General features: G+C 40.4%; 2 protein-coding genes across 4 annotated transcripts; both read left to right on the top strand.

Annotated features, from left to right (window-relative positions):
• The first annotated feature begins 25,793 nt into the window (after window positions 1-25,793).
• On the top strand, window positions 25,794-27,785 carry LOC121980674 (probable serine/threonine-protein kinase PBL3). 3 transcript variants are annotated; one of them, XM_042532816.1, is made up of 5 exons: window positions 25,794-26,068; window positions 26,342-26,715; window positions 26,805-26,940; window positions 27,015-27,148; window positions 27,215-27,785. In XM_042532816.1, exons 1-5 carry the CDS (start codon window positions 26,005-26,007, stop codon window positions 27,668-27,670), a joined length of 1,164 nt encoding a protein of 387 aa, XP_042388750.1. In that variant the 5' UTR covers window positions 25,794-26,004; the 3' UTR covers window positions 27,671-27,785. The 3 variants fall into 3 exon arrangements, with proteins under 3 accessions (XP_042388750.1, XP_042388751.1, XP_042388749.1); XM_042532817.1 differs by having other exon boundaries at window positions 25,797-26,068; window positions 26,512-26,715; window positions 27,012-27,148; XM_042532815.1 differs by having other exon boundaries at window positions 25,802-26,068; window positions 27,012-27,148.
• Window positions 27,786-45,048: 17,263 nt separating this feature from the next.
• LOC121982924 (E3 ubiquitin-protein ligase MPSR1-like) lies at window positions 45,049-45,843 on the top strand. Its single transcript, XM_042535926.1, has one exon. The coding sequence runs from the start codon at window positions 45,162-45,164 to the stop codon at window positions 45,753-45,755; it is 594 nt and encodes a 197-aa protein (XP_042391860.1). The 5' UTR covers window positions 45,049-45,161; the 3' UTR covers window positions 45,756-45,843.
• Window positions 45,844-72,089: the final 26,246 nt, after the last annotated feature.

The following is a 72,089-nucleotide window of genomic DNA, read 5'->3' as shown; positions in this document are numbered from 1 at the left end:
ACAAATGGCATTTATCAACAAGTGTTGTCAACAAGTGGTATTAACAAGTAACATCCTAAGTGGATGTTCAATATCCACAAAATGTCTAGATAGATATGCATGATCCCTAGATTAGGGCAAAACCAAACTTTATATCTCACAAAGACCAATAAGATGACTTGTATGTGTTTTAGTGCACATTAGATACAAGTGAGATGTTAGGATGATGAACAAAACTCAAGATGTTGATTTAGTGCATTCTTTTGAGTTTTAAGTTCATCAAAACATATAGTTATGTATTTTCCCATCATTGGGAAAGCTAATGTACAAGTAATGTGCATTAAGCCCAGGAATATGGTGGGATATTGGTTTTGAAAATGTTTTTAAAATAATTTTGGAAAACCTTGGTGAAGGATATCTTTTGATAGTAATCACCATTGAATAGTTAAACACGAACTTAAAGAAAACACTAAAGTTTTTGCAAGTTCTCAAGTTTGTGTCAATCTTTGAAAATATGATGTATTTTCATAGAAAACTATTTTTCCATGATAAATTATACCCCAAATAATGTCTACTCAAATTTTTACGATTTTTGGAATTTTGTAGAATTTTATAGGGGTTTTTGAAATTGGCTGAAATTGAATTTCAGCAATTTCAGGCCTTCAATCGATCCGTGGATCGATTGGAGTGCCTCAATCGATCAGCCGATCGATTGAGAAGGTATTTCTCGCGAGTAGAAGCTCGCTAGATCGATCAGTCGATCGATCCAAGAAGACTGAATCGATCAGTGGATCGATTCAGCAGGGTTCAATCGATTGGAACCCAACTCCAATCGATCGAAGATGCTGATTTTGGCTGGGAAGGTCTGATTTCAGCATCTTTGAACCTATTTTAGACTAGGTAACCATTCCAAACCCCTAAAAATATATTTGTATACATAAAAGGGTGTTTTCGTGTGGAAAACAAGGATGGATTGGTTAAGGAAGGCTAAGTTGAAGTTTAGGTTGAGGTTTGTTTCAAATTTTGAATATTTGAACCTCAAAACTTCTAAAATTGGGTTTCCTAAAGTTTTAGGGATTCCAAGTCATTGTTGGTGCAATGACAGAAGTTACCATCATGTCTTTAGGGGGAGGGACTCTTTAAAGACATGAAAATTATTTTTCATGAATCTTGGAAGGTGGTTAATCTTCCGTTAAGAACATGCTCAAGGTTGAGCGTTTGAACTTTAATGGGGAGTGGATATCCTCATTGTTCAAGTGGTTTCAAGTGGATAATGCTCAAGGATGGGCATTTGCCTACATTGGGGGAGAATGTAGGGTTAAGGATAATGAAGGGTATGGGACCTTCATTATCGTGTTAATCACAACGAGTGAAGTTGTGAACAACGATGAGCAACTCTTCAGGGGGAGAGTTTTCAACAAGTGAATTTGTTGATGTGTGCCCAAAAATGGGGCATGGTTTGATGTGTGCCAATAGGGGGAGAATGAAAGGGAGTAAGTTAGGATTTCATTACCTAGAGGAAGTTTGCCCTCTTAGGGGGAGAATGACGGGCTTAACTTATGTATTCATTACCTAGTGGCATGAAGCAGGTTTAGGCTATGGGATTAGCTAACTTACATGTGGTATTGTAAGTGATAGTGTTGGTATTGTCAAACATCAAAAAGGGGGAGATTGTTGGTGCAACATCCCTCAGGTCAAGGTTGACCTGGTTGACCAAGCTTGAGTCTTGGTTTGGGTTTCGATGTTTGACAATACAAGGTTGATTGAAGAAGAGTCAAGTAGGTCAAGGAGTGACCGGATACTTGACTGGGAAGTCCTAACTCAGATGTTAGGCAGAATAAAATCTTGGTGAGTGAAGCCATGTGAAAATGCTAGTGAGTGAAGCTAGGTGAAAGTCCTGGTGAATGAAGCCAGGCAGAAGAAAGTCCTGGTAAGTGAAGCCAGGCAGAAGAAAATCCTAGTGAGTGAAGCTAGGTGAAAGACCTGGTGAGTGAAGCCAGGCAGAAGAGAAGTCCTAGTGAGTGAAGCTAGGCAGATTGGAAGTTCTGGTGAGTGAAGCCAGGCACGGGTAAATCCAAATGGGTCAAGATTGACCAGACATCTGGTGGAAGTCCAAGTAGGTCAAGGGAGTGACCGGATACTTGGCACGAAGAGAAAAGTCCAAGTGGGTCAAAGGGATTGACCGGACACTTGGTGGGGAGTCCTGGCAGGTCAAGGGAGTGACCAGATGCTAGGCATGATATACCAACAGGTCAAGGTTGACCGAATGTTGGTTTGAGAGGCTTGGGACTTGGTTTTGGGCAAAAACCAAGAGCTGGATCGATCAGTGGATCGATCCAGGAGTTGGATCGATCAGTGGATCGATCCAGGCCTTTCCCAGCGAACAGAGAGCCTCTGGATCGATCAGTGGATCGATCCAGAGGTCCCAATCGATTGGGACGCTGCTGGTTCACGCGATAAGCGCTGGATCGATCCGTGGATCGATCCAGGCGTTTTCCCATAGCACAGAGGCGCTCTGAATCGATCCGTGGATCGATCCAAAGCCTCCCCGATCGATTGGGAGCTTTCGAATCGATCAGGATCCGACTGTTGCGTCGTATTTGAGCTGCAGGCATGCGATGGCTGCGGTAGAACTTCACGATTTCATCTCAGATCAACACAGCGACTTCTCCACACTTTTCTCAAGCTCAGATCGCCAGTTCTTGAAGGTTCTTGGAGGTTTCCCAAGTCAAGAGGCGGATCAAAAGCAAGAAGAAGAAGTTAGGGTTAGGGTTTTTATTGCACATCTTGTAAGCTTTTGCTTATCTTGTATTTCCCTTTCTTCTTCTTGTATTGAGAGTGTTGTAGGGCTTCTCCGCCTTTGGTAGTTACCATAAAGGAGTGTTATTCATAGTGGAGGGTGCGTGAGTAGGTGTGGATCCTTGGACTAGTCACCCCTTGTGAGGTGGATACCAAGTAAACCATCCTTGTTAGCGTTGTATGCTTTTGTTTGTTATATTTCCGCTGCATATCTCTGAAGAAACGAGCAACGCCGACGACGAGCAAGCGAAGAGCTATTCACCCTCCCCCCCTCTAGCTACTTTTCGGTCCCAACAATATGAATCATATCAGGCCCAACGTGGGCCTGATATGATTTATATCAGGCCTAATGTGGAGCCTTTTTGCTGATTCTTTATTCTTATATTTTAACACTTCTAAAATTCAAAATAAATAATGGATAGTATATTTAAACTCCTTGCAACATCAGAAATTCACAGAAATTGAAATGGGTGCAATCGGAGTTCTCTAGGTCCATCAGTGGGTTTTGACCGAAACCCACTGATGGACCTAGAGACCTCAGATTACACTCATTTCAGTTCCTATGAATTCCTGATGTTGCAAGGAGTTTAAATATGCTATCCATTATTTATTTTGAATTTTAGAATGTGTTAAAATATAAGAATAAAGAATCAACAAAAAGGCTCCACATTAGGCCTGATATAAATCATATCAGGCCCACGTTGGGCCTGATATGATTCCATATCAGACCCAATGTAGATCTCACTCTATTATGAATGCTCAACTATTTTAGGAACTCTTCATTTCATAATGGATGTGTTTATGATTGCTCTAAGTAGAAAAATAGATAAGGGCATCAATGCATATCCTCCTACATAAATGTTTCAGCTAGTGATGAAATCAAGTGGAAAAAGACAGTAGCAAAAAGTTGAGAGTTCTCTGACAAATTAGAGAATGTATAATACTTCATTACCTGTAAGAAATGCATATGCAAACACTTAGAACAAATAGTCATAGTATAGTTATTGAAAAAAGAGAAGATACATATAAGTCCAATAAATAGAATTGACACAATACCAGATAGACCTAATTCTTCTACTAGCATGTAACTGCAAATAAGTCATGACTCACTTATTTCTTCTTTCTTTGTAAAAGAAAATTAATCCAGAAAATGAGATCACTTACGAGAAATAAGGGAAAAGGACAAAGAGACACCACTCCAAATTCTGAAGGCTGAAAGAAAAGTGTGTCAATTATTTAAATGGGAAAAAGATACCAAACAAAAGGCAGAGGAATTGCAAAAATCATTACTTTTCAATATCCAATCCAGCATATTTGAAGAGGTATTCAGCAGTTAAGGCTTTTTCAATGTGCATAATTTTTCAAACCCCCAACAAAAACATACATCATGGACTGAGATTTAAGTCAAAATAAAATGCTACATTGGAAATGAAGAGTTCCTAAAACAATTGAGCAATCTTAATAGAGTGAGATCCACATTGGGCCTGATATGGAATCATATCAGGCCCAACGTGGGCCAGATATGATTCATATCAGGCCTAACGTGGAGTCTTTTTGCTGATTCTTTCTTCTTATATTTTAACACCTTCTAAAAGTCAAAATAAATAATGGATATCATATTTAAACTCCTTGCAACATCATAAATTCACAGAAACTGAAATGGGTGTAATCTGAGGTCTCTAGGTCCATCAGTGAGTTTTGGTCAAAATCCACTTATGGACTTAGAGAACTCTGATTGCACCCATTTCAGTTTCTGTGGATTCCTGATGTTGTAAGGAGTTCAAATATGCTATCCATTATTTATTTTGACTTTTAGAAGGTGTTAAAATATAAGAAGAAAGAATCAGCAAAAAGACTCCACGTTAGGCCTGATATGAATCATATCAGGCCCACGTTGGGCCTGATATGATTCATATCAGGCCCAACGTGGGCCTAATATGAATTTTTTTTACTGATTCTTTCTTCTTGTATTTTAATACCTTCTAAAAGTCAAAATAAATAATGGATAGCATATTTGAACTCCTTACAACACCAGGAATTCATAGAAACTGAAATGGGTACAATCGGAGCTCTCTAGGTCCATCAGTGGGTTTTGACCGAAACCCACTTATGGACCTAGAGACCTCAGATTACACTTATTTCAGTTCCTGTAGATTCTTGATGTTGCAAGGAGTTCAAATTTGTTATTCATAGTTTATTTTAGCTTCTCTAAATGTATTAAAATGTTATCAAAAAATTAACTAAATTTTAAATGTCGTTGATGAAAGAGGAGATAGGAAAGAGAAGAGAGAGAAAAGAAAAATGATAAAAAAAAAAAGTTTGATTTGTCAGAAGGATAAAAAAGGAAGTGCACTTGAAAAAATACGTCCTTTGATAAATATCAAAATAATATATGTCTTTTGATCAATTAAGATGTTTAGATTCATGATTTGATAAATTGCCGTTGTTTAATCCTTCCTCAAAGCTATGTTCTCTAGTCTTCATCAACATTGAAACGTTCTTGTCTATGAACATCTTATCTCATCCATTGGCACAAGTAGGGGACACACATCTTGAGGCTTCCTTTTTATTTTCAGGAAAATATACATTTAGGCACGCTTACCAAGCTAGTCATCTTCCTTAAAATACTATTTTTTTCTTTATAGCCAGTATCTAAAACATACCATCTCTAATCTTAAGTAGAAGGTGGATCTGATATTTTATCTATTAAATAAATTTAGAAAATGATGTAGCACTCATGGCCCGCCATCAATTCAGTCGCAACAAATGCATTTTATGTGAGAATTATATATATATATATATATATATATATAAAGAAATGTTCTTCTGCGGTGTATTTCTTGTAATTTGGTGCGATAGAGATGATTTAGTATTCTATGTCAAAGTCAAAAAAAATTAAAAAAAAAAATACGGCATCATCTCTCTTCTCGTCTTCTTCGCCGACCTCGTCAAATCACCGACTGTCACATGACAGCCGACCTTCCGTTGGACGCCCGACCACCGTCGGTCGGATTCCGGCCAGATGGCGGTCGGAATTCGGTCGTTTTTTGGCTATCTTAGAGAGCTCCCGAAGGACCTTTTGAGCAAATCTGACTAAATTTTCATGCTAGCTCTCATGACATGTAACGATATGTGATTATTGAATCGAACAGAAATTAAATATTTATTAAATGCTAGATGTTACCGATTCATTTGTGAATCTTCAGAACCACCAATATTCTGCTAAAAATAGATCCCGCATGCCATCTATATATATATATATATATATATATATATATATATATATATATATATATATATATATATATATATATATATATATATATATATATATATATATATATATATATATATATATATATAATCAAATGCTAAGATAAATTTAAAAATGATCGTTACGAGAGACTCAGCATTCTAACATCCTATGGTTACATATCCATTTAAAAAAAATAAAATCTTACAAATGTATTGTAACTGGATATTAAATATGATTAATATTTTTCTGTACTATAGCTCGGGGCATCACATACTCTCATAGAGTTTAGGGTTTTGATTTCTGGTTAAAGTACCAAATATATTCAAAGCTTTCAAAACCACATGTCTGAAGTTCTAGTTTGGTGAAAGATTGTGCAAGATGACAAAAGGCACTCGCCTTTTTTTTTTTTTTTTTTTTTTTTTTTTTGTGCTAGGAAGCCGATGACATTTTTTTATCATTCTCAATTGTAATTTTCATGGACTGCAACGATCATCACGTCACACATCGCTATGCTTGTAAAGCCACTAGAGAAATCAATGTTATTATTGAAAATATGAAAATATAAATGATTATTTGGTAATTAATGAAACAACTATATATAAATGTTATTTAAGTTTTAAAATTTAAAAAACACGTACCGCTTTTCCATTATACTCCTTGTCTCTTTTCACATTTAAAATTTTTCTTTCCACACATAAATTTATTTCAACCCGTTTACAAATTTATTACTCTTAATTTGAAGATTTTCATAATGCATTAATTTAAATTTAAAATGATTTAAAGTTCTAAGTATTTCTACCATTCAAAAATTTAAAAGTTTGATATTTTTTAAATTACTGAAGTCCTAGGAATCTATTGATAGTATTAGTTAATAACTATAAAGATTATGATAAAAAAAATTTACTCTTGGTTGAATTTGGTTGAATTCAGATATGAAGATATTCATTTGATTTGAAGTATTCAGAAGCCAGGTTTATTGTTCTTGACAGTTTGTTTTTCTCTTTCTTTATTTTATCTTTTTTTTTTCTTTTATGGGCTTGGGCCTTGATATGATGGCCTTAAATCCCTGAGAGGAAACTTCAAGCCGCTCCTGCGTTATGCTTTTCCCCGATCCCGATCTCGAATTCGTCGGGATCGTCTTCCAGGTTCTGCTCCGTCTCTTCGTCCCTGATACGGATCTTTTAGGCTGGGGATTGGTTGCATTTTTCTTGGATTAAGGTTCTTCCCTCCGAGTGCAGTCGGCGTTTTTCTTTTGTGGAGTATAGCGAAAGGGCTTCGTCATATCCAGAGTCGTTCCTGTATTCGACGGGACCTGAAGCGCATACTAAAAAAGTGACTCTTCTGCTACAATAAATAATAATAAAATTCAATTTATAAATAACATATATACTGAATATATAACTAAATTAAAAATAAATATATTACATCAATAAAAAATTAATAAATATTTAAAATAATTATATAAACACCACTCGTATAGTTGTTTTAGAGATAAAAACAATTATCAAATTTACATAATTCAATTGTCGAACTTTTTCTTTCTCAATCGATAACATTGATAGTCCATTTAGTGTATCCTATAACACTGATACCAATGCGGTAGTCGCAGGTAGTAGCAAGACGACAAGTAGTAACCACCATGCAATTAGGTCGCAGTTCAGACAAACGACTGAGGTAGCATGTGACAGTCCCGTGCTATGCAATTAAGTCACGCGAACAAAGCCCAACCACCAGGCCGCGTCAAGTGAGATAGTCACTGCGAGAATCGACACGATTAGGTCGCACAAACGATCCTTGTTGCATGATTAGGTTACAATTAGTGCCACGTGTTGCAAAACGAAGAAGATGGTCGAAGAAGAAGATTATGATTACCTCTTGTTTCGTGGATCCGTGCCTTAGTAGAAAGAACGCCGAAGAAGAAATCGCGTGCAAAGAAGAGCAACACCGAAGAAGAAATTACGTGCAAAGAAGAGTCATGCGTCGGTGTGTGCCTCGGAGCCATGAGAATAGGTTTAACGGTCATTTAGGATCCATATCTCTCATTTTTTTTTAAATATAATTAAAAAATGGGTCCTTCATTGGGCTTGGTCCTGAGGCAATTGCCTCTCTGACCTCATAGAAGTTACTGCCCTGGTCATATCCGATGGCCATTTCAGTATAGTTTGTCGAAACGGACAGGATCCATCCCATATCATCTTAACTGTGTGTCGGAATAAATTCTATATAGTCTCAGGTAACTCTTTGTTCTGTATGAGCTTCATGTTTGATCAATCAGGCTTTGGTCTTCTTGCACTTATTTGGACTTCATTGCGTTGGATTCCTTTTGTGTTATTTTGTTGTTCCTCGGGCTATTAGGAGAATAGCAAGTGATAAGGGAAAAAAAATTCCTGTGCAGGTTTTTGCTAGTGATGGAATTTGAATTTCTAGGTAGAACACCAGATAAAAATAATATTTGACTCGACAACTGTAAGGATTTGGAAAGGGATGTAGTTAAATAACTAGTGTCAATCCTTTGCAGAATCATGTTAATATGAAAGCCAGACAAGATAAAAGAAATTTGAGATGAAACAAGCTATTTGTTTAATTGGTAAAACAAGTAGTGTGTCAACTCTTTTATCAGAGAAATTAGTCCTTCCCTGAAGTGTTTTCATCCCTTGCTCTTACATCGATCTGTTCCATTGTGTCGTTAAGTCTACTTGATGAATCTGTTGATTCAGAATTCACTTGTGTTGATTGCTTTTATGGAATAATTGTTGTAATTTATTTGGTGCTGTTAGTTCCAAGTTTGCTTCATCTTCTGTTTTTGAACTGATTTAGTTGAATTTGGTAGATTGAGACCTTAAACTCTAGCTTGAGCTTCAAGATTGTACTTTTATTTTGTATAATTGTTTCTTTTGCTTGATTTCATTCTTTTCCAGATTAATTGCTGGTGTTCAATAATTGATTCCTTTTTTTAAAAAAAAAAATCAAATTGTGGCGTGCATTCCATTTCAAAAACATTGAGCATTATCAAAGAAGAGAAAGAGTCCTGAGAAACTAGGGATAACAGTGGATCGGATTTGGGTCCAATTCCATATTCTTGGTCCCCATCTCTATTTATTAAATTCATTTCCATCTCCATCTGATCCTGTCCAAAACGTTAAAGATGATTGGCTGAGAACGACGGCTCTGATGTTGACAAAAAGAAGACTCCTCGCTGTCTTGTGTATCAAAAAGAGTATTACTATTATGCCAAGGGATCCTGGAGTTGATCCTCTAACGCTTAAGTCAATGATTGATCCAAGGAAATATATAGAGAACAATAGCAATAACGTGTAAAACTATCTAGCGTCACATGAGCGTACCTGCGCCTGTAAATGGAGACCCCTTTTATAGTGTCTCTGTTTGTACACGAATCTTAAAGCATTTCAAAAAAAAACAACCCATAAAGATGCTCTGACACTTTTTCCAAAATGGATCCGCAATTTCTGTGCATGGCAGAGAGGACACTTCAAACTTCGAATGTACAACTAACACAGAACATTCTCTGTCTTCCATGGTACAAGATGCCAAAAAGGTATTATGAGATCATTGGATTGGAGGGCCCACTATGTATTTAGCTAATAATTTGACCGAACTTCTCGACTGGCTTGACCGGCTATCACTCGGTTATACCACCCGGTTGGCTCAAAGAGTTGTAATCGGAGACTCGGCCTTCGCTCGACCTCTTCATTGAGTCAGAGAGCTCGGATAAATGGAGTGTCCATATGGTCCGATTAGACGTGAGATCCGATCAACTAGATCATTCTGTGAGCTGGTTAATTGTGTTGTTTCTGCCCCAAGGATAAGACTGGCTCTGTGGTATGTTGACTCGACTCGAAGCTTTATGAATGCTGTGTAAATCAGGGTCTGACTAGCCCTTCGATCCGGTCGGCTTAACGGTCCGGTCGACTGTTCCCGGCCAAAGTGATCAACTGTGCTGTCTTCAAAAGATTGACTCTTCTTTGACTTTGACCACCATATCATTTGACCTTTTTGATTTTGACCCGACTTAAGGACCCCACCTCAATCGTCATATCACCATCATCGGATTTTTAATTTTCATCCACATCCTCATACCCATCGAGGATCGGATATCCTCTATGCTAATATTTTCTTCATTCCATCCAACTACCATCATTCAACGAAAACATATTATAATTAACATCATATAAAAAAGATAAATGAAATAGTTATAGCCTACTCTTAATTTAATTATATTCAATAAAAATAGATTAAGCACCAACAAAAAATAATTAGTAGTTTTGAAAAAAAAAATCTTTAATATTTATATCGAGTATTTGGATCAGGTATGGGTAGGCTACTAGACCCGCCTCCATACCCAATTATCTAATTATTTAATTGGACCTAAAAAAATCCCTCCATATCCTCTACATATAATTCAGATATCAAATCCTTTATCGAATTATTCAAAGGAAATTCTCATCCCTATCATAAACTTGACGAGAGTTCCAAAAGGTAAGGAGGGCACCAAACTTTTCAGAAATGTCTATCTATAGTCGCTTGAAGGTTAAATATGAAATAAAAATGCAAACTTACTAATTTATGTCAGATCAATGTTTTCTGATAATTATAATAGCACCTTTTTCTCTTAATCTTGGCATTGTTATGGCCAAATGCTCAAATTGTTAAATTGTGAACCAATTTGTCATAGTTCTTCTTTGACTTGTTATCAGACGATGCAAATCATCGTATGACTATGTCAACACTTAACATTCATACACCCTGGCCACTTTATGACTTGCAGGTTGATTCATTAATTAATAGCTACATCAAATGATCACATGAGACCAAAAACTCTCTGTTTTCCATCCATGTCTCACTTTCCTTCACATAGAGAGTGGATAATACGCTTGATAGTGACAAAAGAGACACCAGCTTCCAGGTATGATCTCGATCTGGCATCCACTAGTGACTAGTCTAAAGCATTTCAACATGTAACTTATTTCTTCTTGGCATGCTTGAACTATTCCCTTCAGACCCAACGTATGAAAGCGACACATAAAGGATACATTCATGTATCTTTCGGTGGGTGGGTCGGTCGGTCGGTCGGTCAAAGTCTTTTCACTGATATTGCTTGTGTGATTCTTTATGCTTGAAAAGGTTGCCAAAAAGGATGATGAGATTATCTGCTTCCTTGCTTTCTCCCTCAGCTTGTGTTGTTCCGTGGGGACTCTTGTCCCAGGCCTTTTCAGTCAAAGCAGCCCAAATATGACAAATCATCAATCTCCTTTTTTTTAATCAAAATAAAAAGGAATTTTATCTAAAAAAAAAATACTCTTTATTCCAGCCACGTTGTAGGTAGTAACCACCGAATAGCTACTATAATATGTATAATAAATTTAATAATTGTTATAGGATGAGTTTACAAGTTCATTTGATAAGTGTGAAATAGATAATTTTTTAATGTTGTAACAGTTATGAATAATGTAGCTACTTATTGTTAAATCCTAAACTTAAAACTTGGAATCTCAAATTTAAATTCCGAATATTACTATATTAAAATAATTTTTACCTAATAAAATTATTTAAAATCTATTAAAATTATTTTAAAATAATTATAGAAGTTACTAAACTATTATAATACTACAATATTATTATATTAAGTGTTATGCATTGTAATAATTACATAGTAATTTCTATATACTTTTCTAATTAATACTAGGTTTCCAGTCATTCCAAATTTATCATATCCTGTAATCAGCTGTGAATCGTGCATACTTAATATTCTATCGCTGTATAATAGCCGGGGTACTATGATACGTACAGTTAATTCGTATTTGCTACTACCACTGAAAATAAAGAATAAAGTAATAGCCACTCAATAGTTTTTATATTTTATAATAGCTAGTGGATAATTTTAAATGTTGCAGTAGACACAGAGTATGTCGTTTATTTATTATTTTTTTTAATTTTTAAAAAAACAGAGCGCGTCCGGATAAATTTTGTCGTGTAGCGCTGAAGATAAGCCCCATGCGGTAACTATTGGCAGAGCCGAGTTTAAATTTGGTGTCAGTATCTGAAGGGTATCATCACTGCTGTTCTCGTTATCATGTGCTGCCCATTCTGGCCGTTAGGCTTTATCTGGCGTAGGAAATATATTTATTTTTTATTGACAAAATTTTAAAAGGTGCATTTTTTAAAAAAATAAATTATACAAAATTCTCTTATTGAAAATTGGTTGATAAAATTTTGATAATGTCAAAATTTTAGGGTAACAATAAAAAATCCGTTTGAGGTGGATAAGAGAAGATGAATTACTTATAAGTATAATTTAAAATTAATTTTTTACTATTTACTTAGTAAGGATAAACACACATTAGATAAATAAAATAAAAAACATAAAAGGTAAGAGACACGAGGAATTATTATTTGGTTTACAATCGGATATGTTACTAATTTAAGGTAGTGTAAGTTCACTAAAATTCTCTTTCGATGTAGACGGATAAGTCTCTTATAGAAATTTGAAACACGAATAGAAAGTCATAATTCGTAAATGAAAGTATGAGCGTTATTTTCAAATGAAGAGAATCAGGACTCTATTTATAGTCTACTGGTTGAAATAATCATATTATTGACATGACATCTCCGGATGTCTGGACCCCATTCGAGCACCCCTAGCGGTGCACCTTATCTGTTTGCAACGACTATGCAACGGTCTAAAGATACAACTTTATCCTCGTCGGGATGTCTAGACTGGTCCAGGCGCTCGGACTGTTGCTGACGTGGACTTCGACGCCATTGTTGTAGCAACGGGCATCCCTACTGTGCTAGGGGGTCCAGGCGCCCGAACAAGTCAATAGCGTGTTGACTTGTCCGGCTTCCGCTCCGGTTGCTTGGATGATTCTCTGTCCATCCAGAGTTGAGCTCACCTGAACCTAACTCTGGCCTTATCTCCTCGAGCAGAATTTCACTCCGGCTTCTCGTCTCTAGAAAGCACTGTGTGCATCCTTCTTGTCTGCTAGTGTATTCTTTCGTAGCACTTCGTCCTTTGGATGCACCGAGCTCGTCGACTCGCTTCTCATGTCATCTTTTTCATTAGTTACGTCTTCTGCCCGACTTTCTATGTTCCTAAATTCCTGCACACATAGACACACGGATTAAACACAACATAATCTAACTTAACCCAGTGAATCACATCAAAACTTACTCGGGGTACTTATAATGTTCCTCCTTTTGATGTGTATCAACTACGAGTTAAATTAGGATAATAAAAATAAACTAGCATAAATAAATATTAATTTTACAATTTACTATAAAAATTTTACAATTATAACAAGCAAAAAAAAATTTGTAAACTCAATATATATACCTCCCCTAAACTCAATCTTCACTGTATTTGATTACATAAAAAAAAAATTTAAAAAAAAAAAACACACACACAACAGAGGTGCATATATTTAAAAAAAAAAAATCTGTAAATTTTTTCTAAGGATTACGGAACAAGTGACCAAATTTGAGAAAAAAATAATTTATTTTTCAAAAATTTAGATTTTTATGAATTAAAGATAAGATTTGTCAAAAATAATTAAAAAATTGTTTTAAAATTAAAAAAATTAAAAAAATTATCAACGTTAACCAGAAACCTAGGATATAAATTTAAAAAAAAAACATAAATTTATTATAATATAAATAATTCATTTTATATAGAAACATATATTTTCTTAAATAAAAAATAAAAATAGATGGTCATCTCGAAGAATCTTGTTAATTTTTCTCAGTTTATAAAATTGAATGTATATTTTCCAATCTTAAGCTTTTTTATTATTAAAAATTTATTTTTTGATAAAAAATTTATTAATAAAAAAATTTTAAATTTTTTTTATTCGAATAAAATATCTACTGTATTATCATTAGACAAATTTTGATAAAAAAATTATAACAAAAAGTTTGAATGAAAAATATTTTTCTGAGTAAAAAAATTCTAACATAGTAAAACATTAAATTAGTAAAAATTTAATCTATACTTTAGAACTCCATATAGATTTCTACCTATAATTAATTTTGTAATATATGATTCCAAGGAATTTTTTTGATTTGACTTTTATAAAATCTAAAATACCAATTTAACTCTATTGTATTTATCATGAGAAGTATATGAAAGTTTTGAATTTGAACATGCATGATCTTTTTATAATTGTAGCCTTTAATTTTTTATTTTCATCCATAAGTTTGTTAAAATTTTCAACTAGGCCTTCCTGATCTTCCATTAATTTTAGATATTTAGATCTAATTTTACAAAAAAATTTACTTAGCATTTTAATACACTTATACAGTTGATTTGGAGGAAGCTTACTTACCCGACTTATCATGTCGTGTTTGTCGGTAGACGCTCCCCCTTCATCATCGCTCTCCTCAAAGTGACTTCGTTTTCAGATAGGTATTCAGCTATTAGTGTTGTGTTGTTGATCTCCTTGGTCTCGGATTCCTCTGATGACGAAGTGATCCCCATCGAATAGTCGGATGACGAAGCGATGTTCATCGAAGAGTAAGATTCTTCTTTTTTTGGTTCTTCGTGGAGTTCCAAGAACTTTTCCAAAAGTTCTTTTGCACATTCAAAAGGTGGAACTCGGCCTTATCATTTGCTATGAACTCGTCGCGCTATTTTTCAGTCCAATAGTGCTCTTTGAGTTCTTCTCCGTTCTTGTCTTTGGGTACTTTAAAATCATATTTAATTGTTAATAAAATATTAAAATTGATTTTGAAGAATACCTTCATTCGTCATTTCGAAAACGCGAACTCCCCCTTAAACTCTTATGGGTAGATGTTAGATCCGATCATTGTCTTGTCGCTTTAGTTGATGGTTAGTCCTTTCGAAACTATTGGGCTCTAATACTAATTGTCAGTCTTGTTGAGGCTGATAAAAGGGGGTGAATAAAACCTAATATCTTGCTACTTACTTAGTAAAGACAAACATACATTAGATAAACAAAGTAAAAGACATAAATAGTAAGAGACACAAGGAATTATTTACTTTGCAATCAGGGAGGTTGATAATCTAAGGCAATGTAAGCTCACTAAATTTCTCCTTCGATTTCGGTGGAAAAGTCGCTTACAGAAATTTGAACCAAGAACAGAAATATAGAATTCGTAGATGAAAATACAAGTGTTATTTTCAAATGAAGAGGACCAAGGTTCTATTTATAGTCTACTAGTTGAACTAGCCATTTGTTGTCATGACATCTCCGGACGTCTAGACCCGATTCGGGCGCCCCTAACGGTGCACCTTATTTACTCAAAATGGCTACACAACGGTCCAAGGATAAAACTTTATCCTCTCCCGGGCACCTGGACTGGTCCAGGCGCCCGGACTGTTGTTGACGTGGACTTCGGCGTTATCGTCGCAACAACGGGCTCCCCTGTTGTGCCAGGGGGTCTGGACGCTCGGACAAGTCAACAACACGTTGACTTTGTTGGTATTTTGAGAGCATGAAAACTAAAGCAAAGCAAAGCGGTAACCACTCATAGTGTTTTCCCGAAGAAATCGTCGAAGAACCGCCGGAGACGTCGCTGCTGCTGTCGCCGAGAAGATCACCTCACGGAACCTCCTCGAACTCTTCCACGAACCAAATCCCGACCTCTAGGTGTTCTCCTCTACTCGCTGATCACCTCCCAAAACTCTCTGATCACCTCCGCTTCGCTCTCACACCTCTTAACTTTTGGATCTGTGCTTGGACGCTGCTTTTATAGGAAGCTTGAGGAAGATGAAGGGGAAAGGACACCCCTTCGTCTCCTTGGCGTTTGCAGCAAAGGGAGTAACGAAGGGGAATCCTTCGTCTCCAGTAACGCCTTACATCTCCCACTCGTCCAAGTCAATCCATATGGTCACATAGACCATGTTAGTCACATAGACTACAAGGTGATCATGTCACGAAGACCAGAGCGAAATTAGTCACAAAGACTAAATAAGTCACGTAGACTTTATGAGGATCAAGTCACAAAGACCAAAGCAAAATTTAGTCACAAAGACCAAATAAGTCACGAAGACTTTATGAGGATCATGTCACAAAGCCCAGAGTAAAATTTAGTCACAAAGACCAAATAAGAACATCCATTCCATACATTAGGGAAAATGGTTCGTGCGACAGCAAACACAGTGAGCATTCAATTGCTAAGAAGATTGTCACACCTTACTTAGCTGCTCCATAGAATAAATCAGAGACATAAATGTCCATAGAACGAATCATAGACATAAATAGCTTGTCTTTACCCCAGATTAAATTATTTACATCATTATGAACATCTCTAATCCCTCATATTGATCAATGTCAAGAGCATAGTCAACATCTCCAATCAAACAAATTATTCACAATTACATTTTATGTACTGAACTAAAAATGTAATCGGTACTAGTGAATAAATGTCACAGATGTAAATCAATCTTAATCTTCCTTTTTAGATAGAATTTATTCATTCTAATCAGTCGCTTTCCTAGTTATGCTCCATAGACCGAATCATCCATAGCCAATAGGAAACATGCTAAAGTAGTAGACACTGATCAGAACTTCAAGTAGACAACTAAATAGTCACTTAGGGTAAAATCGAGATTAACTTATAATCTCAAGGGTCTCACATAGTAGAGAAGCAGGGATCCATTCTCCTACTACTCTTCTTGTCGTCATAGCACATGTGGTATGAATCACATGCTACGATGTTATTCTCTTTACCAAAATGAGCGCATGTTTTTTTTTCAAAAATTTAACATCGTACATATTTCGATCTAGACATTCCCAATGTCTAATCCTGAATTCAACATATGAATTCTAATCTGGCCTTAAGCAGATTCAGTAAATGGTGGGTGCATTTACTCCAATCATTATACAAATGATCTCATCTTGACACAAATATCAGGGTGACCTTAACTTATGGGTATGTCTCTATTCACAGCTACATAAGTTATCTCATAAGCAACGGTCTTATCTCTATTTGTACTTAACAAATAGATATGATTGTTCATGTGAGTGGATCAATCTCAATCTGTCAACATGCTTATTGAGACTTTTATTCGAATGTAACAAAGACATATACATTGAATAGATTATGGCATTTTTCATTTATCAAAATGTCTTTACAATTGTTACATTCTTCGAAGTCCCAAAGACTTCATATGCCCATGAAATGACTCTTTAGTCAATGGCTTAGTAAAAGGATCAACAAGCATATTTCGTGTAGGGATGTACTCAAGAATCACTTTTTTCTTGTCAACAATATCCCTTACAAAATTATATTTAATTTCTATATGCTTGCCTTTGCTGTGATATTTGGGATCCTTGGAAAAAGTTATTGCAGCTTGACTGTCACAGTACACTGTAATAGGACTCCCACAGTTCTTAGCAATTCTCAGATGCTTCAGGAACCTTCTTAGCCAGACAACCTCTTGCACATCCGCTGCACAAGCCACATACTCAGCTTCCATTGTCGACAAGGCTACACAAGCCTACTTCTTGCTGTTCCATGAGATGACATCATCATTAAGTAAGAAGACATAGCCAGATGTGGATTTTTTATCATCAAGGTCCCCTGCCCAATCTGCATCTGAGTAGCCACTTAGGCTCATATCTGATCCTTGGAAATAGAGGCAATAATCAGTTGTTCTTTTAAGATATCTGAATATCCTCTTCACTGCTTTCCAGTGTCTCGATCCTGGGTTTGACTGGAAACGACTAACTAAGCCAACAACATAGCTTATATCGGGATGAATACACAACATAGTGTACATCAAACTACCAATAGCACTGCATATGATTTCTTCTTCATTTCGGCTATTTTCTCAGGAGTCTTGGGATATATACTTTTGCTCAAGACAGTACCTTTCGCTATAGGCGTCTGCTCAACGTTGCAATCTGATATATTGAAGTGTTGCAGCAACTTAGTGATATAAGTTTCTTGAGACAAACCCAAAAGCCTCTTTGATCGGTCTCTAACAATCTTTTGCTCCTAAGATGTACTCTGCTTCTCCCATATATATTATGTCAAATTGTGATGAAAGCCAACTTTTGACTTCTATCACACAGTTTATGTCGCTTCCAACTATTAGCATATCATCAACATATAATGATAAAATGATAAACTTTCCTTTTTCCTTTCTTAGGTAAACACAATGATCCTCATTGACCATTTCAAAATCATAAGACAATATTACTTCATTAAATCTTATATTCCATTGTTTTGACGCTTGCTTTAGCCCATATATAAACTTCCGAAGTCTACATACTCTTTTCTCTTGGCCTTCAACAACATGACCTTCTGGTTGTACCATATAGATTTCTTCATCAACATTACCATTAAGGAAAGCCGTTTGTACATCCATATGATGTAATTCCATGTCATATTGTGCTACTATAGCTAGGATGACACGTATTGACACAAACTTCACAACTGGGGAGAATGTCTCTTCAAAGTCAATACCTTCCATTTGGGTATATCCTTTTGCAACCAATCGAGCTTTGTATCGATTAATCGCTCCATCTATTTTCCTCTTATTTTGAGAATCCACTTATTCCCAATGGTCCTTCGGCCCGGAGGAAGATCGACTAAATCTCAAACTTGAATCTTTCTCATTGACTCCATTTCTTCATCCATTGCAACTTTCTATTCTTTTCTAACTGAGCTTCTCAAAGCTTCCTCAACTGTTCGAGGTTCCTCATCATCAACTGGGAGAACCATCAATGCCTCATTCTCAATATCAAACCTTCTCCAAGGAATAATCTGACGACTACTTCTTCGAAGGTTAGACTGTTGAGAAACTGACTCATTCAGTAGCAAATTACTCCCACTCAGTTGACTAGATTCAAACATCTCCTGATCTGTTGATAAAGGAACATTATCCTCCTCCTCTATCTCATATAGAGGAATTGTCTTATCAACTTCACCTCGTGTTAGGAACTCAGTTTCTAGAAAAGTAGCATCTCTTGACTCTATTTCAGAGATGGTTCCATCTTGTCGCTCACCAATAAAAACATAACCCTTAGAAGTCTCAGAGTACCTTATAAAGATACACTTCTTATCTCTGGGTCCTAATTTTCCATATTTGTGGGTCTTATCATGAACGTAGGCAGCTGACCCCTAAGGTCTCAGATTACTCAAATCCGACTTTCTGCCTGTCCAACGTTCATGTGGGGTAGATGAAACTGACTTTGAAGATACTTTGTTAAGTATATAGGCCACAACTAATAATGCATCTCCCCAATAGGAGATTGACAAATTAACCTGCGCCATCATAGACCTAACCATTTTAAGAATAATCCTATTTCGTCTTTCAGCAACCCCATTTTACTGTGGAGTTTCAGGGATAGTTAGCTGTCTAATAATCCCTTTCTCATTACACATTGTCTTGAACTGATCAGACAAATATTCTCCTCCACGATCAGTGCGCAAGGTTTTAACCTTACGTTCCAATTGATTCTCAACTTCGTTCAAGTAACGAATAAAGCAATCCAATGCTTCAGATTTATGAGAAATCAAATACATATGACCAAAACGTGTGAAGTCATCGATAAATGTAATGAAATAAGAACTCCCATTTCTAGCCTTCATATTCATTGGACCACAAATATCCGAATGAATTAATTGCAATGGTGATTCAGCCCTAATAGCCTTACCAAATAGTTTTCTAGTCGTCTTTCCCGCAAGACAATGCTCACATATAGACAAGTTAATCTTAGCATGAGTGTCTAATAGGTCCTCTTTAGCTAATCTATTCATTCGTTCTTGTCCTATATGTCCTAATCTAGCATGCCAAATTTCATCATTAACATCAGCATTACTAGTAAAAGTAATGTTTGAAAAACAACCATCATTATTATTTGGTTCTACATCAAAAACCATAAAATCATTTGTTACAAAATCATACCCAATTAACACAGAGTTAATTCGAAGTTCTACACAACGGCTATAAAAATTTACATTGTAACCTAAATCAAGAAGACAAATAACAGAAACCAGATTTCGTCGAATCTCGGGAGCGTACAGGACATCATGTAGAAACAAGGTGCCTCCACCACGCAGGTTGAGCTTGCAAGTGTCAATTCTTGCATTGTTTCCTACATATATCCATTTATTGCCAGTTCGTACCCGACGGTACTCCACATATGTAGCTCGATCACGAGCTACGTGGTTCGTTACTCCTGAATATACAATCCACAAAGGATACGAATCAGCTAACAACACTATACTTGCAACATATTGCTCGTGGAAAGAAGAAAAAAATGGATCTACCTTTTTAGGCTCAGTACAATCCCGAGCAAAATGACCCTTCTTGCCACAGTTGAAGCAAGTCAACCTGCTCTTAGGTTTTTGTCCATATTTCTTTCCTTTCTTCTTGATTTGGTTTTTTGCAGCAACAGCATTAGCCTCCTTTCCTTTTCCCTTTCTTTTCCTGAACCATTTGTTCTTATTTTTGGAACCAGAACCTTCAGCTACAAAAGTTTGACCAGAAATCTTTGCGGATTCAATCATCTCCGCCTTAAGTTCAACATGGCGTGAGACATCAGTGAAAGTCTTGATACTCTCACTATGGGTCAAATTCTGTTTCATCGTTTCCTAAGAATCAGGAAGGGAACGAATGACTGCCTGAACCTGTTGTTCATCAGTCAACGCATAACCAGCAGTCTTAAGCTCTCGAATCATGTTACTCATCTCCCTGAGATGTTGGGCCATGGTAACATTCGAGCGTTTTTTACAGCTATCAAACTTAATAATTAGTTGACGGAGCTTACTCAGGTTGACTCCACTGCACTTCTCTCTAAGGGCTACCTAGACAGCATGAGCCGATGGTAATGACTAATATTCAAATACCAGGTCATCCACCATTGAACTAATCAATATACCCTTAGCAATGAAGTCCTTCCTTTTCCATGCCTTATAGGCATCAAGGTCACGTCTATGCTATGCTGTCGAACCATCAGCTAGTTCTTCCATGATTTGATTTACAACCTCTAGAACTTCTTGTTCCTCAAGAACGTATTGTATCTTGAGGTGCTAGATTTTGTAGTTATCAAATTATTTCTCACCCTTATTGAGTTCAGCTATGATATTTTTAGTTGTCATGATTTACATAAATAAACAAATTATTTATTATTTTAGTGTAATTCATATATGTGCAATTAATTATTGATTCAGTGTAAATTATAATTAGTTTACAAAATTAAGTGATAACTTTGTTTCCACTCATCATTTGTATGTTCTAATCTAATCAACATTGATCAATTATATTCCACATATCCCATCTAATAAATGAATCATTATTAAAATGAACTAATCATTTTTTTTCATATGAACTAATCATATGGATATATGAACAAATCATATTCGCATGAACTAATCATGGCATGAAATAAACTAATCATTTCCAAGTTTGTTAACATATAACATAACTTTTTATTATTTAATTCTGTTCGTACATAACGACAGAAATTATTACATGACTCAAAAACTATATGAGCTTACACTGTTCGTACATAACGACAGTAAACAGAACACTAGTAAACTAGATAAGCCAGCACTGCTCCCACTAGGACAAATACTAGTGTGGCAGCCAACATTATCCTTATTAACCTGGACTCATTTGGGATAATTTCTGATGGGGCAACTTCAGGATTCTCCATCAGATCCATTTCTGAATCTTCCTCGAGCATTTCCTGGTCCTCTTCAGACTCTTCAGGCTCTTCTTCACCCATATGGTGAAGTAGTTCCTTACATAGTACTGAATATGTGACTCGTCCTTCATGACGCCCCCATACATAGTCTGCTATTATCCTAGGATACTCTGGCAATGAATGCAACAATGCCCAGATCCTATAACTGTCCAGGACTGGAAACTCTTCTTGCTCAAGTTTCCAAAATAGTCTATCTAGCCGTCTAACATGTCCGTCGACTCCATAAGCAGACTTATACTTTATCTCTTGAATCTCCTCTCGGAGTTGGTTTCGCCACACTTCGCGATGAGTCAATGTGGTAATCGTCTGTGCCATTTGAAAAATTGAATTTAAATAAGTCTGTACAAAACCAGTTTAATTCAATTTACATAGCCATACCATCATTATAAATCAAGAAAACAAATCTTTTCGATTTTCAGGAGTTTAAGTCGACTGACCCATTAGACCGGTCAATCAGGAGTCCAGATGTTAAACTTAGTCTATTGTCCTTATTAGAACTAATCTAATTGGACCTATGTTCTGTTATTGTTTAAGCCCATTTGAGTTAATCTCAGACTTATTGATCAAACTTAGGTTCGTTTGATCCATCCAATGCCCATTGGATTAAGTCTAACCTAGTAGAACAAATCTAATCTTTTTGATCAAATCTGACACAACAGAACTAATCCGGTCATATTTGATCAACCCAACTTTTGTAATCAAGATTACCCCAATTAATTCAATAATAAACTGAGCTGGTTAAACTAATAAATAATTTAAATCAGCTTTAGGTATCATTGGATCAAATTGGTCTGCTTAAATCAACTAATAATTTAAATCAAACATGCGTTTGATTGATCAAGTTAATAGGGTTCTATGTTCGTAAATTGAACCACAAATTAATTAAATATTTATTTATTTTAATTAATTAAATACATACAGGTATGTATTATTAATTAGTAAATAAATATTTAATTAAATATTAACTAGATCGTGAAGAAGCAAAGAAAAAAAACATGCATGCACTCTTTAATTTTTATACACGTTTTTTTTTAAATTCTTTACTGCGCTTCGTCAAATGAGCACTCTTCATCCCATTTTTTTCTTTTCTAATCGATTTATGAATTGATTCAACACATGAGTGAGGCACTGTACCATCAATTGAATCGATTCAATTCCTTATTCAATTGATTCAAATATTTGAATCGATTGAACAAAAAAAACATGCACTGTTCATCTTCTTCGCGATAGAAAAAAACAACGAGCTATTCTCATGCCAATTTTCATGCTTTCAAAACCATGATTTCGTGCTCTGATACCGTTGTTGGTATTTTGAGAGCATGAAAACTAAAGCGAAGCAAAGCGGTAACCACTCACGGTGTTTTCCCGAAGAAATCGTTGAAGAATCGCCGGAGACGTCACTGCTGCTGTCGCCGAGAAGATCACCTCACGGAACCTCCTCGAACTCTTCCACGAACCAAATCCCGGCCTCTGGGTGTTCTCCTCTGCTCGATGATCACCTCCCAAAACTCGCTGATCACCTCCGCTTCGCTCGCACACCTCTTACCTTTTGGATATGTGCTTGGACACTGCTTTTATAGGAAGTCTGAGGAAGACGAAGGGGAAAGGACGCTCCTTCGTCTCCTTGGCGCTTGCAGCAAAGGGAGTAACGATGGGGAACCCTTCGTCTCCAGTAACACCTCACATGCAGACTTGTCCGGCTTCCGCTCCGGTTGCTTGGGTGATTCTTTGGCCACCTAAAGTTAAGTTACCCGAACCCAATTTTGGTCTTCTCTCCTCGAGCAGATTTTCGCTCTGGCTTCTTGTCCCTCGGAAGCACCATGCATATCCTTCTCATCCGCCAGTGTATTCTTCCACAACATCTCGTCCCTCGAATGCACCAAACCCGTTGACTTGCTTCCCGTGTCATCCTTCTTGCTAGTTGTGTTTTCCGCTCGACTTCCTGTATTCCTAAGTTCCTGCACACTTATACACAAGGATTAAATACAACATGACCTAACTTAACCTTATTAATCATATCAAAACTTACTCAGAGTACTTACAAAAAAAGGTGATCTTATTTTTTTATTTTTATGTAACTATGGATGTGTTTGATTGAGATTATCCATTGAGGTTATCAACAAAAATCTTATTTGTTTTAGATGATGATTAATTCCTGAGTGATCTTGCATGTCCGACACCGTCAATAAACATTAGTAATTCGAGAATTCAACTCAGAATGTGATTATCTCATATTTTTTAAGATTTTTTTCGATTCCGGGGTTATGGAGAATACAACCACATCGGTCGTCGCCATTCCTTCATGTGGAAGAGTCGTCTAAGGGTTGAAGGTGGTAGCGGCTCACCGGTCTGGTGAAAACGACGTGCGACAAGTGGTGTCAGCTCGGCGTTGCCCCATTCTAGCGAAATGCTCACACACACCGTTTGTCGAACGTCACCTGTCGCTCACTGGGGGTCGGAGGTGACATGCGACTTACCAGAAGGCTCATCAGGTAGTGTTGGCGTGGGCAGCATGTAATTTTTTTTAAACTTAGATTTTTATTAAAACTTTGTTTAATTGAATTAATCAACTCTAGTTACTATAGTTGAGAAAAACTAAATAGATATAGTCTAAAGTCTAATAAAATTATCCCAAAAAATCTAAAATATTATCTAAATTTATTTATTTACACCACTATTATTATTATTATTATTATTATTATTATTATTTTATAAGTGATATAATTTTTAATACTAAGTTATACATTAAAATCTCTAAACAAATAAATTTTTATTGTATTATCTAAAATTGAACCCAACAATATTAGATTATATTATATTCTCTAATTATTAACTCTCCAATTGTTGACGTGGTGATAATCACCCATTATCTAAAATCACTCATTACCTAAATCACATAATATTTTTATTGATAACCTACACCAATAGGCCCAATCAAACACCAAACAATTATAATTATTATAATAAATCATCTCAATATTATTTTAGTCACAATAACTCTAACTGTCACAATTATAATTGCCATAACTGAAAGTAATTGCCATAACTAGAATATTATAATAATTATGCGCTTAACTGAAAGTAATTTTGATTAAAAAAATTCAAATTTTCCCCCAAAAGTTATATTTCTAAACCAAAAAGATTGCTTTTAGTAAAATGCCCCATCTAAACCAAGCCATTAATTTCTCAATTAAAATAATTGTCGTCAGAATGACCTCATTGTGATTTCATCACTCAACGATAAAGTTGTCGGCGTCATTATTTCACATGATCAAGCGACCCACGCAATCCGCTCCCCCGTTCTTACCTTGTGCATGCTTTCATATCACATGCATTGGCCCCCCACATTAATTCCCTGGATAAATAAATTAATATATTTATTGTTATGCACAATTTTTTTTATTGTTGTAAATTCTCATCCGGAATTTACTCTAAATTTCTTTATTTTTCTTGATAATGGCATATAAATTAATAAGACTTTAGGATCCAAAATAATCTTATATAATGTAAGACAAAAAATAAAAAAATAAAAGAATGCCTTTTTATTGACATAAATTAAAAGAGTATTTATTTATTTATTATCAAAATGACATCTCATTTCATCTTTTTTTTAAAATTATTATAATAATTATGAGAGATTTCAATTCTGACTCATACTAAACCCTAATAATATCCATACTAATAATATAACATTTTCTCTTTGATTAAAATTAAGCAACATTACACTTAATGAAACGGAAACCTTATTATTTAATTTAGCTAATAGGAAAACGTGAACTAATTAATTAATAATTTTAATTAATTTATAGAAAATTGAAAACATACAAGGAATATAAAATTGGAAGAAAGCTTCAAAACAAAATTCGATGTCGCTCTCCACATGTGAATCGTCACCCAGTGGGTCCATTCGATGTAACGGGGAGTGCGTCTCGGCCACCGTAACGCCGCCACGAGCACTGTGTCGGCCTCCTCCTCCTCCTGCTTCGACGCCGCAGGCCCAACTTGATGTAACGGGACCGCGTTTCGGCCACCGTGACACCGCCACGAACATTATATCGCCCTCCTCCTCCTCCTCCTCCTCCCTCTTCCTCTGACCTCCCACGCCGCTCCGCTCGTTATTAGTACTAGAAAGCCCACCCCCTCTCGAGCGGCGAGTCGAGGAAGAAAGAGCGGGCTTTGGGGCTGCCGGTCGCTCGCTTTCCTTCAGATCTAACAGAGTCTAGGGCTTCAGTCGATGATCTGGTGAGCGCTTCTGTTTCCGGGCGGGGAGAGGACATGGGTAATTGCTTGAACTCTTCGTCTCGGGTCGAGAACGCTCATCCTCCTCAGAACGCCTCGAGTGAGTCATCTTCATTTGAAAATTTTCCGCTTCGAGTTGGGATCTCGTCGGCATCTTTCTGGTGTTTGTCGTTCTAATTGTAGCTTCTCGCTTCTGTTCATCAGTTGCCTCTTTTGCTTGAAGGTTTCCTTTTACATAAAGTATCATTCCCTTTCTGAGGATCGATCGTTCTGATTTAACTGATGAACTGGACATTAGCTTTTCTCGAGCTTGACCCTGAGATAGATCGATGTCTATTGTTGCTTATTTTTGTTCCCTTTCACAATAAAACAGGTTCTTCGAAAGCAGCGGTTACTAGTAAGAGAAGTTTGTTTTCTGTTTCCTCGATTCGGACAACATGCTCGACCCCGTCTACTCTATCTGTGCAATCCTCTAGTGATATGATAGGCAGTCTCACTACTCCTACACCGAGAACTGAAGGTGAAATATTATCATCCTCACAGCTGAAGGCTTTCACCTTCATCGACTTGAAAAACGCCACGAGAAATTTCCGACCCGAAAGTCTGCTGGGGGAAGGAGGATTCGGTTATGTCTATAAAGGTTGGATCGATGAGCAAACCTTTTCGGCTTCAAAACCAGGATGTGGGATGGCTGTTGCAGTTAAGAAGCTTAAACCTGAAAGTTTCCAAGGTCACAAGGAATGGCTGGTTCGTATCCTTCTTCCTCCATTGCCTGCTTTCGTTTAATTCTTCGTTGCCACTACAATGTCTTGACGAATTCTAGCAAATGATCGCAGACAGAGGTTGATTATCTAGGTCAGCTTCACCATCCAAATTTAGTCAAGCTTATTGGTTATTGTTCAGAGGGGGACAATAAACTGCTTGTCTACGAGTTCATGCCGAAAGGCAGCTTGGAAAATCACCTCTTCAGAAGTACGCAATGTACTACATATCGGTCGTCTAAAACTACTCGAGACATTGATTTTGATGGGTGTTTCTTGTAGGAGGTTCTCAGCCACTCTCATGGGTAACGAGGATCAAAGTTGCAATTGGAGCTGCTAGAGGACTCACTTTCTTGCACGACGCCGAATCGCAAGTCATATATAGGGATTTTAAGGCATCCAATATTCTTCTCGACTCGGTACGCCTTCGAAATCTGTCTAAATCTATTATTGAACATGAATCTTAAATCATAAATCATATACAGGAATTCAATGCTAAGTTATCGGACTTTGGCTTGGCGAAGGCTGGACCGACCGGCGATAAAACTCATGTGTCGACTCAGGTCATCGGTACTCATGGATATGCAGCTCCAGAGTATATTGCTACAGGTAGACTCTCAGTGAAAGCCGATGTGTATAGTTTCGGCGTCGTGTTGTTGGAGCTCTTGTCTGGACGCCGTGCTGTGGACAAATCGAAGATGGGAATAGAGCAGAATCTAGTCGAATGGGTGATACCCTTTTTGGGAGACAGGCGAAAATTATATCGGATCATGGACAGGAGTCTGGAAGGCCAGTACCCAAAGAAAGGAGCCCTTGCGGTTTCCATACTCGCTTTGCAATGCATCTCCGACGACCCGAAACTCCGTCCCAAGATGTCTGATGTATTGGCCTCTCTAGAGCAACTGCAAGGCGTTTCCTCTGCTGCAGGAAAATCAGTATAAATCTGTCAGCGGCGTCACTAATTAGTCGTAGTATCCTCTTTAGTACCGAGAGAGCGTGAGAGATCTCTCATTTGATCTTGTATTTTTTGAGTGAATGCCACGTCTTTGCAACAAATCCCCCTCTATTTGCTCAAAGCGAACGGTAGGAAAAAAATCTCCGAGGGTAGGATCGTAAATTAATGACTAAACCTATCCAATTTTGGTGTTCAACAAAAGTCCTCCTCTCAACCTCCCCTCTCTTCATGGTACCATGGTAAGACATTCAAGTTGTTTCCCGGATACTCGCGGTTCGAATCCTACCTACGATGTATTTGTAGGAATTTTCTCTCCAAATAGAGAGTGTAATCAAAGGATGTTAGGTTTCTGAATTGGCCGTCGCGTGCGTTTTTCGATTTATCCTAGTAGTCGGTGAGAAATTTTTGTAACACCGGATCGATCACCCCAGAAATAATCAATGAGATTAATTTGGATTATCATTTTTTTTTTCAAATGACTCTTCTACTCTCTCTTCTTTTTAATTTTTTTAATTTATTTTCCATTTAATTTTATTTTTTAATTAATTTTATTTAAAAATAGTTCTCATATTTATATATTTTTAATTTTATTTAATTTTTCTTTAATTTTATTTTTTAATTAATTCAATTTATTATTTTTTTATCAATACACTATTTTTTTCAATTTTAGTTAATTTTTATTTAGTTTTATTTTTTTAATAAATTTTATTATTTTTTAATCAATATTTCATTTTTACAATTTTATATAAATTTTATTCAGTTTTATTTTTAATTAATTTTGTTTATTATTTTTTATCAATATATTTTTTAATTAATTTCATTTATTATTTTTTTCATAATACTTATATTTTTTCAATTTATTATTTTTTTCAAGTTTTGGTTTTTTATTGATTTTATTTTTTTTGTTAATCAATTTTTTTATCAATTTTTTATCATTTTTTTAAATAATTTTTTATATATTTATAATCTTTTGTTTATTTTTAGTTATAAATTTTAGGAATTATTATTTGTAAAAAATTTAAAAAATATAGATTAAAATAAAAATTATATATTTAAAGCTAACAAAAATACTAACAATTAATAGTGCACACATTCATAATTTAGGAATAAACATTTTTTTTTCCAAATGAAGAGTACATGTAATAATAAAAAAAATACAAAAATATATAAAACTAGAAATCTTAATCAATATTATTTCCAAATTCTACTCCTGACGCATTTGATGGTGATGTACCTATTACTTCGTACCCCAAATGAGCATGTGTCTTATAACGAGTGACCCATCCTTTAACTTCATACGATGAATGTTGCCACCACCACGTTGAAATGGGTAGTACAGGGTAATGAGGATGTAAGAAAACTTGTACGAAGTGATTGCTAACATGAGCAATAGCTATTTCTCAACGCTCATGGTTTGGAACTTGAGAAGTTCTTAATGGCAAGTGAGTAAAACAACTCCCAACACTCCCACCAAATGTATGTAATAAAAGATTGTACCTTGATGCGATGACAGTTCCCAAAGGCATAGAGTTCATCCAATACATTTCTGGTGCCTATAGCTCGAACCAATTTAATGAGAATAATAGATTGGTTACCAAATTTCGATCTGGATAAAGTTGATCATATAGATCTTTATTTTGTTGAATCTCTTCTATAAGCTCGAATCGTACTTGAAACCAACCTTTTTCGCCATACCCAATTAGTGCAGCTATTGCGCTGAATCCATAATGACCATCAAGTTGAACATCAACAGTGCGAGAAATATAACACTGCAGAGACACAGATAATTTCTTAATATAAGTATCATGGACGGGTGAAACTGGAGAGTGATCATGGGTCGTTTGAGTATTGCGAACCTTCAACCCCCTTCCACGTCTTCCTCTCCCTTGAGATGTTGTAGTTGGTTGAGAGACCCTAGATCCTGAAGTGGATGCATCTGCAAAGGAATGTATGTGACGTCCACTTTGCTCATCTCTACCTGTAGGTCGACCTCTATGTTATGTGTTGTATACTTGTATGAAGGGTCTCGAACTGTACTTTGAGATGAATCTATCATATCGAAAAACTTGTCTATCATATGTTCTCGTATATATGGATCCATCCCATCTAATATCTCAACAACGTGGAATGTCTTGTTAGGTTATGCTCTCTCGCCATTAAACTGATGTACGTGCATCGACAATCTCCTTCAATGAGCGTTGATACTCTGAAGCGGAATTGGAATTGAAAAGTAACGATAATGTGCAAGATCATGCTCGTATGACAATCCGTATACAAATTTGATAGAATAGTTGCATTTGCCGACTAGCTGGTGAGATACTTCATCAATGCATTTTAGCTGACTAGAAATCAATTCCATTGCCTCTAATGCAATCTGACACCTTATTTGACTAAAAATGTCATTATGTAAATGTTGATGACGTAGAATGTTGAGAGATCTCTCAAACGACTTCTTAATATCTCCGAACTATATTCTCAGCATCTTATGTATTTTTTTCAAAAGATGTTTGTAGGGATGACATGATATCTCCTAAATATAACTTCAGTTTCGCATGTGAAGACTCTGTCTGTAATAAAAAAATACATTATGTTTTAATACTAAAAAAATTGAAATAGTACAATAATAAACAAAATTTAAATAATAAAGCTATAAAGTGACTATATCTTTGATTTGAATTGTTCTCAAGGTGCATACATGTAATAAAAAAATACATTATGTTTTAATACTGAAAAGAATTGAAATAGTACAATAATAAATAAAATTTAAATAATAAATCTATAAAGTGACTATATCTTTGATTTGAATTACTCTCAAGGTGCATACATGTATCAACTCATGCTGAAACAAACCGCTCTTTGTAAGAGTGTAACCATATATCCCAAAGGTAATTTAGAACACCCTTGAATCGTTGATACTCCTTGCGCATGACATCCCACTTCTGCTGGTAAGATCATTGTGTCGATGAATTAATGAGTGAGTGTTATGATGTATAAAAATGTAACCACTCCAGACCAAGTATAGGGGCACATTTCTTTATTACTTACTGGTTTATGTGCCAAATATAAAGGATATGACGTGCATTAGGAAAATATGTTATAATGACATTAATAAGCGCCAAATCCCGATTTGAAATAAACACCAATGACAACGATGCATTCTTTTCAACCATCCACTTTTTTAAGGTACCTAATGGCCATTGCCCTGTCCTCTCATTACTAAGATATGCAAACATAAGTGAGTAAGTTCGCATTGTGGATATGATACCCACAACCTACAATAGTGGTATCCAATACTCATTAATCTTGTATGTGACATCAATGATCAACATAGACGAAAAGTTGACAGACAGCTCTAGACTTTTTAGATGGATCCAAAGAATATCTGTGATTTCGTTGGTGTCTGGATTTGTACAGTAATTATGGAGATATTCTTTCTTGATTAATTGGTCCAAGACATACTGAATAAAATTTAGGTCACTCTGTTTAACGGATTTATTTATGAAAATGACATTGTAAATACTTTTGATCCCCGTAGTGTTTGACGGGTCTCTTTCCTTCAAAATACTAAGAATTTCACGAGGTGTCGTGTTGTTGGCTATGTCAAGCACAAATTCTTTCTCTATTGGTTTTAACCTACTCAGATACTCATGACCATCAATATATTATACTAATTGATGATTATGAAAACCACAGACAACCCTTAAACTTCACATCACACCATCTGAAAGTATTGGTATATCTCGCAGCTCAAATGAGCATTGATCCGGTGGTAAGAGCCCGGGACCCCCTAACGAGGGGTCAACGCCACGTGGAGGTCAAAGGGTCAGGTGGTCCGTCGAAGAAGGGTGAGCCGACCGGACGCATGAAAAAAGGGCAGGCCGATCGGCCTGCCCGTAAACGTCTGATAGTGAAAGACGCCCTGATAGGGGTCGGGGTTCCGACGCTCAATGAAATAGTAAATAATGACCGAACGGAAGGCCTAAGAGAAGGCAGGACATAATGGGCGTGTCGGCCGGTTGGCGTAGGGAATTAAGGCCGTACGGACGACGCTCTTCGCGCCGGCCGGACGGACGTCCCGGCCGAGCGGTGGGTGAAGGATAGGAACATCTTCTGACAGCCGTCAAGTCCTATGTCTAGGCCATATTCTAAGTCTGACAACAAGGTGTTCTGTTGTCCCATCGAAGACGTGATTGGACTGTAGCAGTATGGTGTCAGGTAAGCTCTCTGACAGGTACATACCGAGGTATGGGCTGCGGACACGTATGCGCCTCGGTGGACGTGCATTAGTTCTTTCACCGCTCTATATAAAGAGCCTCTTACTTCGCCGGAGGTACGCATTCTACAAGCTTCGGAGCCACTTTTTCCACCACTCGCTTACCTGACTTGAGCGTCGGAGGGTCGCCGCCGGGAACCCCTTCTCGGCCCGACTTCTGTGTAGGTTCGCCGGAGATTCGTGCGACCAGACGGAGGCCTACACCCTCGACTAGGAGTGCGCCACGTGCCCAGCATCCTTTGGTTCGGCGATTCGGACAGGATCAATTTGACGCCGTCTGTGGGAACGTTCCTGTATTCGAGCGGAAACAATGGATGAAGCTGGACAACAACACATGGTGACGCTTTCGAACGAGGAACTCGACGCTCTGATCGAGATAAGGGCCGCCAAGCTTGTGGAGCAAAAACAGAAGGCAACAGCCGAGGCAAGCCACGTCAGCATCGGGTGGCCAAGCGGAAGCACCACCAGCGTCAGTGCCATTCCATCGAGCTCTCTTCCGCACTCCTCCGAAGCCTTAGCAACTAATCGAGGCGGGATCATCTTGGATGAAATACCAAGACGAGACAACGAAGGAAAGCCCCGGCGGGCCGAATCTCGGCGGATCAATCGCCAATTTTGGAGGCTATTCTACAAGACCCTCTGCCCAAGCACTCGTGCCTCAAGCGATCGGCGAGTACAATGGGACAAGGCCGGATGATCATCCGGGTAAGTTCGATAACACTGACCACTCTCCATCAATACGGATGGAGTAAAGTCAAGTTTTCTTAACACTCTCTCGGAATCGGCTCAGCGGTGGTTCCGGGAGGTTGCCAGACGGATCCATCACAAGCTTCAAGGACTTCGAACGGCCTTCCTCCATCATTTTGCAAGCGGTCGGCTTATCAAAAAAGCGTGAGCCTGTTCGCCATCAAGCAAGAATCCGTGAATCGCTTGCTTACATCCAGCGGTTCAACCAAGTGGCGATGGACATTCCAGCCACCTCGGAAACCATGATGAATGCCTTCACACAAGGCCTAGTGGATGGGGATTTCTTCCGATCGCTCGGAAGCCGCCCGAGACTATGATCACATGCTACAGGCGAACAAATTCATCAACGTGGAAGAGGCATGGCGTAGGAAAAAGAAACTCAACCGAGAGGGCTCCTCGGTAGGCGGAAACCACCGCCACACATCAGGTGCCCGGAGGACCAAGGGCGAATCAATCCGATCCCCATGCGGGCCCACGTGTAAGAGTGGCCGCCCGAAGCCAAGAAGAAATGGACCCGATGTTCGCTCCTTCCACCGGACGGATACGCACAACACAAGGGATTGTCGAAGTCTTCCCTTAGTGGCTCATCCTGCGCCCGGAATGGGACGGCGGTCTCCCTCGATCGGCGAGCGGAGAACTCATGGCCGATCGGACGCGGTGATAGGCCACGACAATGATCCCGGCCGCGCCGTTCTCAGGCGGGAGAATCGCCGGCGTCGAGCGGTCTCGACCATCCGCTCGGGAAGAGGAAAATAGAAGCAATACTTCTCGAGGCGAGATCAACGTTATTGCTGGCGGGCCGACCGGAGGAGACTCCAACCGAGCTAGAAAGGCGAGCGTCCGGCAGCTCCAGATTCATGCGGTCGGTTGTAGCCAAGAACGAGCGGAAGGACCCGAAATTAGTTTCGGGGACAAGGAAGTTGAAGTACCCCATGACGATGCTCTCATCATCAAGCGGTAATAGCCAATTACACTATTCACGCGTATTTGTTGACCGAGGGGCTCGATCAACATCATATTCGAAGGCATTCGATCGGTTGCAAATTGATCGAGCCGGTATTACCATGACAACTCCGCTCTATGGGTTCACTGGTAACGAAGTTCAGCCGGTCGGACAGATCCGGCTGGCTACCTCGCTGGGAGAAGAGCCGCTCAGGAGGACAAGAACAACAAACTTCGTGGTAGTCGACTCTCCCTCTTCCTACAATGTCATTTTGGGACGACCGGCGCTCAGCGAATTCCGAGCGGTCGTCTCAACCTTCCATCAGAAGATCAAGTTCCCAGTGGAGGACAAAGTGGGAGAGGTACGGGGAGATCAGCTAGCAGCTCGGCGATGCTACATCGAGATGGTCCGAGCAGAAGCCAATTCCGCTCGGAAGGCGCCCCGGATTGAGGTAAACGCCATCACCGAAAAGCCACCCTCTTTAATTTATGAAGAAAAAGAGGAAGTGCAGATTCACCCAACCCGATCGGATGCCACGACTTTTATTGCGTCCGATCTGGAGGAGAAACAGAAAGAGGAGCTGATCCAATGCCTCCGAAGAAATCATGATGTCTTCATCTGGTCGACACATTAGCTGCCCGGAATTTCGCCGAGCATAGCGCAGCATGAGTTGCATGTCCGACCGGACGCTCGGCCAGTGAAGCAAAGAAAAAGAGACTTCAGCGCCGAGCAGAATGCCATCATCCGGGCGGAGCTGGAAAAGCTTTTGAAAGCCGGCCATATACGCGAGGTGCAGTTCCCGAGCTGGCTGGCTAACGTAGTATTAGTCTCCAAGCCAGGCAACAAGTGGAGAGTGTGCATTGATTTTCGGGATCTCAACAAAGCTTGCCCGAAAGATTTTTATCCTCTGCCCCGGATAGATCAGCTGGTGGACTCTACGGCCGGCTGCGAATTAATCTGTATGCTCGACGCCTACCAGGGCTATCACCAAGTGCCGCTCGCCCGTGAAGATCAAGAAAAGGTTAGCTTCGTGACGGCCGACGGCACTTATTGCTATAATGTAATGCCGTTCGGATTGAAGAATGCGGGGGCCACATATCAGCGCTTGATGAATAAAGTATTCAGAGAGCAGATCGGGCGGAATCTAGAAGTTTATGTGGACGACATTCTCATTAAGTCCGGCCGAGCGGCCGATCTCTTCAAAGACATGGAGGAAACCTTCCGAACGCTGCGCAAATATGGAGTCAAGCTAAATCCCCAGAAGTGCCTGTTCGGAGCAAAAGGAGGGCGCTTTCTGGGGTACATAGTGACCGAGCGGGGAATCGAAGCAAATCCCAGCAAGGTGAAAGCTCTACAAGATATGCCGCCTCCAAGAAATACAAGGGAAGTGCAGCGTTTGACCGGTCGGATCACCGCTCTGTCCAGGTTCATCTCCAAAACCGCCGACCGGAGCCTTCCTTTTTTCAAGATCTTACGCAAAGCTACAAAATTTTACTGGGACGAAGAATGCGACCGGGCGTTCGAAGATTTGAAGGCATTTCTGAACTCTCTCCCGATATTAGCCAAGCCGACTGCGGGTGAGCCACTTCATATGTACTTGTCTTCAACCGAGCATGCAATCGGCTCAGCTTTAGTGAGGTCGAGCGGAGAAGAGCCTGTATATTTCCTTAGTCACATTTTAAAAGATGCTGAATCTCGCTACACTGGGCTCGAGAAGCTGGCTTTCGCTTTGGTCCTGGCCGCTCGGCGTCTTCGTCCATACTTCCTGGCGCATACGATCATTGTCAAAACCAATAGCCCGCTCGGACATATCCTACTAAATCCAGAGGCATCCGGACGGCTCATCAAATGGACGACAGAATTAAGTGAGTTCGATATCCAATACCAGCCCCGCTCGGCGATCAAAGCGCAATCCTTGGCCGATTTCGTGACGGAGGTGCAAAGGCCGGAGCCGGAAGCTATGTGGAGAATATATGTGGATGGGTCGTCCACTCGTCTCGGAAGCGGGATTGGAATATTGTTGCTCTCCCCTCAAGAAGAAAAGATGCACTTATCCGTCCGGCTGGATTATAAAGCTACCAACAATGAAGCAGAATATGAGGCCCTCATGGGCTTGCAGTGCCCGCATGTAGGAGCCGGTCGGAGTTCGGATTCGCGATTGGCAGCTCGTGACTCTGGTACCTTGAAATTAATAATGCTCGACTCAAGCTCTACGTTGAAGCCTTGAAAAGCTCAAAGCCGATTTTAGAGAAGTTATTGTCGAGAAGATACCGGCGAGAAAATCAAGCTACGATGAGTTAGCCAATCTCGCGAGCTCAATAACGCCGATCGCCATTCAGCAGCCAATCGAAAAAGTATTGTTGGTGGCGCATGTCGATCGGATGGCAGGCCTCACGATTCCGAGCGACTGGAGAACACCCATCATAGAGTTCCTCCGCTCGGGCGCCACACCATCCAATGAGTATGAAGCTCAGCTGCTAAGGAGAAGAGCCGGTCGGTTCACACTCATCGGCGATCAGCTTTACAAAAAGGCTTTCTCACGCCCGTTGTTGAAATGCGTGAGCTCGGAGGACTCGGCTTACATCCTCCAAGAAGTACATCAATGATCGTGCGGAGGGCATCCGGGCGGACGATCGTTGGCCAAGAAGATCCTCCTGGCCGGGTACTTTTGGCCTACTTTACAAGCAGACGCCGCTCGGACCATGTCGACGTGCCTTTCATGTCAGAAGTACCATAACTTCAACCACCGACCGGCAGAGGAAATGAAGGCATCTATAGTCTCGTGTCCGTTTGACCAGTAGGGAATGGATATCGTTGGTCCATTTCCTATGGCGACCGGACAGCGGAAATTTCTACTAGTGGCGGTAGATTATTTTTCCAAGTGGGTGGAGGCCGAGCCGCTAGCCAGGATCACCGAACAAATGGTCAAAAAGTTCATATGGCAACACATCATTTGTCGGTTCGGCATCCCTCGCCGACTGATTTCCGACAACGGACGGCAATTCACAGGGAAGGTGCTGGAGGATTGGTGCAAGAGCTACGACATCGAGCAACACTTCACGTCCGTGGCTTATCTCCAAAGCAACGGTCAAGCCAAAGTAGTCAATCGGGAAATTCTTCGTATTCTGCGCGCTCGGCTCGACCATTTGGGAGGAAGTTGGCCGGATGAAGTGCGGGGCGTCTTGTGGGCCATCCGGACGACTCCGAAGGAAGGGACGGGCGTCACACCATTCCATTTGGTGTATGGTGGCGAGGCAGTTATTCCGGTTGAAGTCGACGTCGAGTCCATCCGGATTCAGAGTTATGATGATGGCAACGCCGAACGGAGGAACATGGAGCTGAATTTGGTCGACGATGAGCGAGCCAAGGTGTCCGTTCGGCTGATGGCGTACCGACAGCGGATGAAGCAAAATTACAACCGTCGTGAAATCCCCAGATCATTCCAGGTCGGCGATCTTGTCTGGAAGAAAGTCAAGCCGGTCGGCGATGTCGGCAAGTTAGAAGCTCCCTGGGCGGGCCCCTTCAAGGTTATTGAGAAGCTCCGATCGGGAGCATATTATTTGGAGGATGAAGACGGGCGGCAGCTAGATCGACCGTGGAGTGCGAATCATCTCCAGCCTTATCGAGCGGGGTGAAAGGTGCACGAATGTAAATGATTTTTGTATATGTTAGTCGCCCATGTCCTTGTAATGCAGGAAGCAAAATAAATGCAAAGGATGGCCAATGGATTCGCCGATCGGCAGCATCAAAATTAACCTTGAAGACCGTCGAGCTCCGACGTTAAATATCGAGAGACGAGCCGACGTCTATAAACATCCGAGCGGAAGACCGTCGAGCTCCGACGTTAAATATCGAGAGACGAGCCGGCGTCTATAAACATCCGAGCGGAAGACCATCGAGCCCCGACGTTAAATATCGAGAGACGAGCCGGCGTCTATAAACATCCGAGCGGAAGACCGTCGAGCTCCGACATTAAATATCGAGAGACGAGCCGGCGTCTATAAACATCCGAGCGGAAGACCATCGAGCTCCGACGTTAAATATCGAGAGACGAGCCGGCGTCTATAAACATCCGGCGGAAGACCGCCGAGCTCGGGCGTTAAATATCGAGAGAAGCGGCGTCTATAAACATCCGCGGAAGACCGTCGAGCTCGGCCGTTAAATAGAGACGAGCAGGCGTCTATAAACATCCGACGGAAGACCGTCGAGCTCAGGTAAATATAGAGACGAGCCGGCGTCTATAAACATCCGAGCGGAAGACCGTCGATCTCCGGCGTTAAATATCGAGAGGCGAGCTGGCCTATAAACATCCGGCGGAAGACCGTCGAGCTCCGGCGTTAAATATCGAGAGGCCGTCTATAAACCCTCCGGCGGAAGACCGTCGAGCTCCGGCGTTAAATATCGAGAGGCAGGCGTCTTTAAGCGTCCGAGAAGAAGACCGTCGAGCTCCGACGTTAAATATCGAGAGACGAGCCGGCGTCTATAAACATCAGAGCGGATAGCCATTCACATGATACAATCAACGATAGCCTGGTCGTTAAGACCAACATACGGCTGAGCGGCTCGCTTATCAAATGTGTACGGAAAACCCCTTTGGGGGTAAGGCACAGAGCAAAAGTTGGTCGGTAGAAGTTAAAAGATATTAGCGTGTAAACGCCGAGCGGCTTCGTTAGAACACCGAGCGGCTGCTCAGTCGCATGATAAAGGACATTAAAAACAATCGACTTGTCTGGTAGAGCGTGGTGCCGAGCGTGGTGCCGAGCGAAAGAGTTTTAAAGAACACTTCAGTCGTGACGAGAGAAAAATTTCTTGCCAAAACAGAAGTTGAAGGAACAGAAAAGATTATCTGTTATACACTGGGTGAACCAAAAAAGTTGGGCTGAACGGCTGGAATACAAAAAAGTTCATACACAGAAAAAACGCTTATCACGCGTCAAAGTAAAAAAGAGTGTCGGGGATGGCGCCCATCACGGTCGCGAGGTCCTCGAGGGGGATGGCCAGCTCGGCGGGCAGGTGGCCCTTGGTCTTCAGGTAATCCACCGCCGCCTTGATCGCTTCTTCGAAAGTGAGGGATATCTTGTCGGTAAACTTCTCTCCGAAATCTGCCGAGCGGAGATACGCCTTCCTCACTTCGTCAGAACGGGCCGACTCCCCCTCTTGATATTCTTTGAGCGCGGCGTGGGCAGCGTCGCTGGCAGCTTGGAGATCCTTCAAGTCTCCATCAAATCTTTGGAGATCGGCCGAGCGACTCTCCTTCTCGGTAGCCAGCAGAGCATCCAGATCCTTGATGCGTTGCTCCAGCCCTCGGATCTCCACCTTCATCCGGTCCATATCATCGATGGCCTGGAGCTTCCGGGTGGTCGCTGTCTTGATCTCCTTATCTCGTTGCTTGATCATCGCCTCAAGCCGAACGACCTTGCTCGCCAGATCGGAAGCCCTTTTCCGTTCGGCTTCCAGTGACTTTTTAGCCTTCTCCAGAGCGGCCGTCGATTGTTGGTTGTCCCCGGCGGCTTTAAGTTTTCTCAGTTCGTCCTCCAGCTCGGCCAACCGATTGCTAATGGCAATCTGCTCCACCCAGTTCTACGAGCAAAGGTGAATAGGTTAAAAACTTAATCCAACTACACGAATAAAGAAGAAGAGCATACCTCGGTGGCCTGTTGGAGGTTGCTGTCACCGAGCTGCCCAGGAGTCATCGCTTTTATGCGACGCCGAGCGTCCTCCCAAGCTTTTGCAAGGGGGCCCGTCAAGGTGATCTGCTGTTCGGGGACCACTGGCCGATCAGCAACAGCCATGTATTTCTCTGAGGGGAGGCGCAGAACGGGCTTAATTAAGTGTCGGCTGCTCTCCTGAGGCATCGGTTGACGAGGAGGAAGCTCACCCAAGCGCTTGCCGAGTCGAATCGGTGAAGTGCTCTCTAGGCAGTGAGTTGCCGCCGAGTGAATCATGTGGTCGAGTACTCAGAGGAAACCATCCGGAAAATAGACATCCCCCCATGCTCGGTGGCTCATCAAGTGGAGTTCTATTTCCCAAGATAACTAACGGCAAGATCACGAGCTCCACCTCGGCTTGGGTGTTGTAGCCACTGCCTCCTCGTGGGAGATAGTAGCTGCTACGGCTTCAGGGGCATTCTGAGTCCCCTCACTTGCTTCGCCGGTCGGATCAGCTAGACCAAGGCCCCGCTCGGCGACCTCTTCGTTCGTCACCGCCTCAATCTGAGCGGCTTTCAATTTGAGCTTCTCAGTCGCCTTGGCGCGCCACATGACTTCAGTTGCAGAAGCAAAAAATAAATCAGTTAGAACAAAACAAACGGGAAGATAAGGGAACTTACTCATACTGCAGGGTAGATCGGCTGTGGTAGAGGACAAGTCAAATAGGTGCATTACTCCCGGAAGGAGCAGCTTGTCAATATGATAACGCTGACCAACCAGCCGTTCGGCTGCATGAAGGTAGGCCACGTCGCCTCTAAATTTGCCAAGCTCCGGCTGCGCTGGCATCGCCGTCTGCCACTTGGTACGAAAAGTTGACCGCTCAGGAAAACGTATATAGAAAAAGTGCTCCTTCCATTGTTTGTTGGAGCTCGGCATGCCATCGAAGAGGACGAAACCTATCCTAGATTGAAAAACAAAAGTTCCCCACTCGGCCTGCTTGGGATAGTAGAAGTAGTGGAAAATTTTTGGGTCTAAGGGGATGCCGTTCAGTTTGAACAAAACTATTACTCCGCTCAGCAGCCTAATAGAGTTGGGAACTACTTGGCCGAGCGGAATGCGGAAGTAATTGCAGACTTGCAGGAAAAATTTATGGGGTGGGAAGCGTAGTCCGGCCAGAAATTGGTCTCGAAAAAAAAGAACTGTGCCGATCGGCGGTTCATGAGGCCGATCGGCCGGTGTGGCTAATACTATTTGGTGGTCGGAAGGAATGTCGTAAGTCCGAGCGAGACGCAACGCGTCCTCCTCGTCAAAACGGCTTTCCATGGTCGAGTACCATAGACCCGGAGCACCGCCGGTCGACTGCGAGGTGCTAGTCATGGTCGAAAGACAAGAATGCGGGACAAAAGGGGAAGGTTCAAGCAAGGAATGGGTGGAAACCAACTGAAGGAAACGATTAACAGAAAGAAGAAAACGTTGGGAGCGAGAAAAAGGGTCTTACGAGCAAGGAAGATGGTCTGAAGAAGCTGTAGGGTCGCCGGAAAGCCGAAACATAGGGTCGCCGGCGAAAGGAGGAGCAGCGGGATGTCTGGAAACGAGGAGGTCGAAATGCGGCGAAGAGTAGGGGTCAGGAGCTTTATATGGGCGGCCGCCATCAATTTCCACCGTCTGATTCAGGTCACCGATATCAAGGTCGTCATCTAGCCGTTCATTTCAAACGGCGGCTGTCCCATCGGAAGTGACGCCACCGCCATACGCTGACAAACGCACGATCGCCACGTGTCAGCAGGATACTGGCCGCATTTAATGAACTCCCCTTACCGTGCGCAGCGCACGTGATGGGTAATAGGGGAGAGCATCGGACATGGATGCCAAGAAAACACAAGGCATGGACAAGATACCGCCGAACGGATCCCTACGCTGGCCGAGCGGCCCAATGCGGCAATCATTGCTCGGTCGGATCGGCAGTCCAGTCGGTCGGACTTCGCCTCCTTCGACTAGACTAGAGGGGAAGGCAAGTGATCCGGTGGTAAGAGCCCGGGACCCCTAACGAGGGTCAGCGCCACGTGGAGGTCAAGGCCGTGTGGTCCGTCGAAGAAGGGTGAGCCGACCGGACGTGGAAGAAAGGGCAAGGCCGATCGGCCGCCATGGACTCGATAGTGAAAGGCGCCCTGACAGGGTCGGGGTGAAATAGTAAATAATGACCGAACGGAAGGCCTAAGAGAAGGCAGGACATAATGGGTGTGCCGGCCGGCTGGCGCAGGGAATTAAGGCCGTACGGACGACGCTCTTCGCGCCGGCCGGCCGGACGTCCCGGCCGGGCGGTGGGTGAAGGATAGGAACATCTTCTGACAGCCGTCAAGTCCTATGTCTAGGCCATATTCTAAGTCTGACAACAAGGTGTTCTGTTGTCCCATCGAAGACATGATTGGACTGTAGCAGTATGGTGTCAGGTAAGCTCTCTGACAGGTACATACCGAGGTATGGGCTGCGGACACGTATGCGCCTCAGTGGACGTGCATTAGTTCTTTCACCGCTCTATATAAAGAGTCTCTTACTTCGTCGGAGGTACGCATTCTACAAGCTTCGGAGCCACTTTTTCCACCACTCGCTTACCTGACTTGAGCGTCGGAGGGTCGCCGCCGGGAACCCCTTCCCGGCCCGACTTCTGTGCAGGTTCACCGGAGATTCGTGCGACCAGACGGAGGCCTACACCCTGGACTAGGAGTGCGCCACGTGCCCAGCATCCTTTGGTTCGGCGATTCGGACAGGATCTAGACTTTTTAGATGGATCCAAAGAATATATGTGATTTCGTTGGTGTCTGGATTTGTACAGTAATTATGGAGGTATTCTTTCTTGATTAATTAGTCCAAGACATACTGAATAAAATTTAGGTCACTCTGTTTAACGGATTTATTTGTGAAAATGACATTGTAAATACTTTTGATCCCCGTAGTGTTTGACAGGTCTCTTTCCTTCAAAATACTAAGAATTTCACGAGGTGTCGTGTTGTTCGCTATGTCAAGCACAAATTCTTTCTCTATTGGTTTTAACCTACTCAGGTACTCATGACCATCAATATATTCTGCTAATTGATGATTATGAAAACCACAGACAACCCTTAAACTTCACATCACACCATCTGAAGGTATTGGTATATCTCGCAGCTCAAATGAGCATTTATATTTTTTAGTCCCAGTATTTCTTTTTAAGGATTGTCCATCAACTAGATATCATGGTGGTTTGTACTTTCCACCTCTTTCACACATAAGATGACACTTTCTAAGCTTACCACCTTTTAAATTAGCAGAATTTTTAATAACCACTATAATACCATTCTTCATACCAGCTATTTTTATCTAATTTATCATATCTTCTCTACTTTTAAATATCTATATAAAAAATATAACAAAGACGAATAAGTATGACATTATCCAATTTTAATATAATTCCTCTACTTATAAAATAAATAACGAATATGCATACAATAATGATAATAACTAACCTAATCTGTGGTAAATTCGACTGTATAATCGCGACTGTTGTTGGAGATACTCTCTCCACTAGGAGCATCATTCTCAATTGACTAACTATATTAAAATAAACTCAAATAGTCATCCATAGTTTCCTTCTATGAATTACGAAAAGTAATAACTAAGAAGATGACTATGTTTTAGGAAGAGAGAAGGAGAGGCTGAGAGGGAGATACCAGTAAAGGGAGGTGTGACTGAAAAGTGACTACAAATGAAGTGTGAGAGGAGGATTTAAAAGGAGAGGTTTTGACATGTGTCAAGGGTTGAAGGGTAGGTAATTTAAAGGGATGGGAGGTTCCGACATGTGTCAAGAGTTGAAGGATGAGTAATTTAAGGGGAGGAGAGTTTCTAACATGTGTCAAAGGTTGAAGGGGGGTAATTTAAAGGGAGAGAAGTGTTTTAACATGTGTCAAGGATTAGAGGATGAGTAATTTAAAGAGAGTGAGAAGTTTTGACATATGTCAATAATTAGAAGGGGGTAATTTAAAGTGATGAGAGATTTTGACATATGTCAAGAGTTGGAAGGGAGGTAATTTAAAGAGATGAGAGATTTTGACATATGTAAGGGTTGGAAGGAGGTAATTTAAAGGGAGGGTATGTTCTGACATATGTCAAGCGTTGAAGAGGGGTAATTTAAAGGGAGGGGAGGTTTTAACATATGTTAAGCGTTGAAGAGGGGTAATTTAAAGAAAGAGGGTGTTTTGATAGGTGTCAATGGTTGGAGGATAGTTTAAAGAGGGTAGTTTAAAGAGGGTGATAGATTCTGACACGTGTTATGTGTCAAGGGCAGTGTTGTCAAAATCAAGAGTTTAAGTAAAAACGTTAGAGCAGTGATAAAATCGGATCGGAAAATCGAATCGTAAGATTTTACATTATACTTTAAATTAATTTTAAAAGAAATTTGATATATTCTTTTTAATTGATCATTAAATATTTTAATCCAAATTATATATATATATATATATAATCATAAACTACTCATATTTAAACTTTTAAACAACCAAATACTTACCATGAAAATATAACATAAACATAAATTCAAGTCTAAACTTAAATCTAAAGATAAATAAAATACAAGATAACAAATTAATTTAAATCATTCATAGACAAATGTAAATATAAAATCATCCCAAAACGATATCATTTTGTCTAAAATAGTTCCCTTTTATTTACGACACAAAATCGATAAAATTATCTCAAAAATCATATTTTTACAAGTTCAAATGTGATTTTACGATTTTGATCCGATTTTACGATTTTGCTCCGATTTTACTTTAATACACGATTTTATCACGATTTCACTCGATTTTCTTAAGTAAAATCACGATTTTATACGATTTTATGAGTTCACTCACGATTTTGATAACATTGGTGAAGGGTTGGAGGGAGAGATGGTTTAAAGGGAAAGAAGGTTCTGACATGTGTAAAGAGTTGGATGAAGATAATTTAAGTGTCAATTAAGAAGGTAATTTAAAGAAAGGAAGATATTCTGACATATATTAAAAATTATATAAAATAAAAAAATAAAAAATTTCGATAAAAAAATAATAAATAAAATTTATTAAAGAAATAAAACTAAATAAAAAATTAAATAAAAGTTTAAAAATAATAAATAAAATTAATTAAAAATAAAACTAAATAAAATTAAAAATATATATAAGTATTAATGAAAAAATAATAAACAAAATTAATTAAAAAAATAAAACTAAATAAAATTTAAAAAATATATAAGTATTAATGAAAAAATAAAAAAAAATTAATTAAAAAATTAAATAAAAATTAAATAATATATATATAATAAATAAAATTAATTTAAAATAAAATTAAATAAAAATTATATAAAATTAAAAAATATATAAATATTAATGAAAAAATAATAAATAAAATTAATTTAAAAAATAAAACTAAAAAAAACATAGAAACGTCATTTGAATGAAGGTTGTCAAAGGAGAAAAAAATATTTGCAACCAAAAACGCCAAATGGAATCTTCGAGAAAGGGCAAAAAAGTAATTTACACGAAGGCTCGCGGAATGTCTTCGACTTCGTGGCCAGGCTGGAGACTCCGGGAGTTATACGGAATACACGTGGCGCATCATCTCTCCTGATTGGCGGTGGGCGCCGCGCCGCCGACTCTGACAAGGACCGGAATACTTGCGGGTTAAAAAAAGGTTTCGAGATCCTTCCACAGACTTCCGCGAGCCCCCCGCTTTATTAACTCCGCGTTTCGAACGGCCGATTTCTTCATTCTATTGTCGATTTGTCGTGGTTGCGATTGAGATCGTCGCCCTCTTCTTCTTCTTCCTTGTTCATCTGTTATTCGGCGAGTCTCGGTCGATGGCGGCGGAAGCGGAGAGCGTGCGCCTGGAGGAGATTGTGCGGAGGGGGATCGCATTTTTCCCTTTCTTCTTCGACGTGGTTGGCACGGACGACGCGGCGTCGGAGCTGGAGCGGCTCGTGATCTTCAATCCGCTCAGCCGGAGGGTGGTCGTCCTCCAGAGCGATCCAGGGATCATACACAGCCTGATGTCTTCCGATACGGAGGCTGGCGGGCCGCCGCCGGCCTCCGAGGCGTCGATCGAGGCCCTTAGGGTTGTGGACCCGGAGGAGATCGGCGCCGAGGAGGAATGCCCCGTGTGCTTGGAATGGATGCGAGGACACGAGGCTGCGTACGAGGAGGAGGTGGCGAGGGAGATGCCGTGCGGGCATCGTTTCCACGGCCGGTGCATCGAGAAGTGGCTGGGGATGCGGGGATCGTGCCCGCTGTGCAGGTATCAGATGCCAGCGGCGGAAGAGGAGCCGAAGAAGGTCGGAGGAGAAGAGAGCACGAGGAGTAGAGAGGTGTTCGTGACCATAACTTTTGGGAGAATGGAAGGAGAAGAAGTTAGTCAACAGCAGCAACAAGAGGAAGGACAGAGGGAAGCCCAATGAAGTGGGAATTGAATGAACACAGCAATTGGATTTTTGTCTTCAAAATTCGCATTTATTAATTTAAAATTTCATCTCTCAAAGAAATTCATTTCTTACGAGGAAAAAAAAAAATAAAAAATGAAACCATCATATCAATTATTCTCCTAGAATTCATCCCACGGATATGAAAAAAGATAAATAAAGTATACAATTGAAAGCACATGATCACGATGCTAACTCTAAGTAATGATATTTCAAAAATTGAACACTGAATCTTTCAATTACGAAATCATACGTCCTCAGCTTATAACCGAAATCATACGTCCTCAGCTGTGTTATACCTTAGAGACCAGAAATTCTTACAGGAAAACTTGTACATAACAAACCTATTTTCCAAGTCGAAAGATTGTAGTACTTCTCTATGTATTCATCATTTCAGATTTCAACACAGTGTTAATCTTGTGTTAGAAGATATTCCATAATTTTAGAGATATTTACGGGAGTTACATAGAACACGTTGAATTAAAATTGCAAGAATTCAATTTTAAATTTACCTGTCTAGATGATGAGATGGCGGATCGATAATCTCAGGCTGTCAAGCTTAAGTTAATTAGTTTGATTTAGACTTTTCAAATTTAAGTGAGACGTCGATAATCCCAAGTCGTCAGTTTAGTTTGATCTAGACTTTTCTAATTTGACACGTCGCTAGGCCGAAGTGTTCTCCCGAGTGTTGTGAGGTCCAAGCGCTTTTCGAGTCCGAGTGGGAAAACTGGAGGGTTGTTCGAGCTAGTTATTGAGTTGGAATGTCGAGTGCTGAAGCTGTTGAGTACTGAATCGAGACGCTGAGTGGTCGACCTGTTGAATGTTGAGTTGGAACGTCGAGTATTTGACCTACCGAGTTGCCAAGTTCGAGTTGGTCACAGTGTCGAGTTGCTGAGTCGATCGAGTACCGAGTTAAGAGACTAAATCATCCGACTGTTGAGTCTGAATGGATGGTTTAGCTGGGGAAAAAATGACGTCCACTAAACACGGGTCGATTGTGACGAACTAAGCTTGCATTCAAATGCTAGGTAAAACAGTCGTTTTCTTAAGTTCATGACCTCCTTATATGTGGTAAAACATTAGTTGCCCTTATGGGTTCGACTTGTGCAGAATATGCTCGTACAAGAATCATCTTTAGTTCACTGCAATTTGAACCATGAATTTGTACTCCCGTGCAAGGATACATAAGAGAAAGTCTATCCCTATACATAATTTCAATACTCACTGATTCTATCCGGAATCTGAGTCAGATGAAGACCGGATGAGCTGTTGCTGGTGGTGACAGAGAGGCGATTAGGACATCCTTCTCGTGTGCGTCTACAAGAATGGAACCCCACATGGCGCTAACGGACGACGATAACTGAACCGGCGATACTTGAGCTCTGCGCACACTCAGACAAGCACCCAGAACGTTAGAGGCCAAAAATCAGGGAAAAAGTCCCCGGAACAGGCCCTCCGATGCTCAAGTCAAGTATTTTTTTCCTTAGAAGAACAATGTACAAAAGAGAAAGAAAAGTAGAAGACAAGTGCGAATGTGCGAGAGAGCGTATCTGCACAAGGGAGAGGACCTCCCTTTTTATATGACAGTGCGTATCTCTGGAGCCTAACTGATATCAAGGAATATCGGGTGTCATGACTTGTCTGGTGATGGAGGATGCGCGACACCCTTTTGTGGGTTGGAAGAAGGTTCCATTCGCAGATGACCGCAGACCGTTGGAATATTCCCTGACATACAACAATTATTCTCTGACAGGCGGTTACGATTCCCTCACCTTGTTATCATGTAGCACATTCTATCCCGACCTTCTGCCCTGATCGGGTATGAATAGGGCAGCTCGGGATGATTTGTCGGGTATAATACCTGACCTAAATCTTGAGGGGCAGGGAGCCGTGGTAAGATCATCCAAGAGCCAACCGGGAGTTGGCTAACCAGGAGTTAACTTACTATGGGAACCAAGCCTGGATAAAACTGAGCCAATCAGATCCAGGTCAGGTATCACCCCAACTGCCCGCCATGTCTTAGACCAGGGTGTTTCAGATCTGGGGTTTTGGTCTGTGAGAACTCGATCGAGAACCATGTTGTTAATATCGTCAAACGGTCCTACCTCTTCTTTCCCTAACGGCTGACTACCACATCGCCTTGATCTCTGACTGCCATGCCCCCTTGACTTCTGACTGTCATGTCTCCTTGACTTCTGACTGTCACGTCCCCTTAACTTCTGATTGCCACTCTCCCTTGACTTCTGATTGCCACGCTCCCTTGACTTCTGACTGCCACTCTCCCTTGACTTCTGACTGCCACGCTCTCTTGACTTCTGACTGTCACGTCTCCTTTACTTCTAACTGCCCGACTTTATCGGACCCCACCATTATGCACTATATCACAAGCCTTCCCCCAAGTCTAGTCGAAGGAGGCTCAAGTCTGACTGACTAGACTCAGACCCTGATTTCATTTATTTCACCATTATATCCCTAAATGCTGCTCCTTTTCCTAGATCCTCGATCGTAACCTATTTAATTACCCAATCACCCTAGGGAGAAGGGCCATTTTAACTTCATAAGTTACTTTCCCCTTCCTCTCCTATTTAAAAGGAGGTCGGTCCATCACCCTCCATGAATCGTACTTTCTTTCTACTGACGCCCTTTACCCATGGATGTGAATTCTGAGTCAGATGAACTGCAACGTCTTCGTCAACAATTGGAACAGACGACTCAACTGCTTACCTAAAGGGGTATAACCTTAGCCGAGATGATGCAGGATAGAGATCTTCAATCTTCTCTCCACCGAGACATTGAGGAACTTTCATTAGCCGCTAAATCTCGGGCCCGAGCTGAAGTAGCGTTGAAGCAGAAAGTTTATGGAAACCTGGAGAGCCAAGCCCAATTCCTGATCTATTTGAAAGAGAAACATGTCTCTGTTAGAGTGTATACTAAAAGCCTAACTTTTTGTAAACATTTATTTTGAAATAAAGAATCACATTAGTCAAATATCTAAATTTATATGCTAAGTGTAATTGTTCAATTAATTTATATTGTAGATAACATGGTGTATGGTGTCACACACAGAAGATCATGTTATCAGTTCCTTATAAGTTATAAATAGTAGCTCACGACTAAGATGGATAGGAACAAATCATTGAAATAGTCGTAGTGTAATTTGGTATTAGTTTATCTTGACTATAAAATTACACTAGTACACTCTGAGTGTATTAAGTAGGATCATTTGAGGTAGTTTCTTTTTATACTGACTGCATAAAAGAACAAGATCCCTGTTATTATGGAAGTGTGTGCTCTTAATCCCGATATAATAACAAGCACATATATTTAATATTTATTTCTTTAATTTATAAGTGGGTGAGATTTAGTTCGATAAATCAATAGGCCCGATAAGTTGGGAAATTATATTATTTATAGTGTGTGTTGTTAATATTGGTACGGTTAGCACTAACGGTCTAACTCAAGTTTTGATGAATGATAAAATAGGTTAAGTTAGTTTCGTTGTTATCTAATACTCTGATCGAGTGTGCAGGAGAAGTCCAAACAGGTCGACGGGCTGACCTGATGTCTAGCACGAAGCCCAGCTAGGTCGACGGGTCGACCGGATAGCTGGCACGAAGTCCAAACCGGTCGACGAGCTGATCGGATGTTTGGCACGAAATCCAGCTAGGTCGACGGGCTGACCGGATAGCTGGCACGAAGCCCAGACGGGTTGAAGGGTTGACCAGACATCTGTCAGGTAAGTGAAGGTAAGTCACTGAGGGGAGTGACTGTGAGGACGCATTCCCGGGAAGGGAACTTAGGCGTCGATCATGTTGGGACAATTTCCCTAGGTCAAGTTTGACCAGTTTAACTAAGCTTGAGTTGGGTCAAGCTTGAGTCAAGATTTGAGTTTTGATGTTTGACAATATATGGAGATTGCTAGGGCAATCGTCCATTTGACAATATATGGAGATTGATGGAGCAATCGTCCGATTGTGGAGATGGTCAAGGGATTGACCAGGTTGATGAAAAGACAAGTCAAGTACATCAGTGTTGACCAAAGACTTGACCGGGAAAGTCCTAACTAGAGATTAGGCAAAGGTAATTCCAACAAGAAGGTTGGCAAGAGTGAAAATCCAAGTAGGTCAGTGTTGACTAGACTTGGTGGTGAAAGTCCTGGTGAGAAGCCAGGCAACTGGAAAGTCCAAGTGTGATCTTGGCAAAGGGAAAGTCCTGGTGAGGAGCCAGGCAACTAGAAAGTCCAAGTGTGATCTTGGCAAAAGGAAAGTCCTGGGGAGGAGTCAGGCAACGGAAAGTCCAAGTGTGATCTTGGCAAAGGTTGTAAGTCCAAGCATGTGGTCTTGGCAAGATGAGTCCTAGTGTGACGTAGCAAGAAGAACTCGACAACTAGGATGAGGCTGAAGGAAGCTCCTGAAGGCAAGGCGTGAAGGATGAGAGGTATCCGAGAGACGCAAGATTGATGGAGGAGGCTAGAAGGCTAGTTCGAGGTTGGTCGAGTGTAGCCAAATACTAGGCATGATGTACCAACAGGTCATGGTTGACCGTATGTTGGTTATAAGGGTCTTCGAACTTGATTAGGCAAGTTCACAAGAGCTGGATTGATCAACCGATCGATTAGCTCATGCCCAATCAATCAGTTGATCGATTGGGAGAGCACCCGCGACAAAGGCGTCTCCCAATTGATCCATGGATCAATTGGGAGACAAATGTCGATAGCATAGAAAGCCTCCCAATCGATCGACGATCGATTGGGAGCCTCCAATCGATCGGCTGATCGATTGGGAGGGTGGATTTTCGTGCGATCGCTGGAAATCACACGAAACACAGTGAATCGATTGGGAAATCAATTCAGGGGATTTCCAGAGAGCACAGAGACGCTCTGGATCGATCGGCCGATTGATCCAAAGCCTCTCCAATTGATTGGGAGCAATTCAATCGATTGGGATTCGACCGTTGGCGCAGATAAAGGCATTGGCGTGCGATTTCTTCGGTAGAACTTTGCGTTCTTTCCTGCGACTCTTCTGCGACATTCATAACGATCTTCTCCAAACTTGCAATGCCAGTTCTTGAAGGTTCTTGGAGGCACGTCCAAGTCAAGAGGCGAGTTACAACAAGAAGAAGAAGCTAGGGTTAGGGTTTGGTGTACAAATCTTGTAAAATTTCCCTTGTATCTGCTTCTCTTTGTATTTGTGTTGTATTGTGAGCTTGTAAGGCTTCTCCGCCTTCGGTAGTTACTGTAAAGGAGTGATTTCATAGTGAAGGGTGCGTGAGTGTGTGGATCCTTGGACTAGTCACCTCTTTTTGAGGTGGATACCAAGTAAATCCCTAGAGTTAGCGGTGTTTGTGTTTGTATTGTATTTTCCACCGCATATCAAGACGAAGCAAGCACAAGCGCGCAACGAGATATTATTCACCCCCTCTAGCGGGCATATCGGTCCTAACAATTGGTATCAGAGTGAAACCGCTCTTCTACGGACTAACCGCCAAGAGAGCAAGAAGCTAGAGGAAGAAGAAGATGGAGGTGAAGGACCTCTCGGATGGGACATCCGAATTCCACCTCTATACGACAAAGAAGACTTCAATTTTTGGAGGATAAGGTTGGAGACTTGGTTCCAAATGGATTGGAACCAATGGGTGATCTTGGAGGACCCATTTTAAGCTTCAACGGACAAGAAGGATAAACGTCTCCGTCCTCGATATTGGATCGAGGAACAAAAGGAGCTAGCGGAGGCGGATAAGGAGGTAACAAACATATTGCTTAATTGATTATCTCCTAATATTCTTTTAACTGTAGGTGAATACAGAAGTGCAAGTGATCTTTGGAAAAAGATCATTGCTTATCATGAGACCCCTACACGACTCCAAGGAGTGGAGGAGCCCAAGGAGAAGAGCTCATTGGTCTAAGAAGAGAAGGACCAATCGGATGTTGACACGAGTGCAACATTCGAGGAAGAAAAAGGAGAGGAGGAGAAGGAAGATGAGAGATCCTCTACATCTTTAAGAGAGGAAGAGGTGGAAGCATCCACATCCTCAAGAGTTGAAGAAGTGGAAACACCCACACTCTCAAGAGGAGAAGAATTAGAAGATGATGTCACCTCCACAACACAAGATAAATCAAATGGAGGATTGAGTGTTACCCTTACAACAAAGGTATAGAAATTTGCATTGTGAATGATAAAAATGATATCATTTGCTTTGAGTGTAGGGAGCATGGGCACTACAAGAGTAAGTGTCCCAAATTGGTCAAGAAGAAGGGCCAAGTAATACCTAAGGGCAAGGAGAGGCTCAAAGAGATAATCCCCAAAACAAAGAAGAGCAAGGAGCACATTGTGTGCTTCTCATGCAATCAAAAAGGACATTATCGGAGTCAATGTCCAAAGAGGAAGAAAATAACCAAAGTCAAAGAAGGAAGCACAAGTCTAGGGGGAGCTTCCAAGGTAAAAACCAAGGTATCATTTAATGAACCTATTCCTTTGACACATGATAAAAGACATGCTAGAAATAACTTTTATCATTTTGATGCTAATTATCATGAAAGTAGGAAGCATGATGGCACTAAGGATAGATACATTCCTCCTCATGCTAGAACTACCACACCTAAGGTTAGAAAGGTAGATAACTACTTAGGTAATAACTCTAAGGACTTTAGATATATGCCTACATATAGAAATACTCATAGGAATCAAGAAATCCAAATCTATGGATTTAATGACAGAGAACCAAGTCTTGAGGTCAAGATTTGATAACTTAGAAAGAACCCTAGCTAGAATGGAAAATCTTCTTAAGGGTCAAAATGAGCAAACTCTAGGGAGAACTAGACAAGAGTCATTCAATGGTTATAGAAGTTTGGGATACAAACCTAAAGTCAAGAAGGATGTGACTTCTTTTCATAGGGTTCCATATAACTATGGGAACTGTTAGGGTTGTAAGGTTGCAAACATAGTCCCATATTGAAAACACATGAGAAAGATCATGGGTTTATAAGAGGAAAAGATATCTTCATTGGCATGAGACCTTTTGGGTAGAGCCCAAGAGCAAAACCATGAGGGCTTAGACACAAAGTGGATAATATCATGCCATTGTGGAGATATCTGAATTCTTTTCGATCCTACTATTGGTATCAGAGCCCGGACTGCCAGAAGGTTTAACCGCCGACTGTGCACAAGAGCTATGGTATGATTGAACCATGTGGGTACAATATTTGTTAGGATCTTCGGATAGCGGCTAGAGAGGGGGGGTGTGAATAGCCGACCCCAAATTCGTGTTTCTTTCTACAAATCAAGTTAGCGCAGCGGAAAAATAACAACAGAAACGTAAATGGAGAAATCAAACCTCAAGCACAGCGATGTAACGAGATTCGGAGATGAAACTCCTACTCCTCGGCGTGTCCGTAAGGTGGACGAATTCTCTCAATCAGTCGGTGGATGAGACCCCGGAAAACCGGCTAATAAACACTCCTTCTGGGTGGAGAAACCTCGCCACAAAGTTCCTGCAGCAGCAAGATAAGAGTACAAAGATACAGCATAATACAAAGGAAGTAAGAATGTAAAAACACAGCTTGCCTTCTCGTCGACTGGATGAAGCAGCAACTTCACGAAACACCTACAACAGCAGGAACCAGCCGAAGGAAGCTTCCACGAAGCTTCAGGAAAATGAGAGCTCAGCAAAGCTCTGATTGCAGTGAGATCAGAAAGAAAAGAGAGGTTCTTAATTCTATACTGTAGAGGCACTCGACCCCTTTATATCCCTGATCCTGCGAACCTGCGAAGAGGGCAGAAAACACAGCAGAAATCTAGCCGTTGTGACTCAACGGCTAGAGCTGGACCGATCAGGCTCCACCCTGATCGGTCCAGACCTTCTCTGATCGGTCTTGGGACCGATCAGGACCTATGCTGATCGGTCCCCAGACCGATCAGCATGCTTCACAGAGAGTTGCCCAACTCTCTGATCGGTCTGTGGACTCAGGTGGATCGGTCCACAGACCGATCCCCCTCTTTCTTCTCCGATCTTCTTCGCTTCTGTATGATTACTGATCGGTCACCAGACCGATCAGTTAATTCACAGAAGCACACTGTTTGGTTACTGATCGGTCTACAGACCGATCAGTCAACCAGCGTATCACTGGATCGGTCACCAGACCGATCCAGGTTTAGAGCTCCCAGCCCTAAACCTTACCTGGTCCTGAGAACGAGCTACCGAGCCCTCTCTGACCTAGTCCGGAGAACGAGCTGCCGAGCCCTCTCCGACTTCGTCCGGTCCAGAGAACGAGCTACCGAGCCCTCTCCGACCTAGTCCGGAGAACGAGCTACCGAGCCCTCTCCGACTTCCACGTCTGGTCCAGAGAACGAGCTCCCGAGCCCTCTCTGACCTAGTCTGGAGAACGAGCTACCAAGCCCTCTCCGACTTCCCATGCCAAGTTTCCATACTTGGACTTTTCCCGTGCCAAGTCTCCATACTTGGACTTTTCCGTGCCAAGTCTCCATACTTAGACTTTTCCCGTGCCAAGCTCACTGCTTGGACTTTTCCGTGCCAAGTCTCCATACTTGGACTTTTCTCGTGCCAAGTCTCCATACTTGGACTTTTCCCGTGCCAAGCTCCCTGCTTGGACTTTTCCGTGCCAAGTCTCCATACTTGGACTTTTCTCGTGCCAAGCTCCCTGCTTGGACTTTTCACCAGATGTCTGGTCAACCTTGACCTATCTGGATTTCCCTTGCCTGGCTTCACTCACCAGAACTTTCCAAAATCAGGCCGATTCACCTTGGGTCAACTAGGTCAACCTTGACCAAAGATTGCACCCACAATCTCCCAAGTTTGTATTCTGTCAAACATCAGAATACAACTTTTCTACTCTCGTCAAACATCAGAATAGAACTTTTCTATTCTCGTCAAACATCAAAATACAACTCGAGTCAGGTCAACCAGGTCAACCTTGACCTAAGGTTGCACCAACAATCTCCCCCTTTTTGATGTTTGACAAAAACCATAATCAAGTTAGGTTAACCCGATAACCTAACTTAGGTTTTCCAATGTTCTTCCTTGAACATTCTCCCCAAACTCTAATGTTCTTCCTTGAACATTCTTTGGACATTCTCCCATTCTCCCCCTTTTTGACACACATCAAAAAGAGTGAATCAAGGTCAAGAGTTTCTTCCTAATGAAAGTCTCATACCTTTCATTGAAACCCTTAAATTCCCCCTTGATACTAAAGTCAACAATCAACTTAATGATAATCCCATATCACTCAAGTCTTTAGAGTAAAAACTCCCCCTAAAAGTCAACTCCCCCTTGACTAATAGGTAAAACTCCCCCTAAAGGTCAACTCCCCCTTGACCATTGCGCCAACAATGTCTTGGAGAGTTTCAAACCTTTAGAAATCTAAAATACCAACTTCCAGCTGAAATTTCAGAAATTTTAGACAGAATTTGGTACGCCCGATCGGTCACCAGACCGATCAGGATATCCCTGGATCGGTCCAGTGACCGATCCAGCATCCCCTGGACCGATCAGGGAACCTCCTGATCGGTCACACATCTGATTTATGAATTTCTTCCTTCGAAATTGAAACCCTACAAAATTACAGAAAATTCCAAAAATTATAAAATTTTGAGGATACATTCCTCATAACATATACTATCATGGAAAAATAGTTTTCTATGAAAATAACTTCCATTTTCAAATCTTGATACAAAGTTTAAAAACTTTGAAATAGTTCAAGTTTATCTCAACTTTGTATCAACTTGCTCAATGATGAATGCTATCACTAGAAAAACTTCATCAAGGTTTTTCAAATAAATTTTAAAATGATTTTAAACCATTCAATTTAGGACCACAATCTTAGGGCTAAATGTACATGACTTGTACACAAGCTTTCCCTATGATCCTCAATTTCGAATTAGGCTCATCTAGGTACAAGAACTATGCACCTTGATCCTAACTCATAATCCTAATATCCCACACACATCTAAGGTGTATCAAACACATCCAAGTCAATTTTGATGTGAGATATGAGTTTAGGTTATCTTAGGCTAAGTTCTCATGTATTTTCTAAACAACAATTTGATTTCCATATCAAATTGTATTTTTGTCCTTGAATCAAATTAATTGATTATAAATGCAAAAGATGATGACATGGCATAAAATAATATCATAAGTGAAAATATGTGCCAATGTCATGATGTCATGTCATAAAGTATGAAACTTAAATGAGGCATGACATCTAACTAACCTAAGCATTATCATGACACTTCAAATGATAATAAAATAGATATGATGTCATGACATGACATATGACAAACAATATATGGCAAATAACATATAAAGGTATAGAAAATACCTAATTCTAGCCTTAGTTGCCATTTTTGATAATTTTGATCATTTTGCCACAAATTCTATATTCCTAAGTGTAATAGACCTAAAATCATATACTAAAGACTTTTAGATCACTATGTCCCAATTAGATTGATCCTAGAAAACTCCTCAAATGTGGTTGGCACATCCTAATCACCCTAGGAATAGTTCTTAATTTCATTTTCAAGGCTTGATTACACCTTGAATATTCCTAAAATACCACCTTTTGCCATGAGTAGGTTAACTACCTATCCAATTAAGGTTGGCACACCCTAACCCATCTAGCGTGAAGGAATCACGCTCCTAGGAACCCAATACCTATTTGAGCTCATTGGGTTCACTAAATATTCACTAGGGATGACTTCCCTAGCAACCCTCCTAATGACCCTCCTAGGCTTTAAAGTCTTGGTCATTTGGAACTCATCAAGATCAACTCTAGGGGTGACTCCCCTTGTGACCTTGGTGATGGTCTTCCTAGCCCTAGGTCTTGTTCCATAATCGAATGGAACATTATGATAAGTGGGCTTGACCACTTGAGACTTCGGTTTGTGACTCAAACCTCTCATGTCCTTGGGCTTTTGTTTTTGACCCTTAGACCCTAGAGTTGACTTCTCCAAATTCTTAAGGGCCTTTTCTAAGGTGTCAAGTCTTGACCTCAAGACTTGATTTTCCTTCTCTAATACCTCAAGTTTTAATTTTCCATTTTTCTTTGAGGTATTCCTAGGCATATGTCTAGTTATTTTGGGATTCCTATCTAGGTTTTCCTTAACCTTAGATGAGTTAATTCTAGGGGTGGCATTTCTAGTATTGTCCTTACCTAGACTAACATGTTTGGCACCTAGGCACATGTATCGGTTTCTATAGTTATCATGCTTATCATCATTGGCAATTGCAATAAGGCTACTAGCATGTTTCTTATTAGAATTGCAATAATGTGCCTTAAAAGATACCTTAGGGTTTGCCTTAGCTTCCCCCATAGATGTGCTTGGTCTCTTGTCCTTGTGAGGTTGCCTCCCCCTCGGACATTGGCTCCTATAATGTCCCCTTTGCTTGCATTGGAAGCACACCACGTGCTCCTTGCCCTTGCGTATCGGGACTCCGGCTTCCTTGACTTTTGATGCCGGTGGAGTCTTCCTAATCCTCTTTGGACATTTGCTCTTGTAATGTCCATATTCCCTACACTCAAAACATATTATATGTAATTTACTTGAAATTAAGTTGCTTGAGTTACCTAGAGTTGAGGATGAACATAAGCTTTCTTCTTCATCCCTTCCGGAGGTAGAGACTTCTTCTTCTTGCTCCAATCTTGAAGAAGAACTCTTCTCCTCTTCTTCCTTAGATGTTGAGTAGCCCTCAACTTCTAATTCCATACCTCCATGATGTGAGCTACTTGGCTCACTTGACTCCTCTTCATGACTTGAATTGGAGCTCTCCTCATGGAACTTAGCCAAGTTGTTCCACAACTCCTTGGCATCGTTGTATCCACCTATCTTACACAAGATATCATTAGGTAATGAAAATTCAAGGATTTTCGTTACCTCGTCGTTGATTGTGGATTGGTGGATTTGTTCCTTCGTCCACTTCTTCTTCTCGAGAGGTTCTCCTCCTTTATCCATCGGAGGAATAAAACCTACTTGTACACAATTCCAATTTTCTAGGTTAGTCATAAGAAAATACTTCATTCTTACCTTCCAATACGCGAAGTCGTCGCGATCGTAGAAGGGTGGAATCGTGATGTCATCTCCAAGTTGATCCATTCTCTAGCTTGTGCTCCCCCGGGTGTTAATCCGTCGAAGAGCAACCTCGCTCTGATACCACTTGTTAGGATCTTCGGATAGCGGCTAGAGAGGGGGGGTGTGAATAGCCGACCCCAAATTCACGTTTCTTTCTACAAATCAAGTTAGCGCAGCGGAAAAATAACAACAGAAACGTAAATGGAGAAATCAAACCTCAAGCACAGCGATGTAACGAGGTTCGGAGATGAAACTCCTACTCCTCGGCGTGTCCGTAAGGTGGACGAATTCTCTCAATCAGTCGGTGGATGAGACCCCGGAAAACCGGCTAATAAACACTCCTTCTGGGTGGAGAAACCTCGCCACAAAGTTCCTGCAGCAGCAAGATAAGAGTACAAAGATACAGCATAATACAAAGGAAGTAAGAATGTAAAAACACAGCTTGCCTTCTCGTCGACTGGATGAAGCAGCAACTTCACGAAACACCTACAACAGCAGGAACCAGCCGAAGGAAGCTTCCACGAAGCTTCAGGAAAATGAGAGCTCAGCAAAGCTCTGATTGCAGTGAGATCAGAAAGAAAAGAGAGGTTATCAATACTATACTGTAGTGGCACTCGACCCCTTTATATCCCTGATCCTGCGAACCTGCGAAGAGGGCAGAAAACACAGCAGAAATCTAGCCGTTGTGACTCAACGGCTAGAGCTGGACCGATCAGGCTCCACCCTGATCGGTCCAGACCTTCTCTGATCGGTCTTGGGACCGATCAGGACCTATGCTGATCGGTCCCCAGACCGATCAGCATGCTTCACAGAGAGTTGCCCAACTCTCTGATCGGTCTGTGGACCGATCAGGACTCAGGTGGATCGGTCCACAGACCGATCCCCCTCTTTCTTCTCCGATCTTCTTCGCTTCTGTATGATTACTGATCGGTCACCAGACCGATCAGTTAATTCACAGAAGCACACTGTTTGGTTACTGATCGGTCTACAGATCGATCTAGGTTTAGAGCTCCCAGCCCTAAACCTTACCTGGTCCTGAGAACGAGCTACCGAGCCCTCTCTGACCTAGTCCGGAGAACGAGCTGCCGAGCCCTCTCCGACTTCGTCCGGTCCAGAGAACGAGCTACCGAGCCCTCTCCGACCTAGTCCGGAGAACGAGCTACCGAGCCATCTCCGACTTCCACGTCTGGTCCAGAGAACGAGCTCCCGAGCCCTCTCTGACCTAGTCCGGAGAACGAGCTACCAAGCCCTCTCCGACTTCCCATGCCAAGTTTCCATACTTGGACTTTTCCCGTGCCAAGTCTCCATACTTGGACTTTTCCGTGCCAAGTCTCCATACTTGGACTTTTCCGTGCCAAGTCTCCATACTTGGACTTTTCCGTGCCAAGTCTCCATACTTGGACTTTTCCCGTGCCAAGCTCCCTGCTTGGACTTTTCCGTGCCAAGTCTCCATACTTGGACTTTTTTCGTGCCAAGTCTCCATACTTGGACTTTTCCCGTGCCAAGCTCCCTGCTTGGACTTTTCCATGCCAAGTCTCCATACTTGGACTTTTCTCATGCCAAGCTCCCTGCTTGGACTTTTCACCAGATGTCTGGTCAACATTGACCTATCTGGATTTCCCTTGCCTGGCTTCACTCACCAGAACTTTCCAAAATCAGGACGATTCACCTTGGGTCAACTAGGTCAACCTTGACCAAAGATTGCACCCACAATCTCCCAAGTTTGTATTCTGTCAAACATCGGAATACAACTTTTCTATTCTCGTCAAACATCAAAATACAACTCGAGTCAGGTCAACTCGAGTCAGGTCAACCTGGTCAACCTTGACCTAAGGTTGCACCAACAATATTGACCTTGAACAAAGAAAGTGGGGGCTCCTATGTTCGGATCAAGAGGACCAGACACCAGGCAGGAAGTCCTAGTTGCGACTAGGCAAGGAAGTCCTAGTAGGTCGGGTGGGCCGAGGGGCAGGAAGACCTGGTGGGTCGAGGATCGGACGTGGGAAGCCTATGGTCCTTTGTTTGAGGGGGGGGGGGGATTGTTAGGGTTGCAAGGTTGCAAACATAGTCCCATATTGAAAACACATTGGAAAGATCATGGGTTTATAAGAGGAAAAGATATCTCCATTGGCATGTGGCCTTTTCGGTAGAGTCCAACAGCAAAACCATGAGGGCTTAGGCCCAAAGTGGACAATATCATGTCATTATGGAGATATCTGAATTCTTTTCGATCCTACTATTGGTATCAGAGCCAGGTTCTTCAGGAGGACTAACCGCCGATCGAAGCAACGAGATGGTCGTACCAAGCATCGTTCCACCAAAATTCGAGGGGGACTTCGCAGACTGGAAGCGTCGTATGGAGGTATTCCTAAAAACTTATTTCGAAATTTGGTCTATTATGAAGTATGGTTTTGTAGCTCCGACGAATCAAGATGGAGAAGAAAAAGAAGAGAGCCTTTGGACAAAGAAGGAGCAGAATGAGTCTGTAGCAAACAACCGTGTGGAATATCACCTGCTGAGCGTGTTGCCGCCTTAAGAGGTCAACCTCATCGGAAGCTATTCATCTACTAAAGAACTCTAGGAGAAGTTCCTGGAACTCCACGAAGGCACGCCCGAAGCGAAGCTCGCTAGAAGAGACATCCTCCGGAACAAGCTGATGAACATCCGTCTGGAAAAAGGTGAGAAGGTAGCCAATCTACACGCGAAGATAAAAGAACTGATTACTGGTCTTGACAACCTCGGAGAAACGGTAACAAATCGGGACACCATACGCTACGCACTCAACGGGTTTCCCAGAACTCCAGAATGGACGTCAATCATCGACGCCTATTACATTTCAAAGGACTTGGAGGTAAGTACCTTAGAAGAATTATTCTCTACACTTGAACTACATGAAATCAGGTGTGCCGGGACAACAAAGGAAGCAAGTCAGATGATTGCACTAAACACAACCAAGAAGGATGAACCCGAGTCAGATTCAGAAGAGGATCAGGAAGCATATATGGTAAGAAACTTTAAAAAGTTTTTTAGATTTAATAAATTTAAAGAAATGCAGAATAAAAAAAATCCAAGAAATAGAAGAAGGATGCGTTGCTACCAGTGTCAAAAGGAAGGACACCTAAGAGAGGACTGCCCAGAACTCAAGAAGGACAAAATCAAGGTACCCAAAAAGCACAAGAACCTAAAAGCTACTTGGGACGACACTTCATCATCTGAGTCCGAGATTCAAGAATATGCCAGGCTAGCGCTAATGGCAAGCTACGAAGGGCAAAGTACATCAGAACTCAGCATCGATGAAGGGGGAGCGACCTCAAATGAAAGCAGCGAAGCAGGGGGAGATTCAGGCTTCAAGTCTGATATGGTAAGTGAGGTATGCCTCTTACCCCCTGATCAACTTTACTTTGGAATTAAGTCTATAACAAAATCCATGTATAAATTAGAAAATAAAAATACCAAATTAGAAAATGAAATTTTAGAAACAAAAAGAATTTTGGCAAAATCAAGTCTTATAGAGGATTTTGATAAATTGAAAATTAAAAATGAAAAACTAAAAGAAGAAATAGAAAAATTGAAAAAGTCTAATGGTTCAAATATTTCTACTTTTAGAAATTATAAAGGTTTAAATTGGTATTATAGATTTCATCAAAGTCAAATTAGAAAAATATCAAAAGCATATGTACCTAGGAAATACTTGATTAACCCTGTAGGTAGGAACCTCTATTGGGTTCCGAAAACATGTTTAACTTAAAAAATTAAAATTAAACTTAGCATTTTTCAGTAAAAAAATTAAACATGTAATTTTTTTATGCGGCTTTGTCTAGAAAGTGGTTGTTACTCCAATAACTAAGAAGGCCTAGCACCTCGCCACTACCTGGAAGCCAAGTATCGAAATGAAAAGTTTAATTGACTAACTGAAAAATCATTAATTCAAATTACTTGATGCTTTAAAAGAGTTATTCAATTTATTTTAGAAAATATATGCAAAACTACTCATATTTTCAAAAACTTAGAAATATTTTAAGCTAGAAAATTTTTCTTAAAGATTTTTTTTGGTATATATTCTGTTGCACAAAATTTTGTTTTACTTAGAAATTTTTGCAAATACTTAAACTTTTGAAAAATCATCATTTTTTTTATACTTAATTTTTTTAAATTTAATTTGACTTAGAAATTTTTTTCTCTTATAGATATTTTCTTTTAAACTTAGAAATTTTTTAAAGATTTTTTAAGAGAGAATTTACCTTAAACTTGTTTAGAAACCCCATTTTTTATGTGATCAAAGGGGGAGAAATATGTTAAGTCTTGGGGGAGTTATATAATTTTTCAATTGAAAAATATTTGGACTTATTTGCATATCAACTGTTTTTTATTACATCTGTTTTACCCTAACTTAACTTGGGTTGCTCACATCAAAAAGGGGGAGATTGTTGGAACCCCAAGGTGTTTTGATGTGATCAAACAAGTTAAGTTAGGTCCTGCTTTGTCTAACCCTTGTGTCTAAGTGTGCAGGAGCTTAGGAACACAGGAAGTCGAGTGGAAGACGCGGCTAGAGAGAAGGACGACACGGGAGAGAGCCAACGGGCTTGGTGCATCCGAGGGACGAGGTGACCGCGGAAGAGTATACCGGTGGACGAGAAAAACGTACGCAATGTTCGAGGGATGAGAAACTGGGAAGGAAGGCTGCTCGAGGAGAAGACCGAAACTTGGGTTTGGGTGAGCCCTATTCCGGATGGCCGAGATCACCCAATCTAGCGGAGCCGGAGCGAACAAGACCCGGATCGAGATGAGCTGAACCGGAGATGAAAAAGTCAACCTCTATTGACTTTAGGGCTCAGGGCGCCCGGAACCATTCCGGGTGCCCGGAACCCTTCCGGGCGCCCGGACCAGAGAAATTGACTAGATCGAGTCAAACTTGATCTGAACGTTGGGGGATAAAATTTTATCCCCCAGAGCGCCCAGAACCCTTCGGGGCGCCCGACCAATGCTATAAATATAGCACTGGTTTGCACAGATCATTTAACTTACTTGTAATCAGTTTTCTCTGTGCTTTCATTTCTGTTCCTTTTATTTGTGCTGTCAACGCTGTAAAGAGGCTACTCCGCCCGAAGGAGATCATCGGTGAGCCCTATTCCGGATGGCCGAGATCACTCAAGCTAGCAGAGCCGAAGCGAACAAGACCCGGACCGAGATGAGTTGAACCGGAGACGAAAAAGTCAACCTCTGTTGACTTTAGGGCTTGGGGCGCCCGGAACCATTACGGGCGCCCGGAGCAGCCCGGGGCGCCCGCAACCCTTCCGGGCGTGTTCCGGGCGCCCGGACCAGAGAAATTGACCAGATCAAGTCAAACTCGATTTGAACGTTAGGGGATAAAATTTTATCCCCCCGGGCGCCCGGAACCCTTCGGGGCACCCCGACCAGTGCTATAAATATAGCACTGGTTTGCACAGATCATTTAACTTACTTGTAATCAGTTTTCTCTGTGCTTTCATTTATGTTCCTTTTATTTGTGCTGTCAACGCTGTAAAGAGGCTACTCCGCCTAAAGGAGATCATCAGATAGTGCACTTACTTTCCTTGGATTAGCAATCCCCTGATTGCAAACCAAGTAAACCTTTGTGTCTGATTTGCATTTTATTAGTCTCTTTATTTTGATTACAAGTTCTTTTAAATTAGTTGAATATCCGAGAAAGGTTTGTGTTTTTTTTTGTAGGGCAATTCACCCCTCCCCTCTTGCTGGCCTCCAAAGGGACCAACAGGACCAACCCTAGGTGTAAAGGTCAAGTCAAGGATACTAGGGAAGGAATCCCTAAAGATTCTTTTGGCAAGACCAATGTGGCTAAGACTTCTAAGAAGTCTAACAAAGTCACAAAAAAAGGTCACAAGGGAAGTTATCCCTAGGAGTGGCCTAGTAGAAGTGACCAAGGCTTCTAAGAAGCCTAGAAAGGTCCTTAGGAAGGTATCTAGGGAAGTTATCCCTAGTGAGTACCTAGAGCATCCAAGGAGCACCAATAGGTTTTGGGTTCCTAGGAGCATATTCTCTACACCCTAGATGAGTTTAGAGAGTATCAACTCAAATTGGAAGGGTAGTTAACCCAAAATTATTAAAGTTGACACTTGAGAGTATTTTCAAAGTTATTGTTAACCTTTGAAAATGGAAAGGATTATGGGGTTACTCTTTAAAAGAGTAATATATGTGCCAAAATTTGAAGAGTTGAACTCAATCTAAATTGACACACTTAAGAAAAGTATAAGAAAAATTAAGTTAGAATTTTGATACTTTCTTAAGGAATTAAAAGAAACCCATGCTTTAATCAAATGCGATTAAGCCTTAAAGAGCAAAAAGGTGCCAAGTTTTGAGGATTTGAAATTAGGGGTTGGTATTTTCTTAGGGTAATTAAAATAAAACCTAGGTCATAATGTAAGATGTTTACTCTTTGGAAGAGTAAAATGTGTCAAAACTTTGAGGATTTGAACTTAAGTTAAATGGACACATTTAGAAAAGGATAAGAAATGCCAAGTTGGGGCTTTGACATTTTTCTTAGAAGATTAAAGGCGGATCTAAGCCTTAATTTGATTTCATTTACTCTTTGAAAGAGTAAAATATGTCAAGTTTTGAGGAATTGGACTTAAATTTAAATTGGCACAAATGCAAAAAGAAATACCAAGTTGGAAATTTGGTATTCTATTGAGGGGTTAAGGGAGATTTTTAACCTTAATCCAAAGTAATTACTCTTTGGAAGAACAAAGTATGTCAAATCTTAAGGAATCGAAATACATGTAAATTGGCACACTTGAAAAGGATTAGAAATGTCAAGATGAGATATTAGTATGTTCTTGAAGGATTAAGAGCAAGATTAAATCTCAATCAAAATTGTTTAATCCTTAAAAGGAGTAATTTGTGCTAAATAAAATTTGAGGGTTAGGAGAAAGATAAGCCTTATCTTAAATGATTACTCTTGGAAAGAGTATCATGTGCCAAGAAAGTTGAGACCTTGAATCTATTTCAAGTGGCACAAGTAAAAAGGAAAAAGAAATGTCAAGTTGGATTTTGGCATTTCCTTAGGGAGAAATAAACAATCTAGGGCTTAATTTTAAGGTTTAGCTAAGGCTTAAGGATACTTAGATAACATATCTAGGTATATTTTATATATGCTAAAATGCCACGATTGATTGCCTATCACATGTCATGACATCATGTGTTGCATTCATGTTTATTATGAAAAACACAAAAATACCATGTCATGTCATACATACATCATGTAGTTATAGGAAATTTTCATTTGAAAATTACTTATTTTGATGTATGCCATGTAAAATCATACATTATGTTAATTTCCTTGTAATTAAGGACAAAAGACATTTATTAATAATGGTAAATATCCCAACAAGTGGGAATACACCAAATAACATTCTAGGTGAATGATCATAGGTCTTATAATGCCTAGATAGATATGCATGATCCCTTAGTTTAGGGCAAAACCAAATATACATCTCACAAAGAACCATAAGGTGACTTGTATGTGTTTTAGTACACATTATATACAAATGAGATGTTAAGATGGTGAACAAAACTCAAGATGTTGATTTACTGTATCTTGCTGAGTTTTAGGTTCATCAAAACACATAGTCATGTGACTTCCAATCATTGAGAAAGCTAATGTACAAGTCATGTGCATTGAACCCAAAGAACATGGTTGGATATTGGTTTTTAAAATCATTTTGAAATACTTTTGGAAAACCTTGGTGAAGACTATCTCTTGATAGTGATCATCATTGAATAGTTAGACACAAACTTGAAAAAAATACTAAAATTTTTACAAGTTTTCAGGTTTATATTAATCTTTGAAAATAAGAAGTATTTTCATAGAAAACTATTTTTCCTTGATAATATATACCCTAAGTAATATATACATTAAATTTCATTTTGCAAAATTTTTTTAGAATTTTTGAAGTTGGCTGAAGTTAATTTTCAGACATATCAGGCATTCAATCGATCACCCGATCGATTGAGCTGCCTCAATCGATCGGTCGATCGATTGAGAAGGCGTTTTACGCGAACAGAAACGCAGTGGATCGATCCATCGATCGTTCCACACTACTTCAATCGATCCATTGATCGATTGAAGTGTAGTTTTTGGCTGAAAAAGCCTGATTTCAGCACTTTAAGTCACTTCGAGTCCCAATAACCATTCCAAATCCCTTGGAATATATTTCTAGACATTTAGGAGGAGTTTTCTTGATGAAAACAAGTATGGATTGGTTAAGATAAACCAAAGTGAAGTTTAGGATAAGGTTTAGTTTCAATTCTGAATTTTGGAACCTTAAAACTTTAAGTTTTGATTTTCAAGGGTCATTAATCATTCATAACCCTTTGGAATATGTTTGTATACACTTAGGGGGAGTTTTCATGGTGAAAACAAACATGGTTTGGTTAATGTTGACTTAGGAGAAGTTTAGGTTGAGGTTTAGTTTCATTGTTGAATTTTGAACCTCCAAACTTCGAGTTTTTGTTTTCCTAATTATTTAGGAACCCCAAGTCATTGTTGGTGCAATAATAGAAATTTGACCATATTTTTTTAGGGGGAGTTACTCTTTGAAAATATAAAAATCTTTTCAAAGACCTTGGAAGGGGGTTAAACCTTCAAAAATGGGGAGCAATGGAAGATTGGTTATCTTCATTGCTAGGATGATCAATTGTAACGACCTGACCCTTTTGGCCTCTTGGGTGACCCTTGTGGCGGCCCTTATGTTGTCGGTCTATTTGGCGACCTCTCATGTCGTCGACCGACGATCCTTTGACCGTGCCGTTACTCACTAGGACTTTCCACCCCTGGCAGTGGGTTTTTGCCTTCCCCAAGATTCGAACTCTAGACCTCCATGCTTAAGTACTAGAGTTTATGAATCCTGGTAGCCAAGTGAGTGGCATTTTTATTGTAACGACCCGACCCTTTGGCCTCTTGGGCGACCCTTGTGGCGGCCCAACTGGCGGCCCTTATGTCGTCGGCTCATTTGGCGACCTCTCATGTCGTCGATCGACGACCCTTTGGCCATGCCGTTACTCACTAGGACTTTCCACCCCTGGCAGTGGATTTTTGTCTTCCCCAGGATTCGAACTCTAGACCTCCAGGCTTAAGTAGTAGAGTTTATGAATCCTGGTAGCCAAGTGAGCGACATTGTAACACCCATAAATTTTCTCTAATTCAAAAGAGAAAAAATAAATAAAAAAAAGAGAAAAGAACTAAAAATATATGTATAAATGGCCCAAGCTAGGATTAAACCCAAGACCTCTTACATGAGATTAGTTTAAGTTGCCAATAGGGTGGTGGTAAAGCATCACATTGGTAATAGGAAACAATTCCTTATAAGTAGATTCTTGGGGGAAGAGATGCTTCAACTTCCACTAAGTATAAAAGGTGAGGGATGAGATTAAAACCTAAATCTCTTCATTTTCTCTTCTCCCCATACCTAGCCGAATTCTTCCCTTCTTCTTTGCAAGTTCAGCCAAGAACCCTAGGGTTCCACGTTTTAAAGATTTTCAAGGGGGAAAAAAATCTAAGAGAAGTGTTTTCCCAAGGAAGTGGTACGCGTGTGAAGGTCCAGTTGGAGGGTGAGGCGCCCAAGAGAGGTTGTTCTCCCTAAACATTAAGGGTGCGTTTGGTTCAAGTCATCATGTATAACCTTGGTTATGTGATTACCAGGTAATCACATAATCAAGGTTATAGGGAATAAAACATAACCAAATGTTGTTTGGTTCAACTTAGGTAATTCAACAAAAACTTATTTGTTTGAAGGTTTTAATGAATATCCTAGTTTAATATTTTACCGTATTACCCTCAGTTACAAAACCAACTATACATAATAATAATAATAATAATATTATTATTATTATTATTATTATTATTATTTATTTATTTTTTAATGTTTTTTTATTTTTTTTTCTTGTATATTATTTTACTTTTTATGTGTTTTTTTATTTTTTAATGTTTTTATAATTTTATATTATTTATATTTATATATTTTTATTTTTTTTACATTTTTAAAATTTTAATTTTTATTTATTTATTTTTAAAATTTTTATAATTTTTTTTAATTTTTTAAAATTTTTAAAAAATTTTAAATTTTTATAATTTTTTTTTAAATTTTTTAAAATTTCAAAATTTTTTAACATTTTTAAAATTTTTATTTTTTTTATTTTTTAAAATTATTTATTTTTGAAAAAAAATAAAATTTTAAATTTTTTAAATTTTATTATTATTTTTTTTATTATTTTTCTCTTTTTTTTCATATTTTTTCTTATCGAAGGGTATTTTTGATAAAAAAAATTCGTTAACCCCGGAATCAACAAAAACCTTAGTTTTCTGAGGTTTTCCGATTCCGGGCTGCATGACCCTTTTGCTGACGTGTCGGGCATGGAACATTACTTAGGAATCATCGAATACCTAAACCAAACAAGGTTTTTGTTGATAACCTTGAATGGATAACCAAAGTTATCAAGAATAACCTCGAACCAAACACACCCTAAGGGTGTAAGAGTAAGAAATAGCAAAAGGAAGTAAGTATCTCTCACCTGCAGTATGAGTTGTTACGTTATGCATGTGAAAAGACCCTTTTGTGGTAGTTAATGTAGATTATGTATGTTAAAGGAATTATATGCTATGATATGTTATGCACATGCTATGATATGTAAACTGCCCCTCTAAGTTTTGGGACTAAGAGCATATGTAGAGGGTCTTGAATGACTTCCCATCTAGTTTGGGACTAAGAAGCATAAATTCAAGGGCTCTAAAGTGCTTCCCTACAAGTACGGGGTTAAAGTGCACACCAGGTGTTTGTCTAAATAACAAATTAGTGCAAGAATAAGAAAGAAGTATTAAAAGAAAGTATTTTACTTTGAAGTGACATGTACTGGACCAAGGTCCATGGGATGGGCTCCTAGATTGCCCTAGGCATAAGTTCGCCTAGTAGTACTTTAATGGGTTCGAGATTAGCTACCTCAGATCTTATTAAGGATGCGCGTAAAGTGGTACATTGTCGGGACCAAAGAAGTTGATTATTATTTTCACTAGTATGTATTATAAAGTTTCCAAGTTCATTAGTTTGTTAAAGTAAAACCATCATTAAGTGGAGAACTTGAGTTATAAAGTGTAGCGTCGATGAACTCTATGATATGCCAAGATTTCTGTTTTCATTACCTTACTAGCATGGTTGAAGTTGATGATTTGCACTATAAACCTGTTTTAAAAATACATATCATGTGCATATTTACAAAGCATGAGTTTTAGCATGAACTATACTCAAGTGCATGTTTGGTTGTTTTCTTCCCAAGCAGTTTTAAAAACATGTTCTCTTAAATGCATGGTTTTGTGAGTAGATAGTACTTACTAAGCGTTTGCTTATAGATTTGAATTTCCTTATACTGCAGATAAAGGTAAAGGGAAGCTTGAATAAGGAGGGGGTAGCAGGAGCAATGTTTGCTGGTGTGTGTGACGGAACAGTGGAAAGTGATCTTGGAACTTGCTAGTACTTGAAAATGCTAGATTTTGATACTGATGAATCTAGTTTCTCATTTCCGCTTAGCATAAACATACTATTGGAGTATTGTGTATGAAGAATGTTCAGTTGTTAGTAATTAGTTGTCAAAGTCTCCTCATAAAGTAATGGGATAGATCGATAAGCCAAGAAAGGAGTACAAGGGGAGAATCACTCCCTTTTGGGGTGCAGGGTGTGACCCCCACACGGCCCGTGACATGGCCGTGTGGAGTCACACGGCCCCAACTCTCTCCCTCTCGGCCAAAGTTACATGGCCGTGTGCCACACATGACCATGCGAGGCCTAGCTTCTGGAAAAGTTAAACGGTCGTGTGCCACACACGGCCATGCGAGGCTTAGCTTCTGGAAAAGTTACATGACCGTGTGCCACACACGGCCATGCGAGGCTTAGCCTCGGGAAAAGTTACACGGCCATGTGCCACACACGACCATGTGAGGCTTAGCCTCTGGAAAAGTTACACGGCCGTGTGCCACACACGGCCATGCGAGGCTTAGCCTCTGCAAAAGTCACATGGCCATGTGTCACATACGACCATGAAAGGTTTAGTCTCTACAAAAGTCACATGGTCATGTGTCACACACGACCATGTAAGGTTTAGCTTCTAGAAAGGTTACACAGCCGTGTGCCACACAAGTTCAGACTAGATTTCTGAATCAAGCGAAGTGCAAATAACAAGGTTATATATATATATATATATATATATATATATATATATATATATAACATACGACCATGAAAGGTTTAGTCTCTACAAAAGTCACATGGTCATGTGTCACACACGACCATGTAAGGTTTAGCTTCTAGAAAGGTTACACAGCCGTGTGCCACACAAGTTCAGACTAGATTTCTGAATCAAGCGAAGTGCAAATAACAAGGTTATATATATATATATATATATATATATATATATATATATATATATATATATATATATATATATATATATATATATATATATAAAGATAAAGGTAACGTTCGTGCCCTAAGTTAGGGTATGAGAAAGGCGGTCATTACATCAATACTCTCGGACGAGCATTGTAGAGTAGATTACTGCTCAAGGGGAAGCACTAGGTGGTTCATGAAGGGAATCTGACCTTCATTGGTAAAGTGGAAAGTGCTCTTGGATGAGCATTGAGAAGAAGATTACTGCTCAAGGGGGAGCATTGAATACAATGAATGAGATTTTCATTGACAAAATGAAGGAATGATCTCGGATGAGCATTGTAAAGTGAAATGGAGCCCAAGGGTGGCCTTGGAGACAATGGAGGGTATGTGATCTTCATTGGGAGTTAACTCTTATGTAGACGAGTTTATTTTCAGTTTTTGATGTGTGACAAAGGGGGAGAATGGAAGATTAAGTTAGGTCTTCATCCTGAAATGGGGGAGTTTGTCCTCTAGGAAAGGGAGAGAATGAAGGAAACCTTCATTCATGCTTTGTCATGAAAGAATTAAGGCTATGAGATTTAGCCTTGTGGTAAAGAAGAGATTAAAGCTATAAGTTTTAGCCTTGTGATAATGAAGAGATTAAGGCTATGAGATTTAGCCTTGTGATAATGAAGAGGTTAAGGCTATGAGATTTAGCCTAACTTAGAGGTATTGCCAAACATCAAAAAGGGAGAGATTGTTGGGGCAATTTCCCTAGGTCAAGTTTGACTAGTTTGACTAAGCTTGAGTTGGGTCAAGCTTGAGTCGGGATTTGAGTTTTGATGTTTGACAATATATGGAGATTCCTAGGGCAATCGTCCATTTGACAATATATGGAGATTGCTGGAGAAATTATCCGATTGTGGAGATGGTCAAGGGTTTGACCAGGTTGATGAGAAGACAAGTCAAGTAGGTCAGTGTTGACCGGAGACTTGACCGGGAAAGTCCTAACTAGAGATTAGGCAAAGGTAAGTCCAACAGGAAGGTTGGCAAGAGTAAAAATCCAAGTAGGTCAGTGTTGACCAGACTTGGTGGTGAAAGTCCTGGTGAGAAGCCAGACAACTGGAAAGTCCAAGTGTGATCTTGGCAAAGGGAAAGTCCTGGTGAGGAGCCAGGCAACTGGAAAGTCCAAGTGTGATCTTGGCAAAAGGAAATTCCTGGTGAGGAGTCAGGCAATGGAAAGTCCAAGTGTGATCTTGGAAAATGTTATAAGTCCAAACATGTGGTCTTGGAAAGATGAGCCCTAGTGTGACGTGGCAAGAAGAACTCGACAACTAGGATGAGGCTGAAGGAAGCTCCTAAAGGTAAGGCGTGAAGGATGGGAGAAATCCGAGGGACGCAAGGCTGATGGAGGAGGCTAGAAGGCTAGTTCGAGGTTGGTCGGGTGTAGCCAAATACTAGGCATGATGTACCAACAGGTCATGGTTCACCGTATGTTGGTTATAGGGGGCTTTGAACTTGATTGGGCAAGTTCACAAGAGCTGGATCGATCAACCGATCGATTGGCTCATGCCCAATCGATCAGTTGATCGATTGGGAGAGCACCCGCGATAAAGGCGTCTCCCAATCAATCCATGGATCGATTGGGAGGCAAACGTCAATCGCACAGAAAGCCTCCCAATCAATCGACCGATCGATTGGGAGCCTTCAATCGATCGATTGATCGATTAGGAGGGTGGATTTTCATGCGATCGCTGGAGATCACACGAAACGCAGTGAATCGATTGGGCAATCGATTCAGGGGATTTCCAGAGAGCACA

Source organism: Zingiber officinale, chromosome 5A, assembly GCF_018446385.1.
Source record: "Zingiber officinale cultivar Zhangliang chromosome 5A, Zo_v1.1, whole genome shotgun sequence".
NCBI classification, from domain to species: Eukaryota; Viridiplantae; Streptophyta; class Magnoliopsida; order Zingiberales; family Zingiberaceae; genus Zingiber; species Zingiber officinale.
Note: the sequence above shows the minus strand (reverse complement) of the source record. Positions and strands in the feature narration are given on the sequence as shown.

Coding starts and splice junctions, on each gene's coding strand:
- LOC121980674 (XM_042532815.1), top strand. CDS start 26,005: ATGGGTAATTGCTTGAACTCTTCGTCTCGGGTCGAGAACGCTCATCCT. Junction 26,069..26,341: donor TCCTCCTCAGAACGCCTCGA/GTGAGTCATCTT, acceptor ACAATAAAACAG/GTTCTTCGAAAGCAGCGGTT. Junction 26,716..26,804: donor AAGGTCACAAGGAATGGCTG/GTTCGTATCCTT, acceptor AAATGATCGCAG/ACAGAGGTTGATTATCTAGG.
- LOC121982924 (XM_042535926.1), top strand. CDS start 45,162: ATGGCGGCGGAAGCGGAGAGCGTGCGCCTGGAGGAGATTGTGCGGAGG.